Source organism: Lipophrys pholis (assembly GCF_963383615.2).
Source record: "Lipophrys pholis genome assembly, chromosome: 18".
In the NCBI taxonomy this organism is placed as follows: domain Eukaryota; kingdom Metazoa; phylum Chordata; class Actinopteri; order Blenniiformes; family Blenniidae; genus Lipophrys; species Lipophrys pholis.
In genome coordinates, this window is record NC_137646.1 from 10,711,495 (window position 1) to 10,783,583 (window position 72,089).

The 72,089-nt window shown below is 41.2% G+C and overlaps 2 protein-coding genes across 3 annotated transcripts; one reads left to right on the forward strand and one right to left on the reverse strand.

Annotated features, from left to right (window-relative positions):
• Positions 1-6,405: 6,405 nt before the first annotated feature.
• LOC308123938 (dynein axonemal heavy chain 10-like) lies at positions 6,406-33,358 on the forward strand (the record flags this gene model as incomplete). Its single annotated transcript, XM_080486686.1, has 72 exons — positions 6,406-6,459; positions 11,522-11,712; positions 11,870-12,065; positions 12,178-12,234; positions 12,551-12,721; positions 13,085-13,261; positions 13,345-13,503; positions 13,598-13,764; positions 13,867-14,018; positions 14,116-14,277; positions 14,386-14,590; positions 14,690-14,846; positions 14,947-15,426; positions 15,524-15,682; positions 15,764-15,880; positions 15,983-16,085; positions 16,193-16,371; positions 16,470-16,681; positions 16,804-16,960; positions 17,067-17,300; positions 17,385-17,507; positions 17,601-17,834; positions 17,931-18,154; positions 18,243-18,512; positions 18,603-18,786; positions 18,927-19,061; positions 19,209-19,361; positions 19,483-19,671; positions 19,875-20,021; positions 20,279-20,470; positions 20,629-20,747; positions 20,828-20,986; positions 21,112-21,247; positions 21,338-21,460; positions 21,563-21,694; positions 21,807-22,023; positions 22,145-22,264; positions 22,361-22,506; positions 22,585-22,737; positions 22,826-23,086; positions 23,168-23,340; positions 23,428-23,521; positions 23,624-23,791; positions 23,924-24,112; positions 24,258-24,429; positions 24,512-24,715; positions 24,796-24,876; positions 25,031-25,228; positions 25,360-25,521; positions 25,631-25,805; positions 26,055-26,236; positions 26,516-26,652; positions 26,730-26,947; positions 27,051-27,272; positions 27,414-27,561; positions 27,656-27,935; positions 28,045-28,274; positions 28,365-28,638; positions 28,741-28,845; positions 28,932-29,086; positions 29,171-29,325; positions 29,513-29,696; positions 29,808-30,008; positions 30,340-30,549; positions 30,672-30,767; positions 30,873-31,044; positions 31,126-31,257; positions 31,358-31,569; positions 31,672-31,839; positions 31,963-32,143; positions 32,219-32,364; positions 32,464-33,358. The coding sequence occupies 72 exons, from the start codon at positions 6,406-6,408 to the stop codon at positions 32,608-32,610; spliced, it is 12,477 nt and encodes a 4,158-aa protein (XP_080342812.1). The 3' UTR covers positions 32,611-33,358.
• A 5,324-nt stretch (positions 33,359-38,682) lies between these two features.
• Positions 38,683-54,075, reverse strand: LOC308123644 (uncharacterized protein C4orf54-like). Of its 2 annotated transcripts, none has more exons than XM_080486229.1 (3): positions 51,328-54,075; positions 40,999-41,032; positions 38,683-39,614 (listed from the first exon to the last, which is right to left on the reverse strand). In XM_080486229.1, the coding sequence occupies exon 1, from the start codon at positions 54,048-54,050 to the stop codon at positions 51,348-51,350; it is 2,703 nt and encodes a 900-aa protein (XP_080342355.1). In that variant the 5' UTR covers positions 54,051-54,075; the 3' UTR covers positions 38,683-39,614; positions 40,999-41,032; positions 51,328-51,347. The 2 variants fall into 2 exon arrangements, with proteins under 2 accessions (XP_080342355.1, XP_080342354.1); XM_080486228.1 differs by having other exon boundaries at positions 38,686-39,614; positions 40,910-41,032; positions 51,328-54,067.
• Positions 54,076-72,089: the final 18,014 nt, after the last annotated feature.

The window sequence follows — 72,089 nt, forward strand, 5'->3', positions numbered from 1 at the left end:
GATGCTTTTGTTGGGATTTGTGGTTGATTATTAGTATGAAATTACTTTAAGTAATAGATTAATGAAAGTAATAAATCACTGGAAGTCATTTATGAAAAATTAAGATTATTCATGGAAGTAAACGGTAAATTACTCATTAACAACTCCTAAAGTAATTGAGTAATTACTTAAAAGTTGATAAATTATCAAAAATAATTTATTAATGAGAAATTTTGCATACATTTGTTATGTGTTTATTAATAACGAAAAGGGGGGCACCACCAGATAAACTGAAAATAGCGAGTTACCAAAATATCAGTCTCGTTTGTAAAAGGTTTATTTAAGTTAGTTAATATTTCTGCGTAAAATATAACAATCTTAAATAAAATGAAGGTGTGAGATCCGAGCTCAGACTGTTACAAACCGGTGAATTGTCAACAATAAATACACAATAATCACCAAGAATCGTTCAATTCAGCTAACAGGCGTTTATTAGCAAAATGTATAAATTCATAAATAATTCTGAAATCATCTCATAAATCAACACATTCATGTAGCAAACGACATCTAACACTATTAAACAACGACACTATGTACAAAGAGTGTGTGTGTGTGTGTGTGTGTGTGTGTGTGTGTGTGTGTGTGTGTGTGTGTGTGTGTGTGTATGGTCTGGAGTGATGAGGGTGATGGGTGTAATGACGTCTACCAGGTGGTGGATGAGTAGGGATCCTCATCCAAGATGGCAGCTCTGATGTGGCTTCAGAGAGCCAAAATGGCGGCCCGGTTGGGCTCTACGGAGCAGTGTTACCGTGGCGAATGGGAGACGCTTTCCGAGGTCACGTAACGACCGGACGACGCTGTCAGTTCGGTTCTGAGCCGGAGTTCTAACTGGATGTCGGAACATGCAGTCAGAACTCTGGTGCTCTGTCGTTAGCGACACAAGTTAGCGGTTCGGGTGCTAAACTTTTCTTTAGATGACATGAGAACTTTCTCTATGTGTGATGGTGCTCTGCTGAGGCTATCCCATACCTTATGGTTCCAAAGATAACTCTTTATTGTAAAAATGTGTAGAAATCTTGCACCGGTAGACTGAACTCCTTCTTAAGTTGTTCAAAGGATTTCATGTTTCCTCAACCTTGTTTAATGCCTTTGTTCATGGCAATTCTCGGAGAGATGCCACGTGGGAGCGAGATTACACTGTTTGTATCCTTGTAGAGAGTTCTAATTAAATTTAAGAAGTTGGGTCGAAAACCAAATAAATCTAATGTGCGGAACATGAACTCATGCTCAATGATATCAAAGGCTTTAAAGAAATCTAAAAATAAAAATAAAGCCTTCATCTTCAATTAAACTACCGTATTTTCACGACCAAAAGGCGCACCGTACTAAAAGGCGCAGTCTCAGTTATGTGTGCCATGACTGCATTTAACACACACATAAGGCGCACCTGCTCATAGGGCGCGGGTTCCATGCCCACACTTCCCCCTTTAACGTTCTCATGGTGTCCGCATTACAACAACACACACACACAAGCATACAAGTGTGCGTATTTAAAAATAGAGCGGGAGCAAAACTGAGTTTGGTTGTGCTTTATTTAAGTATTGATTACAATGTACTAACATTATTTTTACCTGTAATCGTCATCAATCAAACCCATCGAACTCCTCGTCCTCTGTTTCTGAATTGAACAGCTGCGCTAAATCTCCATCAAACATACCAGGTTCATTTTCTTCACTGTCAGAGTCACTTTCAGTGCCGTGCGGCTCCTTGGAAATGATGCCGGCTTTTGCGAAAGCTCGAACAACAGTGCCAGCAGACACGCTAGCCCAAGCATCTACAATCCATTTGCAAATTGTGGCGTAACTCGCCCGGCGCTGCCTTCCACTCTTAGTGAAACTGTGGTCTCCGTCGGTCATCCATCGCTCCCACGCCGCTCGCAGCCTTACTTTGAACGGCCGGTTCACACCGATGTCCAGCGGTTGGAGTTCCTTTGTCAGGCCTCCCGGAATGACAGCAAGCTCAGAGTTCATTTGCTTCACTTGTTTTTTCACATCGGCTGTAAGATGGGCACGCATAGAGTCACAGATCAACAGCGATGGTGATGCGTGGAAAAAACCACCTGTTCTCCTTACATACACCTCCCTCAGCCACTCTTTCATCATTTCCTCATCCATCCAGCCCTTTTGATTTGCCTTAATGATGACTCCTGATGGAAACTTCTCTTTAGGCAAAGTCTTTCTCTTAAAAATCACCATAGGCGGCAGTTTCTGTCCATTAGCATGGCAGCTAAGCACAACAGTAAAAGAAGACTTTTCGTGCCCCGTTGTGCGTATCGCTACCGTGCTGGTCCCCTTCTTCTCCACAGTGTGACTCACCGGGATGTCGAAAGTTAGCGGCACCTCGTCCATGTTAGTGATGTGGCTGGGCTGGATGTGTTTGTCGGCGATGTGTTTGCTGCAGTAGGAGTGGAAGATGGCCAGCTTTTCATTATAATCCGCTGGAAGTTGCTGCGCTACCGTAGTTCTGGCCCGGATGGAAAAATGGCACCGTTTCATGAAACGAAAGCACCAAGACGGACCTCCTTGGAAATGTTCAATTTTCATTTCTTCTGCTAGCGTTACTGCTTTTAGTCGAATGGTGACCGTCGAAACGCTTCTCCCACTCGTTCTTTGTGCGATGATCCACTGCTCGAGTCTTTCCTCCAACTCGGGCCACCTCGCCTTATGTCCGCGGAAACTCAGCTGCGTCTTCTTTACCTGTCGGAGCTCGTTTTCCAGCTTCCTCCACTTGCGAACCATCGATTCATTAATCTTAAATTCTCTCGCGGCTGCTCGATTTCCATGTTCCTCCGCGTAGCTGATGGCCTTCAGTTTAAACTGTGCTTCATAAGCGTGTCTCTTCGCCATTTTCAGGGTTGTTAAAACAACGATGTTCTGCATAACGCACATACCCGTTCATTTATATACAATCCACGCCCACACTTCCCCCTTTAACGTTCTCATGGTGTTCTCTACTACGTCCGCTTTACAACAACACACACATAGGGCGCACTGCACCATAGGGCGCGCCGCACATTTTGAAGAAAATCTAAGACTTTTATGTGCACCTTATAGTCGTGAAAATACGGTATTATAATCTAGTAGGTCAAGTACAAGACGGATATTATTGTGAATTGATTTCAGAAAGCCTGACTGTGTGTCTGAAATAATCGGAGGCATCCCAGTTTTCAGTCTCGAAGCATATATATGGGTTAAAATGTTATAGTCATTGTTGAGTAGGGAGATTGGTCTTAAATTATCGATTAATCTCGAGTCTTTCCCCGGTTTAGGGATGAGGGTGATGATACTTTGCTTCATGGTGTTTGGAAGAGTGCAAGTTTCCAAAATCTCTTTTAATACCAGGAAGAAGAGATCTTTCAAGTGTTCCCAGAAGTGTCTATAAAGATTTATAGTCAGCCCATCTGAGCTTGAAGATTTATCCAGAGATAAATATCTCATAGCTTTTTCTACTTCCTCCATAGTGATCTCTGCTTCTCAAACCTCTCGGAATACTTCATCTACTTTAGGAACCAAATCTTTAACATGGTCAAGAAAAGCATCAGCATCGTGGGAAGAGGAGGAGGAGTACAGCTCAACATAGAACTGAACAATTTCTTTTGTAATCTCTTTAGGGTCTGTGTTTTCTTTGTCATTAAGTAACAATGTTTTAGTAGTGTTTCGTTCGTGCCTTCTTTTTTCCATTCTACAGAAGTAAGCTGAACTCCGCTGTCCCTCCTCCACCCACTTTGCTCTAGATCTTATGTACGCACCAGAGGCCTTAGTGGTATACATACTGTCCAGGGAAGACTGTAAAAGGAGGAGCGTTTGTTTATCTCCTTCATTTAGTGCAGGTTTGTGACAAACAGAGTTAATTCCATTGACAATTTCCATCTTCTTTTGTTTACTTTCCCTGCTCAATCGCTTGCCATTAATTATAGAAATCTGGCGTACCTTAAATTTCAAAAATTCTCATTTGTCTCTGTGAGTGGTGAAATGCACATCATTGTTAATCTCATTTATAGAAGAAAAGACTGAGCTTTTTGGTTTTTACAAAAGAGAAAAATAGATTTCCTTTTAACAGAATCTCTCAGACCCCTAACATTGGGTGGAACATAGGAACACACAGAGAACAATGAAGACATAAAAGACAACACATAAAATAAAAATACGACTCTATGGAAGCTGGTACTACATTTTAACAAAGCCCCTGAGTTATTCATTTGTTATAAAACTGAGGATTTTAGCTTACAAGATCGAAAACAGATCTTTAACATGGCATATCAAAAATGTATTCTAACCAGAACAAAGTGTATAAGAGCATTTTACCAAAGAAAACCAGAATATATTCAAGTATAAGAAGATTAAAGGGGCCATTTAACATTTGCTCCTCACATTTTCTTCTAAATAGAACGTAAGGTATAAAATATTTTAACCTGTGGACTCAATTTAACTTTAGTCAGTTGCAACTAAACTTTACTTTGTAAAAGAAGCATTTCAAAGAATACAACTATAACAAGTATTTTCAAACATCTTAAAAGTGCAAGGTAAGTGTATTTTGTTTAAAGCAGACCAATCCAGATGAACCCTGTTACCACTGATGTAGCCCACATGTCCTCTGAAGTAGACCTTCTTCCCTGCAGCCCGGGCTTGCTCCATCTTTGGCCATGCCGCCGCTCGCGCTTCCCGGTCAGCTTTACAGAAGTCTTGCTTGAAGAGAATCCCCAGGTCTTTGCAGGTTTTGCAGCTTTTGGTCATCTTCCAGATGGCATCTCTGTGGTGTCTCATCACAAACTGCAGGATGCCCTGCCGATGTCTGCCTTCCTCTTCTCTTCCCAGTCCCAATTTTTAAGTTCCATCGCCACGTGTACCTCTCCAGCTCCGCAACCTTTTCTCTCAACTCTTTGTTTTCCTTGGCAATCTTTGGCAATTCTTTTTCCATTCCTTTAATCTTGTCCTTGCAATCTTTAATCTCAGCCACATTAATTTCCGTCAGTCGAGAAATATTCACGATCATGATCGAATTTTCTATTAGCTGGAGTCCGAAATCCTCCATTTTGGAGGTCAGTTTCTCTATGGTGGTAACCAGAGCCTCATCTGCCTTGGTTGACGATTTCTGCACTGTTTTCATCTTTGTTGGTGGAGCTGAAGTCTTTGTGGGAGTAGCAGGAGAAGGTTTTGTCTTCATGTTGGTATTAGTGGTGACCTCCATCGTCGTCAGAGAGTAACCGCGATCACACGTGTTCAGCGGTGCCGTAGCTGCTAGCTTAGCCTCGATTTTCTTCATTACTTTGCCAGTATTACGGCGCGCACTCAGCAATCTAGTAACAACCAAGGGGGCTCCGGTGATACGCTATGAAGTCTGAGTTTACGCTACACAACCTCAGTTTTAAATTAAGCAGCGTTGTAATACAAGTCGGGGCAAATGTGTTAGAGCTTAGCAGAAGGCATTCGCCCTGTTTGCCATCCCAGCCGGAACTCGGGCTGATAAAGTAAGTATTTCCTAACATGTAACTTTTCTTTCTGCACAGTTTGAAGTGCAGTTTGGAAGAATTTAACTGCGGCATGTACATGTATGGAAATGTTAAAGGTTTTTTAATTGGTCAATGCATGCATTTAGTGACAGGTGCAGGGTAAGCATTAGTTAAGCTTGTTAACACAGTAACACAGAATGTAGGCAAACTAACTATGATAGTTTATGGCTGTAATAACTCATAAGAGATAAGAGTGGTGGAAGAGGAGGATGAGGGGAAGGAGGAAGGTTGAGTAAACAGGGGTGACTGAGTGTTGCCACACTTTTTTTAAATAGATTTTTTAATTGTTTTTCTCAGCTTTTGTTGTGCTCTGCTGCTCCTTTTTTGAAAGTACAAACGCAGCAGAGGAGTTTCTGTAGGGCAGCAGCCTGGCCAGCAGAGGGCAGTGTGTGGTGGGAAGTGTGATGGACCCAAACGGAAAGTCTGTTTCAGAGTGGTGTGTTAGATTATATTTTCTATCAAACTTCTCTAGATTCTGCATGTTCCTAAAACTGTGGCTGGCTTAAGAAACAAGAGATCTGAGATAGTTAAGAATTAACAGAATTATTTACTAAACAAAGACATTCTCACCACATGGTCAGCTGCACAGGTCACAGCCGTGCTCCCCCCAGTTTAAGGATGGGAAAGAGAGAGATTCATCCCAAACATTGGCCATTTTCCAATACCCATACTTGTCCATACTTGTGGTCTCGTGTACCCGTAAAACCTCATCAGTGGGAGACCAAGTACTGTTCCAATTCTTAGGCCGTTTCTCACCGAGTCCACATGGAATACTCGGATATATCCTCGCTCCGCCCACTTTTTCGAGGATGCATCGAAACGGACCTGTGCAGGCTTGGGAAGCCAATTTACCCATAATGCATTTGGCAAGAGATGCCGAAGGGGATCCCGGAGGAGAAAAATACACAACGGTGAGTGAAAAATCTGAAATATTAGTGTCATTAACAGAGTGTAGTTTTAACTCTGCGCCAATCACAATGGACTCTGGCTCCAGTTTGCAGTCACTTCCTTGTTTACACATCAACAGGCTATTGTTCTTAAGTATCAATGAAACTACATGGTACTAAATGGAGGGAAAAATGATGGTGAGGCTGCATCTCGGAGGGGAGATGCGAGCCAACAGGAGAGATCCCCTTAAACTGTATTGTACACTGGTGTGGTGTTACCATATTTTAATTACTGTGTGGAAGTATGAGGCAATACCTATAAAACCACCTTACATTCACTAAGCACAATACAACAAAGAGCCAATCATACAATAAATAATGTAGGGTATTATGAACACACCTGTATAATGTTTTTATAACTACACACCTTACAGTTTGGGGATCTGGTAGAATTTAAGACTGCACAAATAATATACAAAGCAATAAATAAACTGCTACCTGTAAACATACAAAAAATGTTGAAAGACAGAGTGGGGGGGGTTCTAACTTTAGAGGGAACTAAACTTGAAACAGAATTATGCTCGGACCAAATTAAAAACTAGGTGTATTTCCATTTGTGGGCTGGTTTTGTGGAATGGTCTTGACAACACAATTAAACAAAGTATGATTATAATGCAATTTAAAAAATGTACAAAAGATATATCTTTGACAAATACAGAAATGAAGAAGGAGAATGAAAATCTCACAGATGTTAATGGGACTTGTTCATTTTGTTCTTTTTTGTTTGTTTTCATAAATAGCTCCATTGGAGTAGTTTTTTGTTTTCTTTTGTATTGCCTGTCATTTTATTGGCTTTTGGATTTGCCAATGGGTGAAGAATAAGAGTAGGACTTGATAAGGCTAGGCTTCTTCCTATCCCTTTTCGAACGAGTCAAATGTGTGTTATACTGAAATTGTCTTTTTATTTAAATAAATAAATCAAATCAAATCAAATCAACGAGAGATTTTACTATGGCGCACCAATGATATGCTAATAAAAGTAATACAACATATGAAATGAGCTTGTTTCTCATGCTAGCATGCATCAAAGAAATAATAAGCTGTTGCTAGATTTAAGGTCAAACTGAAATTTCTAAAACCAAAAGAGGACGTTGAAACTTCAGAAAAAGCAAGGGAAAAGGTAAAAAACCTCAAATGTTCTAAAGAGCTGAAATGGCTGTTCGAGCTAGTAGTTCTACTGAAGCTAGAATAACAGTTTAACTACTTAAAAAGGCTAAAAATGGCCAAATTGTTCAAATGCATATAATAGCTAAAATAGTTTAACCAACTCAAAAGAAAGGGGAGAAAAAGAAACAAAATAAAACTGTAAAAATGGTTCTAATTTGCATAGTTCAAACTTCATAAATACAACCTCAGCTATGGTTTTTGTATGTATAATAAAACTTCATATAAAATGCTTTATGGGCTGTGTTTTGTGGCTACAGGTGTGTTTTATTTGGCGGAACGTCGTTAAATCACCTGTTTTGGTCGTGAAGGTTGCAGACCTGTGGTGTAGAGGCAGATGTGAAAGGTCCTTCCACAAAATGCAGATTTAAAAGTGACTGGAGAGTTTATAGACTGTAAGCAGGCAGATTGAACATGTCCTTGGTGGTCTGGATCTGATGAGGAAGGAAAAACAATGAAGCCAGAACCACCAGATCAGCACTGGGGTTGATGGACACCACCATCTAGTGGCAAAGACGTGATACTGCATCTTTCTTTTATACCTCATGTGAGTTGCTTGGTGCTCCCACTGGAGATATAATCCATGTGTAATGCTGCCAGATTGTTGAGGTGAAGATTATCTGGGTTTTCGAGCATGATTTGGATATGAGAGTCAAGGCAGCTGATACACAATGTGTAACTCCATGAGTGAAGATTTGGACGGGGATTAAGATTTGGGATTTGTCAGAGGTCATGCAGTTCTACCTGTAACTGAACCAAATGCTCTTTAGCACGACACCAGGGATGTGCAACCCCGCGCTCTGGACAACCTTGTGGCTCTTTAGCTCCTGAAGATTACCTCCTTATTTTGATTTTGTTTGCAAAAAAGTAGTGAAATTAAAAGTTGATTCAGATTTTCATCGTTTTGATAGAAAGCTGAACCTGAAAGAATTTAAAAGCAAAAAGCTTTGAAGCACATGGACCAACTGATTTGATGCCAGTTCACTTGAAACATTCACCTGAACTGAACCGTCTCAGGTGTGTATTGTGGATGAAATCTACTGTTACAAGTTTAACGCTGGTTCCTGTCTGCACCATGGAATAAGTGTAATTATGAAAAAAGCTTGCCTGTGTAACATAGTTAAGAAGGTCTGGATTAAATCCATCTAAAAGGCGGAACGCTGCCATCTACTGTTGTATTTGTGCAACTTCAGTTCTATTGCAGGGTTGATGTGGCAAAGCATTGTGGGTAATTCCTTCACTGCAGGTAACGTGGCTGAAAGGCCTGTGAAAACATACTCTTAAAAATGCGCATACTGCTTGAAATAATGAAAAGTACTGTACCCAAGTTATTGTTTGTACTTTTAGCTTTATTTTCGCCATGTTTTCGTGAAGTTTAGTCCTTGTTTTTGTTGGGTTTTATCACTTTAAAACGAGGTAGCTGACTGTTAGCATTGTGCTACAGGCCAATATGTGCCATTACCAGAGCTGGCCATGGGTTTTCCAGCTCCCTCAGCTTTAATGAACCTCTGGGGAATCCTGTGTGCTTCACTGTTGCTCCATACTGCTATCAGGTGGGCTGGTTGTATATGTACAGCAGAATAGAGCCAGTCAGTCAACGTTCACCTGCTAGCCTGCTAGCCGTGTTATGGTGTGGTGAGTGAGGAAGACATTTGGGGGCGTGTACCAGGAGAAGCAAGTCAGATTAAAGGTTGATGATATATGGCATCATCGTCATCAGATGATCAAAGGAACTTTGTCTATATATGATTTGATTTCAACATCACATTGAAGGAAATAGTCTGTTTAGAGCTCTGGAGATTCAGTTTAAAAAGAGAAACACATTAAATTTTGAGCTTTTTCTGTTTGTGACCAGATCATACACAAATATCTCAAAGGTGCAGATATTGTGACACTACAAGGATAACCTGCTGCCATTGAAGTGACCAGCTAAGTCGTCTTTAAATAATTTTCACTGAGTTTCACACAGGTAATTACAGATATATTCTGAGAATTATTTGCATTTGTTTACTTACCACTCCTGCAGTCGAATCTATTTGAACAATTCAGGTATGAAAATGTGCGTACAATTTTTTTTTTTAAAGAAATTCTTAACATCTCATGTTGAAAGTATTTAATATATTTTTGACCTTATGAAATATTTAAACTCTTTTTTTTTTACATGTTAATGGATAGGGAACGTTTTTCTAAATTCTTCAGCCGATACCTCTTTAAAACCTTCACCAACTTAAACTATTCAACTTTTTAAACTGCTTACTTGTTCGTAAATAAATAGCGATTATCTGTTGTGATTTCAGAGAGCCGATAAGTGAACCAGTAAATATGAGTGAGGCCAATACGACGATGCCAAGGCCATTGGAGATTGACGTACACAGTGGTCAACCCCTTGAGGTGCCATATGATACACTTCTCCATGTAAGTTCATTAAAAAAAAAAAAAAATGCATTAACCAAGTGCAACCTCCATCAGCCAGACTGAACTTTAGCATTACATTTACAGAAAGGTTGTTACCAAACTCCAACAACTGCATATTTTACTGTCTCTTGTCAGGTCTATTATCCCATAATCGCTCAGATGGTACAAAGTGCAGAAGGTCAGCAAAACAAGGATTATTTTTCTCCGGGGGTACTCGATGCTGAAGGTGAAAAGGAGAGTTCAGAGAAGCCAAATGAAGAACCTACTGCTTCACGTGATTTGCTCAACAAGATGACCAAGTTTATGGGAGTTGTCCACACAACTCTTCAACGTCTTCAGGCTCAGGGTTTGTTTTATTAATTATACCAAAAAATGTATCAGTTTTCATTTCCAGGTTTTGCCATTGTATAAACCTTAGAAAAAAGAAATACTGAAAACCCTTTGGCTTTTTCAGCAACCCCCTCATATTTTAATTTGATCGGCCGCATAGTGACAGCTATATGTGAATAGCTGTCACTGTTCTTGGAACACGATGGGGATGTTACAGAATAACATGTGTCTCAAAAACATTGAAGTCACGATAATGTGTACAAACTGAGCTTGTTTTTTAGCAGAAGAGATTTCCTTGGACATTCCTGAACTGGACTTGAAGCAAGATGTGGACGTCTTGCTTGCGAATCCAGAGATGGTTAAGAAGTTGAAGCAGTGTGTGAGGAATTGGCAGACTATGATTACAACTGTTATGGAGGAGCAGCAGAAAAAACAACCACAGGTTTGAGAATTTTCTATTGTGGGTTCGACCTGGATAAGATTAGAAGTATTGTTTGAAAAAAATTAAATAAAACTCAATGGAAGAACTTTCAGGTCAAGTTCATGGCATCCATAGTTTATGCTACATTGCTGAAATATGATGAATAAATTAAAAACCTATTGTTATCAACGGAAATGATCTGATGGGAGAAAGCATAAAAGTCGGTGATAGACCAAGAGAAAAGTAATTTTCCTTTCTACTCCAGGCGCCTGGTCCATTAGCAGAGCTCGAGCTTTGGCAGGATCGTGCTTGTACTCTGAAAATTCTGAGTGAGCAGCTGGAACAGCCTGTGGTGAAGAAGATCCTGGAGGTGATGACCAAAGCTGATTTAATCACCGTTTACACCCTGAACGAAACAGTCGCTGAACTCAACAGTTACCGATTGGAGGCACATTATACCTTTCAAAATCTCAATACATTGAAGACATACTTCATGGTGAGATATAATTTTCTATAAATGCTATACCACTGAAGAATATTCAATGTATTGTCTCCTCAGAAATACCAGACTGCTCAGCAATACTTGGTACTTAACAACCTTTTGCTGTCAGTTTTGTTTAGTCTTCAGAGTGAAGACAGAAATACTGCGATATCTTCCCCTTCACCCCTCTAAATGTTCCCACTTGTGTTTTGTAGGCTCTGGCTAATGGTGTAAACTTGGGAAGGATCCAGAAGACCAACCAACATCTGATGGAGAACCTGCAACTGGTGTGGATGTCTTCCTACCACTTTCAACGTGGTGACCATATGGTCTCTCTGATGGAGCGTATTGCCTGGCAGCTGTGTGACTGTGTGGCCCGAACAATTGACGTCCATACCCTCTTCAAGTATGTGTGGATGCACGTGGATACCCCATGTTTCTGCTAAACATTAATATTCAGTAGCTATTATGGAATGATGGGTTATATTCGGCCAGGATTCAACATTCAAGCATTTGATTTTGGTGTTTCATTGTAATTTGATAATGTGTTGCATCTGGAACAGGAATCAGAAGGAGGCCAGATCCCAAGTTTATGAGGCTGAGCAGCTTCTGAAGCAATGGAAAACCTCCTACTTTATTGTGAATGCTGATGTTGAAAAACTGGGCTGGGATCGACGTTGGGAATTCGACTGCAAGCGATTGTTTGAGACGACTGATTACGCGACATCTGTCTGCCAGGACCTGTGCAATGTCCTTCAGGTCAGTGCAATGAAAAGTCAGAATTATTGACCATTCACAAAGTAAGTGCATCTGGGACTTTGGAAAATGATGTTCAGTTTGTTTGAAGAGTCCTATTAAATTTGTCTTGCAGATTTTGGAGGGGTTTGCGGACGTCTTTGGCCCAGTGCCAAAACGTATAACTGCTAAGGTAGAGCTGTTTGGTGCTGTTGTGGCCAGAGTGAACGATCTGGCTTCACCTTTTCAACAGATCACATTTAACCCTTTCAACATCTTAAAGATGAGCAGCTGGAAAATGATCATTCAAGACTTTAACACCTCAGTCTTGGTGGGTATAAGTTATTTAATTCTATTGAAATGTACATTTCAATATCTTAGAACAATGATTCCGCAGTGAAATATCTCAATTTTGTCATTTTCAAATGTCTGTTGCACCTATGTACCCATACATAGTAAGTTCTATATTCTTTCAGCTGATTCTTGATTCATTTCTTGTGTCTCCTTAGGCTTTCGACAACGTAATCATGAGCTTAATTGATGAGACTTGTGAGACTCTGAAGTCTTCATCTGCTACCTTTAAAATACTGATACATTTCCAACGCATCTACCCCAGAGAGGGTATCAAGAGTCTTTTGATGAAAAAGTTAGATGACGTCCTCGACCAGTATTTGGAAGAGGTACTGTAAAATCAAAAAGGAGTATTTGCTATTTGAATTTGAAGTCAATAACCTGAAACTGTCAATGTGTGAAGTGAAGATTGTGTCTGACAGTGGGAAATGATGTGTACACACTTGGTTGATGAACCTAATTCCAATGCTTCATTGAAATTGATTGTATCTATCTGTAATTCAATGTATTCTATATGGCCTCGATACACCAGATCACCCCACAGATTAAACAACACAAAACTAGAAGTTACCTTGTTATGCTATGCATCTACAGGCCTATTTGTTCATTTCTTGTAGCTGCTGCACCCATTTTTTTCCTTTGAGTCTTTAACATTGGCTGGTATAAGGACATTTTTTTCTTCATTGCTGTAGGTCGACGCGATAACTAACATTTTTGAGAAAGAGAAGAATAATCCACCACTGAGTAAGATTGTGCCGCCTGTGACAGGAGCCATCTTGTGGGTCCAATCGCTTGTCCACGATGTCAAGCAAACCCTCTTTCTCTTCCGGGAAGAACCAGAGGGACTAGGCAGTGAACGGACCAAAGTTGTGAGTTATTTCATCTTATCAAAGTTTTATGGGTTGGTATACATGTCATCAATATTGAAAGACTTTTCCTGTATTTTGCAAAGGCCAACGACAAGTATATGGAATTGACAGTTCGGCTGAAGAAATATAAGAAAGAAACGTACGAGTGCTGGTTCACTGAGACAGAACGCAACCTGCCACTGCTGTTGGAAAAACCCCCGTTGGCCATTACTGCCAGTGAAAATCCAATCCAGGATGAAGTGGTATATATTTTTCACACATTACTAAACTGTAAATGGTATTCCGGTGATGTTCTGCACCTTAATTTAAAATTTTTATTTTTTTACTGACATAAAGGGGGTCCTATCAGCTAAGCAAAGCCCACGGAGGAATTTGCGATACGTTGTGAATTTTCCCCTGATGATCAGACAAATCATTTCAGAAACAAATGGCCTTATAAAACTGGGTTTCTCTGTTCCTGAACTGGCTGAATCTGTCGCTGAGCAAGAGCACGGTTTTGACAGGTGAGGATTTTTACTCCTGTATGTATTTTGGGTGGAGACCAAACCTTAAACTCAAATTTGATGTGATCTCTGACATGATCTTTTTCCATTTTTTGGTTGTAGATACTTGAGTGATCTGAAAAGAATTGCCAGCAGGTACAACTCCGTCATTAGCAGCCTAAGTGGAGCACATCTCACAATGCTTGCTCCACACATCAAAGCTGTGCAGACTGAGCTGAATAATGGATGCAAAAAAATCAACTGGCAAACCTTTGGTACAGTGCTGACAGATATGTTTGCGTTATCACATGCGAGTGTCATCATCTGATGTTTCATAACTGAAATCTTAATATTTGTGTCTCGTTTGAGAAGGCTGCAACTTCATCAGCGAAGCTCTTCAGGCTGTCTCCAAGCTTGAGACTATTTCCAATCGTATTCATAGCATTGAAAAGGAAATTGATTCCAGCCTTCAAGCAATGGAAACCGCCAATTTAATGAAAATTCCATCTCCAGATAAATCAAACAACCTGCCAGGTACAAATACTGGATGGATACTGGTTTTTATTGAATATAATTCCTCGGGAAAAAAACCTTCAATCATCTCATTCAACTTGTTGTATGTTGTTGTATGTTTCTTTCAAGGTGTCCAGGAGTTCTGTGAGCATATTGAGCGAGAGAGGATCAAGACAGTGAATTTGCTTGTCAGTCGCTATAATGACATTGGAGTCATCTCCAATCTAGAAAGATTGGTAATGGGAACCAGCAGTGGCAAAGCTAAGTGTATGGCAGACTATTATGCGCACTGGCAACGTAAAGTGCTAGACTCCCTTTTGAAGATGGTGCTGAGGTAATGACCCTACATATTAAGTCATTTACTTTGGAATGAGTTGTAATACCTGTATTTTTCTGATGTGTCCTTTTTTTCTTGGTTGATTTTTGCTTTCAGGAATGTTCAAACCTTGAACATGGCACTGATGGGAAGTACTGCTCTTTTTCAAGTTGATGTCGTTCTGTCTGCCCCTAAGGTTGTGTTACAGCCTAAAAGCAGCGACGTCCACTCAATGATCATGCACTGTGTCAGAGACTGTGTGGAAAGCACCAAGGTTGGGCATCCGAACTTCTTCACTAAAAGAATCTATATGGAACTCTTGCTTTTAATGTGTTACTGACACTGACTTAACTATGTTACTGTTTGATTTAAAGCAATTTGTGCGTTGGAAGCATGGGACATGCATCGAGTGTCCTCCAGTACGTTTTGGTGATGAGGATGAGTTTGTGACATTCACCTTCTGTAGCGACGTGCTTCAGCATCCTCACATAAATGAAAGTATCAAGAGCGTGTCCCAGAACACACAGCACTTGCTCCTCTCTGTGGATCGGTACCTTCACCAGTGGGAACGCTACCGGACTCTTTGGGAAAAAGACGTAACCTTAGACAATGAAAAGTTTGCCGGAAAGAATCCATCCTGTGTCATGTATGACGACAAGCTGCAGTTTTTCACCAGCATTCAACAGGAAGTGATGTTGGAGCCTCATTTTAGGAACGAGTTCATCATCCGTCTAAACCTCGAGCCTCTGATTGTCACAGTGTGGCAGACTGCTGAGTGCTGGATCAATTCACTTGGGGGTTTTCTTAACAAGCCTGCCAAAGAGGATCTCTTCAACTTGAGAGCTGAGCTCATGGTGCTGTATCATGCTACTTTCTTCATAGACTGATTTCACTGTTGTCATTTAAAAAAAAAGAAGTCTTATAAATGTGTTTTTCTTATGTTCACAACAGCAACTCACAAAGGCCCTGAAACAGAGCCCTGACAATTTAGAAGCCTTGAAGTCTGTTCTGAGTACCATCTCTGCTACCAGGGATATGTCTTTTGAAGTGGAGATGAGATTCCTCAGCGTTAAAGAAATATATAGGACCCTGGCCATGTACAAAGTGGAGGTACGATATGTCTATTGTTGAATTGTTGTCTTGAAGGTTGATATGACTTCCAGTGTTGAGCCTCTGTTTCATGTTGTCAAGGTTGAAGAGGATGAATTGGAGCTCTTGGCCAATTTTGAGCAGATGTGGAAGGATCTGTTGACAGAATCCAGACAAGTGGATCACAGTCTGAAAGACGTCAAGAAATCGTTTACTGTGGTAAACATCAATTCTATACAAATTTATTTAACAAAATGTTTTTTTGAATATCAAAGAACATAACTATCATTTCTACCTTCCTTTCATACGTTCTTCTGAAAGACGTCTAAGAAAAACCTTGAAGACTTCAAGCAAGAATTGTCTGTATTTCATGAGCGCTTTAACATGCATGGCCCTGTAGCTGTGGGAGACGATTTGGAAAAAGGTATTTGTACATTCAGATGCTGAAGTTGCTGTATCCATAACAAAAGCATATTGCATGTGAAATGTTGAAATGTAGTGGAGAAACTCAGTTCTTTTTTTTGTCTTCAGGACTGACAATTATGGGAAAATATGAGGCAGATCTTGAAAAGATGGTGACAGCACAACAGGAACTAACTTATGCAGAAAAGCTTTTGGACCTTCCTATTACTTCCTTCCCAGAGATTACAAGCGCTCAAAAGGACATGAAGGCATTTAAGCAGATATACGACATATATAGAGATCAGAAGGTGGGTTGGGATTGTTATCCAGTGAAGATTAGAATAGCATCTTACAACATACCAAAAAGCTTGCTTGACTTAGTTTTTATTTGAATTGTGTTTTTCAGGATGCAAAGACAGAGTGGTCACAGACCTTATGGATCAATTTAGACATTCAAGTGTTGCAGGATGGTGTTGAAGGTTTCATCAAAAGATTGAGGCAGCTGCCTAAAGATGTGCGAGCCTTGCCCATTGCCTTATTTCTAGATGGACGTATGAAAGAGTTCAGGGATTCTCTATCTTTATTGCTGGACCTGAAGAATGAAGCTCTTAGAGACAGGTTTGAAGATTGATTTGTATCAGTCGAGCTGTACCACAGTAGTATTGAAAATGTGTTTTCACCAAGGAAGTCAAGGTATTGGTATAATCTGTAAAATATAACCAAATGTTTCTATGCTTTAGGCACTGGAAGGAGCTCATTGAAATAACTGGAAAAAGCTTTTCCATGAACTCAGACACATTCACCCTGGAACTCATTTTTGCCATGGAACTGTACAAATATGCAGACGCCATCAGGGACATTGTTACATCTGCCGTAAAGGAGCTCAGTATCGAAAAGGCAAGATTTATCTGAAATGGGCATTGACCATAACTTGTATCAGTATATCAGTACCAACAATGTTTGTATTATATGTTGTCATTTAAGTTTGTATGTGTGCCTACAGGGAGTGAAGACGGTGGAAGAGACCTGGGAAAATATGAAGTTCAGTCTGGTTTCATATGTTCAAGGCACCCAGAAATGTGGTTCCATTCTGGGTGCTGTAGATGAGATCTTGCTGAATGTGGACAATGACATCCTGAGCTTGCAAAGCATGGCTGGCAGTCGTTTTGTCAGACCCTTCCTTGGCACCATTCAGCAATTACAAAAGGATCTGTCTCTAATTAGTGAGACTGTCGAGGTCAGTGAGAGCGAGTCAACTTTGCTTCCTACTTATGTTTAGTTCATGAACAAACTCTTTACAAAGAAAATGTATTTGGCACAGACATGGTTGGTGGTACAACAAAAATGGATGTACTTGGGGAGCATATTTATTGGTGGAGACATCTGCTCGCAGTTACCTGAGGAAGCAAAGAAGTTTGACAGCATCAACCAAAAATTTGAAGACGTGAGTGTTACTACAATGTTAACCCTGTTCAATTCATTTTCTGTTTCTGTGGATGTGAAAATGATGTCGTCTCTTTTGGGTTTTTTTGTGTAGCTAATGAAGAGCACAATGAATAACCCAAACATGAAGCAATGTTGCTTGGTCTCAAACCGGCTAACAGATCTGCAGGCCCTAAGCGACGGTCTTGAGAAGTGCCAGAAGAGTCTTAATGAGTACCTGGACTTCAAGCGGAATGCGTTTCCTCGTTTCTTCTTCATTTCTGATGATGAACTACTCAGTATTTTAGGGAGTAATGACCCTACTTGTGTCCAGGAACACATGATCAAGGTACGTGCTCATAAAGTGAAATAAAGTAGAAAATTATGTATCAAATATATCTTGTATGTGTGTGTTTTTAAGTGTGTACTGTTTTTCTTCCATCAGATGTATGACAACATAGCATCTCTGCGATTTGATGCCGAACCCAACGGGGAGTTGGTGGTTGGAGCAATGGTGTCAGCTGAGGGTGAAGTGATGGAGCTGAGAGAACCAGTCCCAGTCCAGGGTAAAGTGGAGGAGTGGATGATGGGGGTGCTTCTGGAGATGAGGAGGACTAACTGGCGCATCACCAAAGAAGCAATATTTCACTATTGTGAGGACAGGAGCAGGTGTGTGTAAAAGCTTTGTTCCTATGTGTCTGTGTGCGAATGGGCCACGGCAAGTTGACAGTAAAATTGTCCTTCTCATGTTTCTCAGGGTGGATTGGATGTTCCTGTACCAGGGCATGGTGGTACTGGCTGCGAGTCAGGTGTGGTGGACCTGGGAGGTGGAGGAAAGGTTCAATAATGGGAAGAAAGGAGACAAGCATGCAATGAAGAAATATGCTGAAAAGATGCACCAGCAGATCAATGAGCTGGTGACGCGCATTGCTCAGCCCATGAACAAAAATGACAGACGGAAGATCAACACTGTGCTTATCATTGATGTCCATGCAAGAGACATTGTGGATAGCTTTGTCCAAAATAGGTAACATTTACTGACTATACCTTCTTCTACTTACAAATGACGGCATGTTTAATTTTGATGTAATAATAAAATAAACTTGTATCTTTTCAGCATAATGGATGCAGGAGAATTTCAGTGGGAAAGACAACTGAGATTTTATTGGGAACGGAAACCAGATGACCTCTTTGTGCATCAGTGCGGCACATCATTTCCTTATGGTTATGAATACATGGGCTTAAATGGTCGATTGGTCATCACTCCACTGACGGACCGAATTTACCTCACGATCACACAGGTCTGAGATGCTTTCCGGCTTTACGTCGGCAAACTTGACATCCAAAGAGTTTTGTTTGTGATCCCAGGCCACAGAATGTTTTTCTAAGTGTGTGTGTGTGTGTGTGTGTGTGTGTGTGTGTGTGTGTGTGTTTAATGCAGGCCCTGTCCATGCACTTGGGGGTTTCTCTTGCTGGACCGGCTGGTACAGGAAAGACAGAGTCCACCAAAGACCTGGCTAAGGCCTTAGGTCTGCTCTGTGTGGTTACAAACTGCGGTGAGGGCATGGACTACTTGGTAAGGCACTGAAAGAACTGACGAGTTTCGAAAGGAATAGCAAAAGAAAAAGAAATTGTTTCCCATAACCCTTACCCTGTGACATAGTGCAATGCTTTGCTGCTCATGCTGACACTTTAAACATCCCTGCCCTCTCTGTGTTTGTAGGCTGTGGGTAAAATTCTCTCTGGCCTTGCCCAGTGCGGAGCTTGGGGATGCTTTGATGAATTTAATCGTATCGACGCTTCAGTGTTATCTGTCATCTCCTCCCAAATTCAAACGATCCGCAATGCACTCACTCTACATCAGGAACGATTCCAGGTATGTCTGTTGTTGTTATGCCACAGCATTTGAAGATTATTATACAATTTGTTTCTGATATATTGAAGGAGCTGTTTTCAAATGTTTGCTTAAACAATGTATTTTTTACCATGCCCATCAGTTTGAAGGCCAGGATATCCGCCTGGATGAGCGCATTGGGATTTTCATCACAATGAACCCTGGTTATGCAGGACGCACAGAGCTGCCAGAATCAGTCAAAGCCCTTTTCAGGCCAGTGGTGGTCATTGTGCCGGACCTTCAGACAATTTGTGAGATTATGCTCCTTTCCGAGGGTTTTCTCATGGCCAAGGTACGCACTTGCAAACAACAACAAACAAGAGCTCTGCATAGAGAGCCATATACTTGTGTTTTCACAATATTTTATATTTGTGTTGGAGATTCAAAGATCATTTCTTATGCCATGTCTTGGTCATTTTTCTGATGTTTTCAAATGCTGATTACAGATATTCCAAATTTGTAAATTCATAAGATCTGTGTTTTTCTCCTTCTCAGGCGTTGGCAAAGAAGATGACAGTTTTGTATAAATTAGCTCGTGAGCAGCTGTCCAAACAGTCTCATTATGACTTTGGCCTGCGAGCACTTAAATCTGTTTTAGTGATGGCAGGAGAGCTGAAGAGAGGCTCATCAGACCTCAGTGAGGTAAAGACTGAAAGGAAACTTTTTATATTGTATTTACATCTCCAGCAAATTGAAAACTAGAATTATTTATAATCCCTCTGGTTAAAGTTGAACCAATTATGGAGAATACACAAAGTGTTCAGTAACAATTGTGTCTTGGTAAAGCACCGTCACACAACCTCATGTCATGTGAGAATATATTTTCCACTTTGAACCCATTGGACATTGGCAGTTTTCTATCTTTCATTAACCACCTTACCATCATTTGCTTTGTTCAGGATGTGGTGTTGATGCGCGCCCTCAGGGACATGAACCAGCCCAAGTTTGTGTTTGAGGATGTCCCTCTGTTCCTTGGGCTGATCTCAGACCTGTTCCCTGGGCTGGATTGCCCCCGTGTTCGCTATCCTAACTTCAATGAAGCTGTAGAAGACGTCCTGGAAGGGAATAAATATCTCACACTTCCTAACCAGGTCTTGCATCAGAATCTTACATTTTACACCTTGACTACAATTGTAGAGTCATGACAACTGATGTTTACTGACAAGAGATATGTTGCCCAATGAAGTATTTATTACTTATGTTACTATCATTATATCATAATATTACTATGCTCTGTTTGTGGTTTCAGGTTGATAAAGTGGTGCAGTTGTATGAGACCATGATGACCAGACACACCACTATGATTGTGGGCCCGACAGGAGGAGGGAAATCGGTTGTGATCAGCACATTGTGTGAAGCTCAGACCAAGTTAGTGTCAATAACCCCACTTTCCTAAGTTTGTTTTATTATTGTGGATGTTACTACATTTCATTCTATCTCGTCTTCAGGTTGGGATTACACACTAAGCTATATCCATTGAATGCTAAAGCAATGAGTGTGATTGAGCTATATGGTGTTCTGGATCCTGCCACTCGAGACTGGACCGATGGGATCTTGTCAAACATCTTCCGTGACATCAACAGGCCGACAAAGAAACAAGAGCGGAGGTAGAACATTCACGAGAAGCTCAACTCAGTCATTTGATTGAAACTAAATTACGAGCAATGTAGTCCAGAGAAACATGAGGAAAAGTAGCAAAGAATTTCTGTAGAAAAATGTCTTTGTCTCCCAGGTACATCCTGTTTGACGGGGACGTGGATGCTCTCTGGGTGGAGAATATGAACTCGGTAATGGATGATAACAAGCTCCTCACTTTAGCGAATGGTGAACGAATCCGTTTGCAGAATCACTGTGCGCTGCTGTTTGAGGTTTGTCAGAATTTGAAAAAAACACATTTCTCATGATACTCATTAATTTATGCAACTTTCAGAGCTCATTGTAAATATTTACTGCTACAGGTTGGTGACCTTCAGTATGCTTCCCCGGCTACTGTTTCGCGCTGTGGAATGGTTTTTGTTGACCCCAAAAATCTGCGCTATACACCATACTGGAAGAAATGGCTGCACACCAGGCCTGTCGAAGTATGTGGGATCATGATTTTAGTCTTTGTAGTTGCTTATAGTTTGATAATATCTTAACAAAGTCTTTTTTCTTTTTTTTTTTGTTTGCTTTACCTCTTCCAGGAACAAGAAGAACTCAACAGGCTGTTTGATAAATATGTGCACAGCTCTATTGATATGATTGTGGATGGTATTGTTGATGGCAAACAGGGCCAGAAACTGAAGACTGTTGTCCCTCAGACAGATCTAAATATGGTACGTCTCAGTGTTTGAATTTTGTATTTAGGGAAAGATAATTGATGGAAATAGATATACAGTTTTATGTGAAGGGTATTTAATTGAACTGTACACTCTGATTTATGTGCAGGTGACTCAGTTGTGCTTTACACTGGATGCACTGCTGGAGCAGAAGAGCAACAGAGCTGAAGTCCTGGAGGGTTACTTTCTTGAAGCTTTGTGCTGCTCACTTGGTGCTACATTGCTAGAGAGTGGCAGGATCCACTTTGACAAGCTCTTAAAAAAGCTTTCCTGCCTCCCCCCAGTGTATGATGAGAATACCCTGGCTGAACCAGGAGAGATACCAGGTAAAATGCAATAAGTTGTCTTACAGTAGTGCAAATATGATTCACTATGGAAATGTTACTTTTTCAAGTACATTCTTCAAGAGTATAGGACTTTTAATGATAAATAATTGCATTCTGACAGGATACCTCCCAACTCTGTATGATTTCCACTTTGATGGGACACAAGAGAAGTGGGTTCCCTGGAGTTCTCTGGTCGCCAAATACATTCATGACCCTGAAAGGAAATTCACCGATATCTTAGGTATTTTCTTGACGTATGGTGAATCGAGGACATATAACAATCATGAATACATGTACAAAGATGAAAACCTTTTGTCTTCAATTTTTTTTGCTTTAGTGCCAACTGTTGACACCACAAGAGCCAGCTGGATCCTGGAACAGATGGTGAAGATAAAGAGGCCAGTGCTACTGGTTGGAGAGTCTGGGACCTCTAAGACTGCCACCATTCATAACTTCCTGAAGAATGTTGACGCAGACACCACAGTACGTTTAGTATCTTACAATGCAAATATGTCTATTCCTAATGTTATTTTCATTCAGTCATACTTATTTTCTTTTCAGATTACTTTGACCATCAACTTTTCATCCAGAACAACTTCAATGGACCTGCAAAGAAATCTGGAGACCAATGTGGAGAAAAAGGCCAAGGAGACCTATGGTCCTCCTCCGGGGAAAAGACTATTGATCTTTATAGATGACATGAATATGCCAAAGGTAATGTACCTGTTCAAAGCTCTCAGCCAAAACTTATCTTCCATAGCTGAGGCATGGTAGTACTTGAATGATTGAGATCTTTTTACAGGTGGATAGTTACGGCACACAACAGCCGATTGCACTGTTGAAGCTGCTGTTGGACCGAGGGGGCTTATATGACAGAGAAAAAGAACTTAAATACAAAACACTCAATGATCTTGGCTTCATTGCTGCCATGGGTAAAGCAGGAGGAGGACGAAATGCGGTGGATACTCGCTTCACCTCACTGTTCAGCGTCTTCAGCATGCCTTTCCCAACAATGGAGTCTCTTCACCATATCTACGCTTCCATTATCAGAGGTCATGTCAGAGTAAGTGTACCTTTCCCAAAGTCATCACAACAGATTCAAATGTTGGACATCTTGATGAATAAATGTTTGTATTTTTTTCAGCCATTTCAAGAGGCCATACAAACGGTTTGTGATCAGGTCACCTCCTGCACACTGGAACTATACAACATGATCGTCAAAGATCTGCCCCCAACGCCATCCAAGTTTCACTACATTTTCAACCTGAGGGACCTGTCAAGAGTTTACAGTGGACTTGTGCTCACCAAGCCTGAAAGGTCTAATATGCAGTAGTAGATTCACTCGGAAGACTGTGCTTCTAAATTAGTTTGCTTTCTCTGATTTTTCTGGTTTGTACTCAACAGATATCTGACTGTCAGCCAGTTTGTTCGTGTGTGGAGAAATGAATGCCTGAGAATCTTCCATGACAGGCTCATTGATGAAACTGACAAAGCTTTGGTAATTCATGATCTTGCTTCATATTGAAAGCGTGGGACAAACACAATGTGTGCAATTGTTACTTCAACTGGAATTAGTAATGGAGACCATTCTCTCCCCCAGGTCCAAGGTCACATCAAGAATTTAATTCTTGAGCATTTCCCATCAGACCAGGAAGCGGTCATGAAAGACCCAATACTTTTTGGAGATTACGACTCAGCACTTCAAGAAGCTGATTCGAGGGTTTATGATGACATACAAGACTACGATGCCTCAAAGGCCCTCTTTCAGGTATTGCCCTGATATTAACTGAGCCACTAGTTACGATCCAGGTCTCAGTCTGTTTATTTTAGAATAAGATGCTACTTTCATATAGTAAATGTTTATAATGAGTCATCTATATTGACTTTTGTCCTTCTTTAGGAAATATTGGAGGAATACAATGAAAACAAATCAAGGATGGACCTGGTCCTGTTTGATGATGCTTTGGGACATCTAACATGTATACACCGCATAATCCGCATTGATCGAGGCCACGCACTGCTTGTTGGTGTCGGGGGCTCTGGGAAGCAGTCCCTCACCAAGCTTGCGGCCTTTGCAGCTGGCTGTGAGGTTGTGAAACACATGATTGTTCAGTGACACTTTGCCTTTTCATAAAATAGTAGAAAATAGACGGAAACTATTCTAAAAATATAGTAAAATGTTTTCATGAATGAATTTTTCAGCATCTGATAATTATATTTCCTGTCCATTCCAGGTGTTTGAGATAACATTGAGCAGAGGGTACAATGAAAATGACTTACGTGATGACATTAAGGAACTGTACTTGAAGCTTGGCATTGAAAACAAAAAGACTGTGTTCCTGTTTACTGATGCTCATGTTGCTGAGGAAGGCTTCTTGGAACTTATTAACAACATGCTCACCTCAGGTAGGATACCGGTCTTGTGGCTCTCACTCAGATGCATTTTCTTAAAAGTTATAGCTTCAAAAACGTCACTCTCTCCTTACAGGCATTGTTCCTGCTTTGTTCCCTGATGAGGAGAAGGAACCAATTCTTAACCAGCTCCGTGATGAGGCTCTTAGGATGGGAGCCGGTCCTTCTAAAGACAGTGTGTGGCAGTACTTTGTAAACAAGTGTGCCAACAATCTACACATTGTTTTAGGAATGTCTCCTGTGGGAGACACCCTGAGGACACGCTGCAGGAACTTTCCAGGTGGATAAGTCTTGGTCAATTAATTAATTTTATATAATCTTCGATGTTTTGTCACTGACTGTACTTTTTTTCTTTCTCAGGACTGATGAATAACACTGTGATAGACTGGTTTTTTCCTTGGCCTCCACAGGCACTACTTGCTGTGGCTCAGTCTTTTCTCGGTCTGTAAAGACACATGCTTTTTGAAATGATTTTCTTATCTCAACTTTTGTTGTCAGACATTTTTGAGTCTTCAATTTCGATTACATTGTTTTGAAAATTATATAAGGTAGAATATTTCAAATTCTAAAAGTAATGTCTTTTTGTTTGGTACAGGTGAAAATCCAATGATCCCTGAAGAACATTCCGTTGCAGTTATTGAGCATGTATGCATGGTCCATCAGTCTGTGGGTGACTACAGCAAGCTATTCCATCAAAAGCTCAGACGTTGCAATTATGTCACTCCAAAGAATTATTTGGACCTCATTAGTACCTATTGTAACCTCCTGAAGGAAAAGGAACAATATACCATGGGTAAGAAGATAAAACATGCTTTAAATTCTGCATCTGTGCTGAAAGTATTTGACTGGTGCCATGTGTGCTGTGCTAAAAATATTTGTGATTTTTACAAAGACTCTTGACTTTTTCTCTTTTTTTAATTCCAGCTCAGTGCAAGCGTCTCGAAGGAGGCTTAGATAAACTAAAGGAAGCCACTGAGAAACTCACTGAAATGAATGTGACGCTGGCAGATCAGAAAATCATCCTCGCTGAAAAGTCTACAGCATGTGAAGCCCTGCTGGAGGAAATTTCTACAAATACAAGCGTTGGTCAGTGTGCACCTGCCTCTTCCAGCTCACAATCATAATGCACATTGTGTACGTTTTAGCTCTCTGAAAGCAAACACAAGTGTGAACTCTCGGTTTCATTTTCTTCCAGCGGAGGAGAAAAAGAATCTGGCAGAAGACAAAGCCAAAGAGATTAAAGAACAGAACAAAGTCATTGCTGTAGAGAAGACAGAAGCTGAGAGTGCCCTGGCTGAAGGTCTTCCAGCGTTAGCGGCCGCTCGCAATGCTCTGAAAGGCCTGGAAAAATCTGACGTCACTGAGATCCGGTACACGCCCCTTCATGGCCTCAATGTTCACTCAGATGTTGAAATAGATGTTGAAAATTTGAAAAATTAGGGATATAACCTTAGATAATGTATAAGGATTACTCTAGAAAGTTTGATGAAGCACCAATCAGTGACGGTCATCCATGTCTTAACTTGCCCAATTTAAAAAAGCAAATTTAAGTCACTGGTGAATTCGTCCACTCACCCTCGTCTGTCTTGTTCACCTTCTTCCCCTGACTCTTTGAACAGATCTTTTGCCAAGCCACCCAAACAAGTGCAAGTAGTGTGCGAGTGCATCCTTGTGCTTCGTGGCTACACAGAAATCAGTTGGCAGTCAGCCAAGGGGATGATGTCCGAAGTTAACTTCCTCCGTACATTGATAGACATGGATTTTGACTCTATCAATTACACCCAGGTCAAGAAAGTCAAAGGTGAGAGACCTGCAATCCCTCCACCCATCCAGCCATCTTCTATGCTGCTTAATATCCTGTTCAGGGTAATAGGATACACACACAGGGAAAACATGCAAACACAGAAAGGCCCCGGCCACTATTTGAACCCATGGTCTTTTCACTATGAGGCGAGTGTGTTAACCACTGTGTCACTGTGCAGCCCCAACTCACAAACTGTAAATAACTATAGAAATGTTCCTCTCAGGTTAGAGGTATTTACAATAGTTCATTGCTGTTTTCATTGCACTTCCTGTCTAGGCTTCCTCAAGAACCTCCACATAAGCCTTCTGGAGATGCAAGCCATCAGCAAGGCGGGTGCAGGAATGCTCAAGTTTGTAGATGCAGTCATGGGTTACTATGAGGTTGCGAAGCAAATCAAGCCCAAGAGAGAAAAGGTAAATGTTAAAAGTGCTATTACACCCTCTCTAGTTGAACAGACATGTCATATAGCCATGTTGATCTATTTCTCAAGGTGGCCCGCCTCGAGAAGAACTTCTTCCTGAGTAAGCGCGGACTGGAGCGCATTCAACGTGAGCGCACTCATCTCCAGAACGAATTGCAGGCTCTCGGAGACAAGTACAAAAGAGCTTTTGAGGAGAAACGGTTGCTCCAAGAAGAAGCTGAGCTCATGGAGAGAAGGCTTGTAGCTGCTGACAAACTTATCACTGGTCTGAGCTCTGAGAATGAACGGTGAGGTTTTGAAAGACAAACTTGCCACTAAAGGTCTCGCCAGCTCCTTCAGAAGATTGTTTCACTCATTATCTGTCTGCACCTTTTTTTGTTCCCAACTCAGGTGGACCAAGGATCTTGAGGAGTTGAAGCTGCAGCGTGTGCGTCTCGTGGGTGACTGTCTGATCTGTGCTGCTTTCCTCAGTTATGAGGGGGCCTTCAGCTGGGACTTCAGGAATGAAATGGTGTACAACACATGGAGCCAGGATGTGAAGGAAAGAGGCATCCCTTTGAGTCAGCCTTTCAAAGTGGAACACCTTCTTTCTGATGAGGTAGAAATCAGCAGGTGAGTACGATTTGAATTTAATTACAAACAAAAATCTCTACGTAAGACATTTAGCCTATAATATGTTTGTGTTATTTAAAAAAAACAAATATAGATTTGTCAGTATGTTGACACGCATGCAAAATGTAATCTTTGCGACAGATGGAACTCAGAGGGTTTGCCTGCAGATGAACTCTCTGTACAGAATGGGATTCTCACGACCAGGGGGAGCCGCTTTCCACTGTGTATTGACCCACAGCAACAAGCCCTCAACTGGATTAAGACCAAAGAGGAAAACAATAACCTCAAGGTACAAAAAGGGAGACATTTATATATTATGAATGTTAAATATTAAATATTCTTGACATGCAGCCCTTACAATTTGATCAACCACTGTGTCCCAGATTTCATCTTTCAACGATCCAGACTTCCTGAAGCATCTGGAGATGGCCATCAGCTATGGCTTCCCATTTCTAGTCCAAGATGTGAACGAGAACATTGACCCAGTGATTAACAATGTCCTGGAGAAAAATGTGAAAGGAGCAGAGGGCCGAGAAGTCGTTATGCTGGGCGACAAGGAAGTGGAGTACGATTCCAACTTCAAACTGTACCTCAACACCAAACTGGCTAACCCCAAATATTCTCCAGCAGTTTTTGGAAAATCCATCGTCATTAACTATACTGGTAGGAGCCTTTGACAAGACAGTTATATAGCTTTTGTTTTTATCTTTCAAACACTATGTTCTGTTGTCAGTTTGTGTCAAGCTGTTTAATGTGCTCATGTTCCATGCAGTGACCCAGAAGGGTTTGGAGGACCAGCTGTTGAGCGTCATAATGGGGTTTGAGAAGAAAGAGCTGGAGGAACAGCATAAGTGTTTGATCCAGGAAACAAGCAACAACAAAAAGCTTCTGAAAAAACTTGGAGACTCCTTGCTGCAAGAGCTAGCCTCATCTACAGGCAACATGCTGGATAACACAGAGCTTCTTGACACGTTGGAAATAACAAAACTGAAAGCCAGTGAGGTCAGTTTGACTCGAGAAAGCCTTGATTAAATCTTGGAATGAAATCAATTTCACTGCAAACACTAATCCTTTTGATTTGATCATCTTCAGGTATTCGAGAAACTTCATTTGGCTGTAAAGACATCAGAGGACATTGAAAAACTCAGAGACAAATACCGACCTGCAGCCAAGTGTGGAGCTATCCTGTTCTTTGTGCTGACAGAAATGGCTTTGGTTAACACCATGTACCAATACTCCCTGGCTTCCTACCTCGGAGTGTTTAACTTTTCACTGCAAAAATCTCTGCCTGACTCTAGCCTTCCCAAAAGGCTAGAGAACATCATGAAAACTTTGATGTACAACGTTTATAACTATGGTTGCACAGGTAGAGAAAAAACAACAACTCATGTCGAATAATGAAAAATGTTCAAATCAAAACACGCTTATTCAATGTAAATATTTAATCATTGTGGTTTCATATCTCTAGGGCTGTTTGAAAGGCACAAACTGCTCTTTTCCTTCACCATGACAATCAAACTTGAGCAGGCACAAGAGAAGGTAACTCAAGAGGAACTGGAATTCTTTATGAAAGGTGAGACAATTTTAATATTTAGCAAATTACAGTGGAGGCAAAAATAAAAATACAAACAATAACTTGATATGTTCTCATGTGCAAAGGTAACATGTCCCTGGAGAAAACTCAACGCACAAAGCTCTGTGAGTGGCTTCCAAATCACGGCTGGAAGGACATAATGAAACTTTCAGAGCTCTTTCCTGATCTGTTTGGCTCACTGCCTGATGACATTGAAAGTCATTCTGCTGAGTGGAAGTCTGTAAGTGATCACAACCTGAGAAACTGCTGAAGTGGCACTTAATCAACTAAAACTGATTTCGGTTCTTATGTTATCTCTCCCCAGTGGTATGACTTAGATGCACCAGAACAGACTCCTTTTCCTTCAAAATTCAAGGAAGACCTGTCAACCTTTCAGAAGCTGCTGCTGCTGCGCTGCTTTCGTGTTGATAGAGTCTACAGAGCTGTGACAGACTATGTCACTGTCACCATGGGCGAGAAGTGAGGCTTTCTTTTTTCTAAATATACAGTACAATTTAAACTTTCTATGATCAGCACATTTTACATATCTTGCATATAGATGCATTTTGTTTTCAGTTTTATTTTTTTTTTTTTTTTTTTTAATTATTGTTTCAACTGAAGGAAATCTATCCCTGAACTTTTCTTTGTTTTTGTTTTTAATGCTCAGATATGTACTGCCCCCTGTGATCAACTTTGATGCAATCTATGAAGAGAGCACAAGTTTCTCCCCCATTGTCTTCATTTTGAGTCCTGGCTCTGACCCAGCCGGCGACATCATGAAACTAGCACAAAAGTTAGGCCTTGGGAGAAGCAATTTCAAGTTTCTTGCAATGGGCCAAGGCCAAGAAAAGGTACGAAATCTTTCTTCCCTACTGCTATTGAATGTGACTCATATTCTATGAAATGATTATACAGTAAAATGTGAAGAAGCTGAGGTGTTGTCTCCTGTGCATCCTATAAAGGTGGCCTTAGAATTGTTGAAGGCAGCAGCAGCTCATGGTCAGTGGTTGATGCTACAGAATTGCCACCTGCTAGTGAACTGGCTAAAAGAACTGGAGAAAGCTTTAGAGATGATCACTAAACCCCATCCTAACTTCCGCCTGTGGATTACAACGAACCCAATTCAGGATTTCCCGATTGGCATTCTGCAAAAGTCCCGAAAGGTGAAACATGTTGTCTATTCATCTTTATCTTTTTTTTCTTTTTTTCAAGAAGGCAGCCAAGACCTACTGAGTTGGCAGTGTGTTCAATATTTTTATTCATTTATTTATTTATCTGATCACATATGAACTATTTTTAGTTGCTTATCGATGAAGGGTGATGCTCACTTGTTCTCTCACTGCTCTTGGCAATGCATAAATTCTATCCAGAAGGATTACTTTTGGAACATCTTAGTGTCTGAGCTGCGTCAAACTAAAGATGAACGTGTAATAACATGTATAAACACCACTTTAATTTTGTGATTTTAAAGCTGTTCTATTTTCATGTTTACAGGTGGTAACAGAGCCTCCTAATGGTCTAAAGCTGAACATGAGAGCCATATACTCTAAAATCTCCAGTGAGGCTTTGACTGGATGCCCACATCCTGCCTTCCGCAGCCTTGTGTACGTTCTGGCTTTCTTCCACTCAGTGGTGCAAGAGAGGCGCAAGTATGGAAAGATTGGCTGGAACGTCTCATATGACTTCAGCGAGTCGGATTTCTTTGTAAGTGGCAAGGGAGTTAACAATGTATTTGAAATGTTTTCTGTCAGACGTGTACACTGAGGTGTAAATATCACTCATATTTCCCATTTCAGTGTTTTAAACTTTGTAACTGTGCTCAACAGGTGTCCATGGAAATCCTCAACACATACCTGACAAAGGCTCACAACCAAGGAGAAAGCAGCATACCCTGGGGAAGTCTAAAATACCTCATTGGGGAGGTAAGGCTAAACTTATTCCATACTGTGAACTGTAGTGTGTCATCTGTATAAACTGTTCTGCCAGTGAGGACTGTTGTTTAATCTGCCTGTATATTGTTTGATTAGGTGATGTATGGTGGGCGAGCAATAGACAGCTTTGATCGCAGGATCCTGAACGTCTACATGGATGAGTACTTTGGAGACTTCCTTTTCTACACCTTTCGACAGTTCCACTTCTTCAACAACCAAGATGTTGATTACAAGATCCCTCCATATGGACCAATGGAAACATATGTTGGTCAGTAACTGTCACGGCTTATTTTCATGCTGCTTTCTGTCATCACTGACACTCACAGTTTCACTTTCTACAATATTGCAGATGAGATTAAGAACCTGCCGCTGGAAAATACACCTGAGGTACTGGGTCTTCACTCCAATGCTGAGATAGAATACTACACACATGCAGTTAAAGACATGTGGTCTCACTTAATAGACCTTCAGCCTCAGACAGGTCAGTTTTGACATCGTCCATATCTTTTACCTCATGGTTGACGTTTCCTTCAAATGCTGTCAAGTGATTTTTTTTTCTCTACTGGCCTTTAAACATACAGGTGAATCAGGTGGAAACGTCAGTCGGGATGAGTACATCAGCCGGATGGCCAAGGACATTCAGAACAAGCTGCCCGATTTATTCGATTTGGATGTGATCCGTAAAACGTTTGGAACAGAGATCTCTCCAACCTCAGTGGTTCTGCTTCAAGAACTGGAACGCTTCAACAAGCTCCTGGTCTGCATGCAGTTGTCTCTTGCTGAGCTCCAGAAGGTAAGATGAGATGATGGGAAACTGAGCTTGCGTGTGTTGTGCCATGTTGGTTATTGGTTCCCCTCCACTTTGGATGTGTTCACATCTTCTTGTCCCCCCTAGGCTTTGAGTGGTGAAGTGGGCATGAGCAGCGAGCTTGAAGAGGTGGCCTCGACCCTTTTCAACAGTCAGATTCCAGCTATTTGGAAGAAGCTGGCACCAGACACTCTGAAGTCTTTGGGTAACTGGGTGACCCACTTGAAGAGGCGTTATGAACAGTACAGCTACTGGGTGAGGATTGGTACAGCGTAAATAATTTCTCACTGGAATCTCTATAACCCTTCTGCATTAATCTGTGACAGAACAAATTAGCTAAGCACATATTCAATATCTGATATGTAATGTGTCCACCAGGTGGAGCACGGAGAGCCAAAAGTTATGTGGCTGCCAGGACTCCACATCCCAGAGTCCTACTTAACTGCTCTGGTTCAAGCGGCGTGCAGGGAGAACGGTTGGCCTCTAGATCTTTCTACACTCTACACAGAAGTGACCAGCTACCTCAGTGAGGATGAGATCAGCGAGAAACCCCAGCAGGGTAATATAAAGACACTGATAAAATGCAGCATGATCAGAATTGAGGTCTGAACACTGACAGTCTTCTGCCCTGCAGGCTGCTTCGTGTCTGGTCTGTATCTGGAGGGAGCAGACTGGGATGTGGAGAATGGATGCTTAATGAAGAGTAAACCCAAAGTGTTGGTTGTTGAACTACCCATTGTCAAAGTCATCCCGATAGAGGCTCACCGCCTCAGGTTACAGGTATGGACACCAAGACGGACCTTCATGCTATGCTGTTTCCTTTTTTTTTTACAGTCTCTCCTCAACTGTTTGTGTGACAGTGTATTTTTTATTTTGCAGAACACAATGCGTACACCGGTGTACACCACGTCCTTGAGGAGGAATGCAATGGGTGTGGGGCTGGTGTTTGAGGTAGATCTGTACACCAGCATGCATTTATCCAACTGGATACTACCAGGAGTCTGTTTGTGCCTCAACACTGATTAGAGTGAAACTTATAAGAAAAAAATCTGAGGCACTCAAGAGGGTAATAATTAAAACGCCTTTATTGGTACTTGGCTAGTCTGAGGCCACGTTTACATGTACACAGGGTTTTACAAACGAACATTTCCCCCTCTACCTTCAAAAAAATCTTCATTTACATGGACCCGCATATACACCTGGTTTAGAGCTGCTATGACATGCTAAACCTGTAGGGGGCAGTGTATCGAGAAGCGTGAAGCCATGATAGCCAATCAGAATCCTGGAGCAAAATACCACGTCACGAATTGTGATGCAAATATCCGCCTACGTCATTCATTTGTTCAATTGGGTTAGACGCTAAAGGTTTGTAGTAATCACGGTTATCAATCTGTCTCATGGCCTCTGTGATGTATTCATCTCGGCCCCACACAGCTCCACCTCTATCAGCTCTTTTAATTAGGATGTTTTCGTTCGCTGACGCCATTTTAATGCCTCCGTTTCTTCTTTTGTCAAGTTGTAGTCTCTAATTCCCTACCTAGTTATCAATGAGCAGAGTTGACTGACAAACACTTTGTCCTTGAAGCGTAGGCATGTTTTTATCAGACTAGCCAAGTACTTATAAAGGTGTTTTAATTATACCGTCTTGAGTGCCTCAGATTCAGATTTCTTATAAGTTTCACTTGGATCCCTAAACTGAGGAACACTTTTCTACACCCAAGCAGCACTCCTGCAGTTTGCTTTTTGTTACTTAATAAAGTGGCTTTAACAAGCTAAAACGATGACTTTTTTTTTTTTAAATGAAACAAAACAATATATACACAGAAGCTTCACATCAATTTCTAAATATCATCGCCACCCTTACAGTTCCTGGACCTACTGAAAGCTTACTAAGCACATTTGTAAACAAATTGACAATGTTAAATTATGTCAGCTTGTGCCTTTAGCTCTGTGTTATTTAGCCATTTAGTTTGTGACAATCATTCCAGGGCATTAGCGTAGCTTCCACAGGTTTATATTATTGGACAGTTTGAGTGCCTTTGCCAGAAGACTGAGACCAGACGGAGTGCCCCCTTGTGGTGAAGAGAAGAACCTCGGGCCAAGAATCATAGACTCTGATTGGGCCAGGAGACAAAGACCGGGATTGGCCAAGAAGACACAGGACATGATGACCATAGACATATACACTAGACAATAGACATATACACTAGACGCCACGCAGCCTGTGTCCGCCCACCGCTCCCATACGTCAGAGCGGCCGCCATCTTGTGAGGGGCAAGTCTGACCCGTCAGCCTAAACAAGTCTGTGTGACAGCGATGTGTTTTCTGAAGAAAACATGCAAATATACATTTACATGACTGTGAAGAATCATTGCTTTCATTTTAAATTTTTTAAATTAAAAATTATTTCATTTATTTATTTATTCAATGTAGCATACTTATAGAAAGTATTGAGAGGAAATGGAAGAAGTTTGCAAATGGGACATTGGGACGGTGTCCTCTCCTTTTAGAGCAGCAACATGATGGAGCCATGACAAAAATATGCAAAAGCGTTTATTTACACACAATGTGACATTTATGTACAATGAACATGTACATTAGGGCACAAGTTATAACTTTTTTGTGTAACAAATTTAGATTTTGTTTTACATTTACACACAATAACATATGTACCTATTATACTTTCATTTATTTTTACATAGTTACCTTTAATATTACATAGAAAAGAATTGTTAGATATTTACCTATTACATATTTATTTATTGTTACACATTTATCTATTATTACATATTATATGACATATTCTCTTTCAGCTCTTCATTTATTAGATTTTTCCCTCTCAGTTCCTCCAGAAGACCACACACTCTGCTCTTTACCCTCCATTCTCCATCTTTTCAATCCTCTTCTCTCTTCAGGACACTGACTGGTTCTGAACAACTCATTTCTTTTGAAATGTAATATTCTACACACTGCAACTAAAATAGCCTCCGTTAGATGAATCGAATAGATGTCTATATTGTTGTTGTTGTTTGAGGGCGAGCTTAAGCCAGGGAATAGAGAGCACCACGGCTCCAGCTCATCTATGTCCCAAGTTAATGTTATATGAGCTAAACACAACGACAATAACAAAAAATATGTTTTTCCTACCTGTGGAAGGTAATCCCACGCAGTCCGTTGTCCTTATTTTGTCTGTTTGTACAACCAAAAGCAGAACAGTGATGCGGTATCGTTGCTGAAGTCTTGACAAATGCCCCTAACAAGATGGCGGACGCACTGACGTGTGTTCCTGCCAGTCGGTGAGGCGTCTAGTGTATATGTCTGTGGTGATGACTGTGCGGAGGGAAATACTACTTTAGTTAATAAATGCTTGTGTAAACTTTGATCATTTTCAGACCCGTTTTATTAGTTCAGTACAATGAGGTGAATCTCTCACAAATGGTGACCCCAAACGTTCTGGGGTGAAGGTAGCTGGGTGAGCTCTTCAGCGGAATCTGGCGCCAACATTTCAGGCAAGCAGAAAACTTCATTCTGACCTGTTGTGGAGAGTCCGCTGGAGGATCCATCTTACGCTGATGATAAATTGATACTAAATTTGTAAGTGCCATTGCTTTAGACACGTGGTGTTCATACAGGTCTATAGTCAAAGTACTGGATTGAGAGCGTCAATAACGCACGCGGTGCTTTATCCAAGCGTACCGACCGTTAAAAATGCAGTCCCGGACTGTGTTCTCTTGTATGATTTTGTGATTATATCGTGAGTTGGGACGGTTGCTTGTTAAGAGTTTGTAGTCGGGCAACCTCAAACCCACGGGGCCGGGGGTCCCGTGATCGAATTTTTTTCTCCCTGACAGGAGGAGAGCAGGATCCAGGGGATCAGACCCAAGACTCACAGAGTGGAGTTACGACGGTCCTACTACCCGACCCCACCACAGCACCGGGACCCCACCGCAACGGCACGGCCCTTAAACTCCAGACTGAGATTGGCTCATCATCAGACCAACGCTCATCATAGACTTTTCTTAGTATTTGTACTTATCTGGCCTGTCTGCCACTCTCTCTCTCCCTCTTCTTTTCCTCTCTCTCCCTGTCCTATCCCATGTACTTCTCCCCCCAACCGGTCAAGGCGGATGGCCGTCCTTCCAGAGTCTAGGGTCCGCCCCACGGTTTCTTCCTGAAGAGGGAGTTCTTGAACTTCTCTCCATGCGAGGGAGTTTTTCCTGGCCACTGTTGCTTGTTACACCTGCTTGCTTTGGAAGGGTTTAGTTGGGTCCTGTTGTACTCTATCATTGTAAGAGCGCTTTGAGATGTTTGTTGATGTGATTTAGCGCTTTACAAATAAAATTGAATTGAATTGAATTGAATTGAATTGAATTGAATTGAATTGAATTGGGGGTCCACTTGATCCGTGTGACTTAATAAATTATGATACGACGCTGTAGTTTAGATTAGTAGTGCGTCAGTTAACACAGAGGTGATTACCTAAATGTACCGACCATGTTCTCATGATATTCTGAGATTTTGCATGTATATTGTTGGGATTTATGGTTGGTTATTAGCATTAAATTACTCTAAGTAATAGATTACTGAAAGTAATTTATGAAAAATTGAAATTATTAATGGAAGTAAATGGTCATTTACTCATTAACACTCCTAAAGTAATTGAGTAATTACTTAAAAAAAATTAATAAATTATCAAAAATTATTTATTAATAAAAAATGTTTATTAATTTGCATACATTTGTTATTCATGTATTAAAAATACATTGGGGCACCACCAGATAAACTGGAAATAGCTAATACCAAAATATCAGTACAGTTAAATATCAGGACGTTAATGTTAACACACCTCCGGACCTCCGCTAACGTTTTAACAGTGGTTAACTCTCACCATGGCGTTCACTGGCAGCGCTGCGTTCATGATACCAGTTCAACAAAGGAAGGATAGAGTGAACCGTGGACTTAACTTTAATATAAGTTAATACTCTCATGAAGAGTTATGAAAAATAATAATAATAATAATATATATATATAAATGGATATTAGATCATAATTAGTAATCTCAAAATAATACCTGGAGTTACCGAGTTACTATCTCCTTCCCTCGTATTATATTTTTTCACCAATGCCGCCGCCATCCCATCATATTTGCTGTTATGGAGCTTTGAGATCAAATCATACGGACTACATTAGATATTGGTGTTTTCTAACTAAAGCATGTGAAATACAGACATGTTAAACTCACCTTGATCCTAAAAGAGAGGATCTAATTCTCAGCAGCTCCGAATCATGTATTCCCTCTTTACCATAAGTACATGAGGCTGGGGCTTATTTTTCAACATTTGGGCATTACATGGTGAATTTCTACTCCTTTCACTTTATTTCTGGAAGTGTCTGAATCAAATGCTTCAACATGGAGGAATGGAGGGGTAGAATGATAGAACGCTGCTCTACAGCCGTTTCCAATAGCAACCCATGTAAGCACACGCTGATTGACAATATAAGTTCTCTTTCACATGAAGTCATTAAAAGGCTCATTTTATGGCTAAAAAAAATCCAAGCTTTCATTTACAGTAGTATGTAGTTTGTTTAGTAGTTACTGATGAACCAACAGTATTGCTTTATTATAAAGAAGTTCTGTGGAGCGTCTCAAAGCACAACACAGCCTCATACAGACCTCTCCCTTCATGGCCACAAAGAATCTCACGGCCAGAGGTTATATGATCTCGTTCCCTCGCTTTTTTAATTTGAGGTAACAACTTATTATCTTGTCCCACGCATTATTATAATTTTTTTCTCTATGGCCAGTCCGAGGCTACGTACAATCCACTTTCTATATCGTTCGCTCGGGTCAAAATTTAAAAAGAAGAGGCAACATGATGCCGTCGATCATCCAGCTCAGTTTTCATGTTCCACTTTATTATCCTGGCAGCAGCGTAGTTTGTCATGTTTTATGGTCGTTTTATAGACGAGATAAAAACACTGCGCTGCCGTCCACCACAATGTTTAAGACAAAACGCGGAAGCACGGAGACTTGAGAGTGGGCGGAGCCTTGGGCGGAGTAGCATCAGGGATGTTAACCCGTGACGTTAACCTCACTGTTAACTTTGACAGCGACCTTAACTAACGGGATGATTAACCATGTTTTGAACAACGTATATTTAACGGTCGGTTAGCTAATGACGGGTTATGGATTTAACCGGCAGATAGGGTTTAACCAGTGGTTAAAATAACTCAGTTTTGAACAACCGGGCCCTGGTCAGGCTCACAGGCTGATCTTAAAGTCTTTGGGAAGTACTGCAGCACCCCCTATGGGTCGGCAGAGGACCTACACATCTTCAATTTTTCTGCATAAAAATGTCATAAAATAACACTCACCCCAAAAATATTTTAAGTCAGTCAACCCAAGCATAAAAATATATTTTTAGGTTTTTTTTAATCCCCCATCTCTCCACATGTTGAAGTGTCCCTGAGCAAGACACTGACTCCCAAACTGATTCCAGTGGACGGAATGATCGCCTTTGCATGGCAGCTCCTCCATCGGTGTGTGAATGTGTATGTGACTGAATGTGACTGTCAATGTAATGCTTGGGGCTGTTAACCATTTATTATCATCAGTTTTTATTGTTCGAATGTTGTCTTCACGTGAAAAACTCTGTTTGGGGTTGTTGGTGTAATACTTGTGAATGTTGTGTGCCTTGTAACTGAATCTGCAGTTGCTGAGGCCACAATTTTCTTTTCACTGACAGATATTACATGAGTATTACAAATTCTTCGACACATATTAAACTCACAGAACCCAGAACAGATGTTGTCGTGGCGACACTCTCTCAGCAGAAATGGTTTTAGCCAGGTTGTTTATGTGAGCTGATAGCTTCATACTGTATGTTCACATACCTTAATCACTCCTTCGTGTTGTCAGAAAGAGTGATTTACCTTTCTTGTTACGTTCTGGATTTTCTGGAACATTTTGTTGACATGTCCTCACCTGCTCCCGCATCTGATTCTACTCCACCCACACACATACTCTCATGATACATACAGCTGTGAATCATTCTCATCACGTGGTAACATTTTAAACATTTTGATCAGTTAACAAGTGATGGGGAAGAGTTCCTATAAGGTTTTATTTTAATGGCGCTTTTAACACACTGCATATTTACAAAACACAATGCAAAAGTGAGAACGTCTGGAAATCAAGTCATGAATCGAAATTTGCAATGCTTGATTTTTGTTTATTGCCTTTATTCTGTCATCAGGTCACCAATTAGTTCTTCACTTTCATGATCCGGTCTGAAACAACACTTGTTAGACTGTCACAATTAAAATGCATGAATAAAACAGATGTTTCACTAGAGACTAACCAATTGAAAGATTCAACATCAGACACAGCATCACAGCATCTCCCCACTGATTCAACAAATCCTGGCACATAGAATCACAAAACACGGCAATGACAGACGTTTTTACTATCTGATCAACTCATAAGCAGGACCAGTCAGGTTAAGACATGGCAGTGAAAATTAAACGAAAAGTAAAATATGGGAAGAATTACAGCATGTACAATGTGAGAACCTAAAAATATAATTTTCTCTGGTTAAATATTGAAACACACTACAAAGAGTGAAACACAGATGTATGATCCGTGGCCCCTCACCGTTGACAGCGCGACACATTTCCATGTTTACTTCCAATTGCAAAAGATGAAGAGTCCAATATTTTCAGTGTAACCAATGATTGATGGCTCAGAAAATATATATTATATCAACTGGCAATGACATTTAACATAACTTTACAAAAATATAATTATCTGTTTAAAATGTATCTGTTTGAAATTCAATATTTGAAACTAAATATCAATACGCAGGTCTTAACACACACTGAACAGTCACAGTCAGTCAGTATAAAATTTATTCAGCATTGAGCAAACTTCAGTCGAGCCCATTTATTCAAAGTTGTGAATAAAGGATCACTTGGGAAAGCAGGAAGAAAGTAACACTGACAGCAGTCCAGCATCCCCTAAAGGCTCGCCCCTGTGGAAAGGGGAAGAAAATAGAATTCACCAAAATGTTCACGTCAAAACATCAACAAATGTAACATGTCAGGTAAAAACATGTTGAGTTAAACCTTTAAAAATGAGTCTGCGCTTCCCTGTTGCATGCATTTTAAAATTGATCAACTCCATAGAATACCAGGTCCGGACGGCTGAACACACACAAGCACAACATTGAATTTCATACCCTGCAAAGGGATGTGGGTGGAGGAAGTTATTAAACATATTGAGGCAAAGAAAAAAAAAAAAATTAATAAAATATAGAGCTATAGTTAATAATCAGTTAAAAGTTATGCGGAGCAGATCTGCACCCTTTTAACACATTAATAACAGACATTTAGAGTAGTAGTCCTTTGTCTTCTTTTACTCAATGACAAAATGCTTATTATATTATTCAGAGTTGTGTAAATTGATCAATGATTGGCACATTGAGTGTACAAGCAGTTTTTGTTTTTCCTGAGAGCTGCCATAAACAGCCACACAACATCCTCACTGGAACATGTCAGGGTGTGGAGATATCTTAAAGCAGAACATAGGAAACAGTGGAATAGTTTGATTATAATGAACAGCGGTTGAAGCAACACAGCTTTGTTCAATACAACCAATTTGATACCCCATCTAAAAAGTAGAGACGCGGTGGTGTAGAAAGCAATCACTAACAGTTTATTTATTGGTCTTATTTAGCAGAGAGAAGGCCTTAGAACAACACGCAGAAGCAGTCATGTGTATGTAAACCCTGGAGAGCAGCTTTAATCAATACATATAACAACCAGTCTGCATGAAGGCAGCTTTTGGCTCGGTGGTTCATTCTGACGTCTTATATTTAACAAGCATGTGCAGTTTAAGACTCTGGTCCTGAAAGTGTTCATGGTCTTTATTGAATACACTTGCATTACATTTCATGGCTCTTCCATATCTGTGGAGTTAAGTGGTGTATTGTGTGGTTGTCAGGAAGCATATTGAATGTCGTGTCCCACATGCTTGTGTGGCAGGGTTGTTGTTTTTTTAACCCGGTTGCAGACAACGCCACCCGGGGAATTTTGCGCCAGGAGATGGTTAAAATAATGAAAAGGGATTAAAAGGACACACAGGTATGCTCACAAATCAAGGCTGGAGATGTGATTTCCCACACTAAATATTTTTTTAAATCAATCAATTAAAAGGGGAACTGTAATCGTAAAACCAGGGCAACCATTAAAAAGACAGTGAAAGGTCAATTTGCTATTGCTGGGGGAGAAAACAAAATGGTACAGGAAGCAGGGGGGTTGGTCTTACCAGGCAGCCAGCAGAGAAAGGGGCTCAACCTATAACACCACGTGACACACCAAATGAGGGACACTGCAAAGAAAAGAGAAACACCTCACCCTGGGGGTCTGGCTGCCAGAGTCCCCACAGCTCCTGTCAGGCACAAAACAAATGGTAAATACCCCCAGCAATAGGACAATAACATTAAAGAAATTATCAAATAAAATACAAGAACACCAAATTTATAAAGAAAACAAAAATCAAGAAACCAATAATTCAATTAACTATACAAAACCCTCATTTATAACAGTAAAACACAGACAATGGCAGGGGACAAATGACAAAAAACATAAAATCGAGCCAAAGTGGATTAAAACCACTCAAAAAAACCAGAAGTGGATTAAACCCAGCCGATCTCTATAGAGCTGGACAGAATAGAATTGTGGGCCCGAGCAGGTAGAACCCCAGTGGCACAGAACTCAGTAGAACAGCAGGTCTGCAGGGAGCGGCAGCCAGCTTTAATCGGCTGCTCACTGTGACTTCGAGCCTGGAAACAAGAAGGTTAAAATGTTCGGCTACGTCGGCCCATTATCCATCGCTGCATCCACCACCAAGTCAGGGTGCGGGGCAGGTGTGGGAGGAGCCTAAATACACTGCGCTATCAGGGGCACCGCCCACTAACCAGTGCACCAGCCGTGAGGGAGGAGAGAGCAGGGAGGACGGAGCAAAATCCATCCTGCTACATTCGTACCTTGTCTTGTTTTGTGTCTGTGTGAGGACCGGGGTGGACTGGGGCAAAAAATCAGCCCTGGCAGTTTTGGCTCCATCTGGCCCATAAATCTGCATATATATATATATATATATATATATATATATATATATATATATATATATATATATATATTTATTTATTTATTTATTTATTTTTTCCAGTACATATACACTCACTGGCCATTTCATTAGATACACTTGTCCAATGTAAATTGAAATAAATCAGTGCTCCCATTGATTCCACATTAACAAAGCTTTATCATTTTCAGTTTTTGTTGAAATTGTTGCAAAGGTAATAGTTTTACGTAGTGTTTGTTATTGAGGTTGTAATGGGTGGTGGTGGCATACTGGAGTGGAATGTATAATTAAGTGTTCCTAATAATTTCTCACTGTTGATGTATGTTAATGGATTGAAGTTGGACAAAAGTAAAAGGAACGCACAGCTCAATATAATGCACTTAAGTACACCACCCCCATCCACTAAGACACATGTGTCAAACTCAAGGCCCGCGGTCAAATGTGGCCTGCCACGTTTTTTATGTGGCCCGTGAGGGCTTAAAGGTCTGACTTAAGACAGTCAGACCTTTAAAAAACAAAAAAAACAACAACAAAAAAAACGTATTGTTTGAAATAGATGCGCACAACACACCTTGGGGGCGCGCCTATTGGAAACATTATGGTAATTACGTGCCTTTCCTGACGTGTAAGTAGTTCTGAATTTGTGCATAACCAGATTAAGATATTTCCCGCGCCGACCCGTATTCCACCCGATGAAAGACAACGCCCGTGAGAACCACACGCGGCGGTGAGAACCCCCCCCCCTGCGTGTGCTGCGTTGAGGCAATGACACGGGGGCACGAGGGCCCAAAGAGGTGTGCCGTGCAGCAGCTTGGGAGAGGGGCAGGGCGACTGCTCCCTCCAAGCCCCGGGCCGAGCGGTATTAAGAATAAAAAAAACCTCTTACAAAAACTAATTGACTGTTGTTTATACACTTTTGCACCAACTGCAAAATATCATTTTATCAAGTAGTGAGGTTTGTTTCTTCCAGCACACCACATCTTTGTAAAACTTCATTGACCATAAACTACATTTCCCACAATGCATGGCGATTCTATTAATCTTTAGGTTGTACAAACAGACAAAATAAGGACAATCGACTGCGTGGGATTACCTTCCACAGGTAGGAAAAACATATTTTTTGTTATTGTCGTTGTGTTTAGCTCATATAACATTAACTTGGGACATGGATGAGCTGGAGCCGTGGTGCTCTCTATTCCCTGGCTTAAGCTCGCCCTCAAACAACAACAACAATATCAACATCTATTCAGTTCATCTAATGGAGGTTATTTTAGTTGTAGTGTGTAGAATATTACATTTCAAAAGAAATGAGTTGCTCAGAACCAGTCAGTGTACTGTTCCCCGCCTGTTCCAGCAGGAGAACCTCAGCCTGATCCCAGTAGGAAGTACTGTCTGGCTGTGCTCACACAGCTGGGCAACATGTCACACCTCACTCCTTTTAGACAAACTGACATGTACACAAACATTATTATTATATATATTGATTAGGATAGCAGATCAATTGATTGCACGTTGCACAAGCAGTGAATTAATGTGATAACACAGGACTCTGAACACGTAAATCCTGTTTTTCCCACTAGGACCTCTCCTATGCACTGCCCACATGTCCTGATGCTTTGACAGCCAGACTCAGTGAATCCATGGCCGAGGTGGAGAGTCTGAGAAGAGAGAAGAGGAATGAAAAGATGGAGAACGGAGGGTAAAGAGCACAGTGTGTGGTCTTCTGGAGGAACTGAGAGTGAGAAATCTAATAAATGAAGAGCTGAAAGAGAATATGTCATATAATATGGAATAATCGATAAATGTGTAACAATAAATAAATATGTAATAGGTAAATATCTAACAATTCTTTTCTATGTAATATTAAAGGTAACTATGTAAAAATAAATGAAAGTATAATAGGTACATATGTTATTGTGTGTAAATGTAAAAAAAAATCTAAAATTGTTACACAAAAAAGTTATAACTTGTGCCCTAATGTACATGTTCATTGTACATAAATGTCACATTGTGTGTAAATAAACGCTTTTGCATATTTTTGTCATGGCTCCATCATGTTGCTGCTCTAAAAGGAGAGGACACCGTCCCAATGTCCCATTTGCAAACTTCTTCCATTTCCTCTCAATACTTTCTATAAGTATGCTAAATTGAATAAATAAATAAATGAAATAATTTTTAATTTAAAAAATTAAAAATGAAAGCAATGATTCTTCACAGTCATGTGAATGTATATTTGCATGTTTTCTTCAGAAAACACATCGCTGTCACATAGACTTGTTTAGGCTGACGGGTCAGACTTGCCCCTCACAAGATGGCGGCCGCTCTGACGTATGGGAGCGGTTGGCGGACACAGGCTGCGTGGCATCTAGTGTATATGTCTATGGTCTAGTGTATATGTCTATGGTCTAGTGTATATATGTCTATGGGACCTGCTGACCAGCCCGACACACTGGCCCACAGAGACACCGGCCCACCGGGATTGTGCCCGGTATGCCAGATGGCCAGTCCACCCCTGGTTAGGACATATACTTTTCACATTCGACATGGTTTCTGTTGACGGTGTAAAAAAGCCCCCCTTGTTACTGTTGACTTTCTCTCTCTCCTTTGGAAGACGCCCAGCTTCACCTGGACTTTTAGCCAATTACAAGTTGACTCGGGCTCACTGCTGGTAGCATTCGGTCCGAGACTGTTGCCAGTAGTGCATGTTATCCGCACGGACGAGCTGCCTGGTTACAACTGACCTGTTTTTGTGTGTGTCTTTACAAGTAAGAATGGGTATTTTGTTGTTCTTCTACTGTCATTGCTAGATTGGTAGTGTTTTGTCTGCTTAGCGTTGCTAATGCTTTGCCTCCCTGGCTTGGCCTCATGCCTTGACTTTCCTTTCTGTAGATGCATATAGTTTGTAATTTATCTCTGTTATATTCGCCATAAATCCAGCGAAATGGCGATAATGCACGCTCCGCCCGCATGTCCACTCATTGTCAAGTGACACATCCCGGTGCGGCCTGTTGTAGTTATTCATGCGACCAGCAGAGGGAGGCATTGTTGTGCAAATGGTAATTTTTCCCCCCCATTTCATGGTTGAAGCGGTTTCGGCCCACAGAGCAGCCTTGTTTCATTATATAATGCCAGTTTCGGCCATGTTTATATTTATCGTTATTATTTCAGCTCTATTACTATACTAGCATATAGTGAAGACAAAGGGATGTTTCTTTCATTATAGGCCATTTGCGTTCTGCTAGTTATGTTAAATTTCTGTTTTTCTGTTTCAGAACCACACTAACACAAATGTTTTCATACAGTTGTGAACCCAATAAATCATCATCCAATGAGGAAATCTCACGTAATTCTGACCGATCACCCGCTGTGAGCCCTAACTAACGATCCACCCCAGTTCTAATTCAAGGAAGCCAGTCTTCTTCCGCACAGACGGTATTATTACAAAACACTCTATTAGATTCCATTGCTATGCAGATGATACACAAATCTATTTATTTACGAAACTAGATGATCCTGATCAACGTCTCAAACTAGAAGCCTGTCATAAATACCTGGATGAGCTGTGTTTTTCTGCTTGTGAGCTCAGATAAAGCAGAAGTTATTACATTTGGCCCAAAACATCTCAGCTGATTGAAAATGCTGCAGCGAGAGTACTGACAGGAACGAGCAGGAGAGATCACATCACTCCAATATTAGCTTCATGATATATTTAGAATAGAATTTAAAACCCTTCATTAAACTTATACAGCTCCTAACAACCAGGCTCCATCATATCTTAAAGAGCGTTAGTCCTATGTAACCCCAGAAGAACACTTGGTTCTCAGAGTGCTGCCTTCTGGAGGTTCCTAGGATTTCCAAAAGTAGAATGGGAGGCAGAGCTTTCAGCTTTCAGGCTCCTCTCATGTGGAACCAGTTACCAGTTTCAGTTAGGGAAGCTGAAACAGTCTCTACTTTCAAGGTTAGGCTCAAGACTTTTCTGTTTAATAAAGCTCACAGTTCGGGCTGCTTCAGGACAGCTTTGTCACAATCACCAGCTGGACCTCTGTGACTCAAACACAGAGTTAAAATTCAAAAGGTTTCTTCAGAAAAACTGCTTCCAAACAAACCAAGCTAAGGTAGCCACATAAAGGGTAATCCAGACAGCAGGTGACAGAGAATAAATCTGGTCAGTACATGAGGAAACACTACGAAAACACTTGAAGGAATGGTGGATGTCAAGACACAGAGAATCTGGCAACAGGGACATGAGGGAAGTGAGTTTATACAGACTTATGGAGGGAGAGACATATTGTGCAGAGCAGGGATCGGCAACCTCAACACTCAAAGAGCCATTTGGACTCTTTTCCCACTGAACAGAATCACCGGGAGCCGCAAAACCCTCTTGACAAATGAAGATAACCCTGCATATATCGATTTTAACCTCTGCATAAAAATACTGGTGAACAGCGGATCAAAAATAAAGAGAAGAAAAAAACTGAATCTTTAAAATGAACTAAACATATCTAAATAAAAACATAACACGCCCATGAGGACTTGATCTCCGGCCTCACCACATAGCAGGTTAGGATCATAGCTACTGCACTACAGTGGCTGTGCAGGTGAAGCAGCTTCAGATTCTATTACAGCATCACTTAGTTCAATCTTTACAATAAAAGTTTTGGCCCCAATTAATTTTTCCTTTGCAGAAAACACTACATACGGTGAGTGAGGAGAGGGGTAGAGAGGCAGCGACTCTTTTCCGACTCAGAAGCTTCTGACCCACCAGGAATAGACCAGCACCCTCTCTGTGTTAAGAGTCCTTCATACGTCTGCTGCCTGCTGCTACATTATTTAATCAGAGCATATACTGTATGCATGAGTTTGGGTTTTTTAGAACCATGAGGCCACGTTTACACGTACCTGGGTTTTTACAAAAACGGATGTTTCCCCTCTACGTTTACAAAAAATCTTAATTGACACGGACCGCATATCCACCTGGTTCAGAGCTGCTATGAGCATGCCAAGCCTGTAGGGGCCAGTGTAACAATAAGCAAGAAGCCATAATAGCCAATCAGAATCTTTTCAGGAATCATCGTTTGTGGAGACTCATAGCTGCGTTTTTGTGTAAATCTAAGGCGCAAATGCAGAGAAATATCACAGTTTTTTAAATACCTGGGTATGTGTAAATGTGGACTGTGTGTGATTGGTGTGACTTTCAGGGGAGACTTTCCACACGAGAATACCGCTTCACGTCAACAAACCGTTTTTGGCCGATCTTCCACACGAGGCGGCGTTTAAAAATTATATATTTTTTTTCTTAACGCGGGTTCCAGAGTAGGGAAATTCTAAAACCCTGGCTCGGCTGTGAGGTGTGGACGGCAAAGACGATCATCTGTGAAAAAACGATGACGTAATGTTATCTAATGACCACAACAATTATGGACTACATGCTCCAGGTGGTGCTGCAAAAGCTACTGATACCAGCAAGAGGATTAGCAGGAGCACAGACCTATATAACAAGGAGTTATACAGAAGACTATGAGAAGGAGTCGACGTCTATATTTCTTTGTGCTCTGTCTTCTTCTGCGTTTTTGGTGTATATGGTGAGTCACAGCGCCCCTAAAGGCCTGGCATATGTACTACTTGCCCTGAAGCCGCATGTTGAGCCATGCTCATAGTGACGTGTGGACGGAATTTCTTTTTAGAACACCTGGGAGAAAAAAGATGGTTTTTGCTTGAGTGGACGTGGCCTCAATGTCATTCAGTTGTGTAGATCTTCATTATGTAGCGCTCAGGGAATAATTGCCACTGTCTGTCGCAGTGAGGTGAAGAAGTGAAGGACCTTTGTCAGCGTCATTCCTTCACACGTCTGCTGATTGTAGTGGCGATCGTCACTCTCCATGAACCTGCAATATTAACATATCTCATCTGCTGTAAACCCTCCCATTATTATTGTTTACGTGCGCTGCTTTGCGCACACTGGTTGTGATGTTGATGCTGTTTATTAAAATGTCGGTGCACTACACAGCACCGCGGTCTTTCAACAAGGTGCAGACGCTCCTCTTAATAACAGGAGAGGAGGAGATCGAACGGCAGCTGGACCCTGCCGTGCACAATAAGAACGTTTTCCGCTGTGTCACATAGAAGTGAGTAAAAATCGCTGAATTTAAGTATTTCGCAATCAAATCCAGGGCGGAGATCCCGGGTGAGGCAGTGGAGAGCTGTGCCTCATATCATATACAAACTGGGTCACATGACGCTGCCCGTTTCTGTTCCTCAGCATATCGCCAATATGAACTTTACTGACAGGGGCTTTCTAGCTCATTTTGTTCGACAACCTTTATTAAAATTGAATAAAGCACCAGAATTTAAAGTTTGAAAAATAACAGACGTTTTTGCTGAAGGTCCAAATTAAATTTGTGCAGCACACATCTCATACTTTAATTTGTTTACAGTATATATGAATTGGTTAGACGCAAGAAGGGTGCTCTATCCATTTCAATAAAAGAAACTTTCTTTGTAGGACAAATATGTTCCTGTGTATATGTTTGTGTTGGTTTAATTGAAAGAGGAATGCTGATGAAGCATTACCAGTTGCATGCTGTTGGATGAATAGTAAAATAAGATGCTCTTTTCAGTTCTTCCAATTGTAAATCTGAATCTGGATCTCGGAATCACTGACAGAACCAAAATGCAGACTCACAGAGTTCCAGATCACTGGTTGCTACAAGAGGAAACACTAAGAAAACACTAAAAGGAATGCTGGATGTCAAGACACATAGGTACAAAGACGGTCTGGCAACGGCAGCGAAGTGAGATGAGATACTGAGGAGGGGGAGACGGGTGAATCACATTAGGCAGAAGTCAAGAAATCACACACTGAGAGAAAGCAGACAGGGACAGGAAGTCAATGGTCAAGCTTTTATACATGATTTGTCTCATCTTGATTGGTCCAGAGCCTCATTTTGATAATATAGAATTTACATGGCAATAATTTTATGATGAGTTCTTTACGCTCATAAGTAAACATGCACTCTGGTGCACCTAGTAAAGGGGTGAAACAATTCATGGTTCTCGCCTGAGATTGTGACTATTCTTAAAGACAGGGATGCGCCTGCGCTCTCTCTCTCTCTCTCTCTCTCTCTCTCTCTCTCTCTCTCTCTCTCTCTCTCTCTCTCTCTCTCTCTCTCTCTCTCTCTCTCTGTCTCTCTCTCTCTCTCTCTCTTTCTCTGTCTCTCTCTGTCTCTCTCTGTCTCTCTCTCTCTCTCTCTCTTTCTCTGTGTGTGTCTCTCTCTCTCTCTCTCTCTTTCTCTGTGTGTGTCTCTCTCTCTCTCTCTCTCTCTCTCTCTCTCTCTCTCTCTCTCTCTTTCTCTGTCTCTCTCTATCTCTCTGTCTCTCTCTCTCTCTCTCTCTCTCTCTGTCTCTTTTTCTGTCTCTCTCTCTCTCTCTCTCTCTCTCACACACACACACACACACACACACACACACACACACACACACACACACACACACACACACACACACACACACACACACACACACACACACACACACACACACACACCTGTTTCACATTTCAGTGGTGCATGTCCTGAAACTCAAACACCACAGATGTGATCGACCTTAAATTAGTTTATCTACTGTAATTATATCTCAGCTATAACATCAGAATTCAAAACAAGTGTGTCCATTGTCTTACTGGAGTTTTCATTTGAAAACATGTGCATGACTGTTTCTGTCCCTGATGCCTGTTACATGCATGGTGGTCTTGAAAAATGATCAGCTCACAGTGCCCCCATCACGTCTGCAGCAAGTGGATTTATGTTTGTTTCCTGGTTGCTCTCTGTCTCTGTCCTCTCCTGTCCTCTCTTTCTATTCCCATACTCCAACTGGAACAGCAGAAAGCTCTGAGCCTGGTTCTACAGGTTTCTCCTCTCCTCCACCTCTTCTGCTTGCTCAGGTGGAATTGTTTGTTTTTGTTTGTTTTTAGCAAATTTGCTTGGCTTCCTAGTCTCCCTGTCATCAAATGACTCCTGAAAATAGCTCGCTGACGCTGCTGCAACTCAAACCTGCCAGCCAACGGCATGATGAGCAGCAGCAGCTGAACCCTCTCTCTCTCTCTCTCTCTCTCTCTCTCTCTCTCTCTCTCTCTCTCTCACACACACACACACACACACACACACACACACACACACACACACACACACACACACACACACACACACACACACACACACACACACACACACACACACACACACACACACATGTTTCACATTTCAGTGGTGCATGTCCTGAAACTCAAACACCACAGATGTGATCGACCTTAAATTAGTTTATCTACTGTAATTATATCTCAGCTATAACATCAGAATTCAAAACAAGTGTGTCCATTGTCTTACTGGAGTTTTCATTTGAATACATGTGCATGACTGTTTCTGTCCCTGATGCCTGTTACATGCATGGTGGTCTTGAAAAATGATCAGCTCACAGTGGCCATTGGTGTTAAGGAATTTCTGGAGGTTTTCTGTCAGGTTATAATCCAAATCTCCAATTTACAATTGCAAATCTCAAATGTATTTATTTAAAAAACCCTACATTAAATAGCACTGGGAAATTGAAAATCTAAACCAAATACCAACAATTAAAAAAAAGAAACCATTATAATTCTGTGGGACACTGAAGGTGGTTAAATCACTCTAAAATATCTCAATAGATATTAGTTTCCTTCTCAAAACTTGATTTCAAGAGGAAAAGCCTGTAAAACTGACAGTATGATTCCAAATCAATCATCTTTATATCTCCAAACAACAGAAAGTTTGGTTTAATCCAGTGACGCAGCTGATCCATGAAATTTTTGTGCTTTTCTTCTTCATCTCTTCACGTCAAGATGATGTTCATTTCCTCCTTGAGGTTTGAGTTTTCTGGATATAAAGTAACACTTAATACTTTTTTCTCATTTGGTTGTTTTATTGATAAAACTGTATTTTTTCATGTGAATTATTTGTTATAACTCATTGGTTTAACATCATGCAATGTTGGTTTACTTGGGTTCCAGAATGACCAACTAGAAGTATCACAAAGTTGATCATAGTTTGTTTTCCTACTCATGAATACCAGAAGTTTCCTCATCCATCCATCTTCTATGAAACCTCTTCCTGTTCAGGGTCACGGGGTTCTGGAGCTAATCCCAGCTAACTATGGGTGAGGACAGGATACACCGGGACAGATCTCCAGTCGATCACCGGTCAAACACAGACCCAGAGAAACCACACACACACACTCACATTCACACCTAGAGAATATAATAAATATGTCCAACCTATCAAAAGCAGGAAATGTGAGGTAAAATCGAAATGCTCTGGCAAATACGATATTGTTTAGTTGATTCTGCATTACTCATAAGGACCACACAATAGCAGTTCTTAAAGACAAATTTAATCTGTAGTTCTTTGCCATTTGAAGGTACTATAAAATACAAATTTGATTGTACTGTATTAGAAATCTTTTTGAGTGTAGATTATTAAACGGATTAAAAGTAGTCACGATGACACAAAACATCAACGTTTACCAAAACACACAGAAAACTCATGAACATGAACTCAGTAGAATCTACTCACCAGTTGATTTGAGCCGTCACTCATCTGTGCTCCACCACAAAGCTCATAGTGGTCCCATCAAAGGAAGGTGGGGCAATGATCCGGGCCCCTTGTTGAGAATTGAAGCTGATCACTGGTCGCTTGACGCTGGAGATTCCGTGCGGTGGCCTGATGGCAGTTGGCGCTGGTTGTTGAGCCCCGCTGGCTGTGTGGGGAAATCTCCCAGTGGTCAAATAGACAGGACTGTCCATGTAGACGCCCTCAGTCTGATGTGAAGAGACTTGCTCCTCACCACCAACCAATGACTGTACTAGTGGTTGTGTGGGCATCACAGACGGTGCAGACATGAAGCTTGGGTATAACATATACGCAGGACCAGGGCTGAGGGCCAGATGTGGGATCGGGAAAGGTATTGGTGCCATGGGAGGCTGTGACATGGGCACTTCCACGTATTGACCAATTTCTGGGTCAAAGAGACGTTTAGTTGTTAGCTGGACTGGAGTGTCAACCAGGTAATAGTTTCCACTGGAGGGATCTAAGAGCATTTTCCTCTCTATCGTCTGGAATGGCTCAATATTGATTGGCGGGTTGACTGCTGGGGAGAAGCAGTAGAACTGTGGCAGGCTGGGGGTCATGCCTCTTGGTAAGGAGTGGTAGATGGACGCTGACGTGCTCTCTGGTGAATGAGTTTCCATCACAATGCTCGAGAGTTTCCTGGCCGGGCTGTGGTCTTTCTGGTTTCTTATTCCAGTTCCCATTTGTCCTGGAGAAGTGGCTTCGGTTAAAGTATACAATGACGGTTTATCTTGCGGTAAGGACTGTTTGTTGCTGGTGGGATGAGAGTTGACCGGAATGGTTAAGTAGTTGTCATTGTCAGTTGATGCACTTGAAAATCTGTCAACCACTTTTGATTCATCTACTTCATTTCCACGTTGTCCTGGCTTATTATTTTTTAATGACACGGGCAATTTTGGAAAATCCAGGACAGGATTTCTTGTGTCGATGAGGATTTGTCTGTTGGTCTTCAGCTGTGGTGGCGTTGCTGTTGTACAGGATTTGACACTGGTGCTGAGGCTGAACATAGCGTTGCCCCCTGTGGTGCTCCAGGCTTGTACCGACGGAGGAACCTGCCGCTCTTTGTCATCTTGCTTCATCATGCTTTCCCTGATCTTGTTTGGGGATGACTTATCACTACTTGAACGGGCCTTTTCCATACTGTGTCCTCTTGCTCCTCCTCCATCAGGCCCCTCATTCACGTCCTCACTGGCTATCATTGACAAGAGATGGCTGTCTGTCAGCGGCTGAGGTTCATTCTTCCTTTTCCACTCATTTTTTTCAAACACATAAAGCTGTTCCATGGTTTTTACAGCCGCCTGGAGTTTCTCCAAAGCTGCCTGATTTGGTATCTTCAACTCGGATTTCTTATCTACAGTGTCAAAGGTGTTTTCTTGCTTCTTGGGGCCGTTTTCAGTCCTTAATTCAATGCTTTCCTCTGAATTTGACATGTGGGTCAGAGCTCCCCATTGCAGAGGATTAGTTTTATTTCCCTCTGGAGACAACTTGTCTGTGTCACATTGCTGCAGTTTAGTTGCCTCAATATTCTCTGAAGGTTTTTCATAACTATTAGTGTTCACAGATTGATATTTTATCACTATCGGTGACATAGAATTGAGATGTCCGTATAAATTCCTTGTTTTTTCCTCTTGTTGGCTGTCGGAACAGTAAAATGTGCTTTTATTGTCACTATTGTCAGATGGAACAAAGTGATAAGAGCTTTTAACCAGTTTACGAACGTCTCTCACTTGGTGAATAGGCGTTTGCAATTTTCCTTTAGTGTCTCTAACATCTCTTACCATGAAATGCGGCACTTTATCTGAAGCCTCCCCCCTGGGAACTGCAGCCAGCTGGTATTTGGAGTCATCTGCCTTGACGAATCTGGCTGCCGTACAGCCGGCACTGGGAGAGAGCAGCTTTGAGGCGCCTGACGGATCATTTTGATTTCCCCTGGTGCTCCTCAGGTTTATTTTAATTTCCGGAGGTTTAGATGGAGTCACATTCCTGGAGTCTGCGATGTACAATGTGCTATCAGAGCGCAGTTTTATATCACCTCCACTTCCATTAGGAGAGTAAGACGTTCTCTGTGGTTGTTTTTGAACAAGTCCATCGTTGGACTGCCGTTGTATACTCGGCACGAACAAATGAGACATTTTGGTTGTTTTACTTCCGTTTTCTGAGTGCAGTCCCTTCACGTTGCCAGCCAATCGCTCCTCCACAGTTTGATGGTTTTTACAGTCCTTTTGAAACTCGACCTCTTCGTCCCTCCAGCATTTGAACGTGTTATTTTGGCCACGAAGCAGCGCGCTGTTAAACGCCTCCAAAGTGCCTATTTTGGTAACAATGCCAGCTTCACCTGTCGACTCCGAGTCTTTTGCAGGAGCTGCAACGGCTCGTTTCCGAGAGCCGGTGGTGGGATCAGGGGAGCCGTCTGAGCCGTCCGGTTCCTCCACGCACATTTCTGCATATTGAGAGCTGCTGTGAAACTCTGAGGCATGCCTGAGCTGCTCCCTGCCGCCCTTCACCACCGCGTCGCTCTCCTGGTGTGCAAAGCATGATGAAGGCACTGGATGCAACTCGCTGATCTCTCCTCTTTCCATTTTGCGCTCCTGCTCAAACTGAATTTTCTTAGAAATCACATTTTTGATCAGGCTGGACGCCAGGATGGCTTTCTTGTGTGTGTCTTCCATGGTCTTACAAGGCTGCTGGGTCTGTCTGTTTTGGCTGCTTAGCAAAATGTTGGTAACTTCATCTGTGGAACGTGATCCTGCAGCCTTTTTGCAAAGTTAGTGCGTCTTTCACCCAGAGACATTCCTGATTTGACATTGCAATGAAAATTCAGAGACTCCGTGAGCCTAATTGCCCTGCCGTGCCCCCGAGCTGAATCATCTCTCAGTTTAATGTCTTTGGTGGGTGGCCATGCTCAGCGGTGCTGTTCTGTGACTTTAAATGAGGTGGTTGGGCTCTGAAGCCACTGTCACATGTTCACATTGCCAAATTTCAGGTCAACAAAGGTGGACTACCTTTTCTTTTTTTTTAAATAGGTTGCTCTGGCTCAGATCATTCACTTGACACTGGAATTTCCAACATTTAAGTATTAAAGAAATACGACACGTCAATCATGAATGACCCGGCTCTTAGAGTGACTACATGTTCGACTCCGATTGTTTGTTGTTCTGGTAATTGTTCATCCGCGTGATGTTCTGTTTTTGCAAGTGCTCTAAGCAAGAGGTCAGACTTCACAATTGATACAAGAGGCTCCAACCACAACAGACAGAAGCAAGCTGATGACATGACTCAGCATAAATTGTTGCGTGTGATTTTTTTTTTAAATCGTGAAATCGTGAAACCCAGAATCCTGAATATTTGGGTATGTGATACTTTAAGCGCCACGTTCACACACACACACACACACACACACACACACACACACACACACACACACACACACACACACACACACACACACACACACACACACACACACACACACACACACACACACACACACACACACACACACACACACACACACACACACACACACTCAACATAAAACTTTTTATGTTTGGGGCAGGAATGTTTGCAGGGTGACAACATATGGCAGGTGTATATACATTGAATGTAATCACAGTTATCACAGTTTGATGAGAAATAGTATATACACATTACTAAAAGGGCACGGGCTACCATTCACAAACTCATACAGACAAACGTCATCTCAGGCAGTCAACGTCTTGCATTTGAGGTTTCATGTGAAACAGCTCATATTAGGAATAAGTGACCGTACAATGTGACAGTGGAGGACATATTGAACTTCAACAAAAGTAAAGATAAGTTAATATAACATAATATATACTTAAGTAAAAGTAGAAGGACTACATTAACAATCCGACTTATGTCAAAGTAAATAAGTATTAAAGCTAAGATTCCTCATTCAGTGGGTTTCTCTTAATGCTGTAGTTCAATAGCAAACATCGTACATTGCTGTTACCCTGTTCAGTAACATATAATCTACACAATTATAAATTAGAGTGTGAAATGTATCACTTAGGATTAGCATAACTATGCAAACCTTTACAATAAACACCAGTTGTTGCAGGCAAGTATTACTAATGTGATCTGTAGCGATATAAGAATTCCACGTAAACGTCTCCATTTTCTAATATCATGAGACAGAACCAATGAAGAAGACAATTGGCATGTAAAACACTTTGTGCTACAGAACTGTATGAAGTTTGATTTAATTATATCTTCAAATCATTCATTTTACTGTAAATCTATTCAAAGCAAAACATTCGACTTTATGGGCTGCATAATTGAAATAAACCAAAAAAAAACAATGTATCCAGAGTTGACATGGCAGCAACTGGGCAGCAACTAGGCTATAATAGGTGTCTTGTTGTGTCGCGGTTTATTGGAAGTTTCCCTTCATCAGACCAGAGAAGTCGCCCTCCTCTGACCCTGAACGGCTGCCTGGTGATGGGACTGACTCCTGCTGCATGTGGGCCTTGGTCATGGTATCAAATCACGGTATTACAGGAATACTCCACTGACAATATGATTATACCTCTTTTCACTCGATCAACAATATAGTAGAACATTTCCTAACAAAGACAAAATAGTTTTTTAAAAACAGATATATATTTCCTACAGATTCACACATATAAAATGTTACCACGACAGGTTCAGGTTGCTGTTTAAGTGTGTGACAGCTTGAGGGGGCTGCTGTTAAAGGGTCAGATCGTTCCTGGTAAACCTGGTAACATTAGCTACTGTGTATAAGCCCCAGAAAATAACTTAACATAGCAAGAGCTCTGCTTCCCTCAGTGTGTTTCTTTAGCCTAATGTTTGAACACCAGTAGTTCGTTTCTTTGAGGCAGACAGTCGAGACACTGGTATTTCCATGACTCATTCCCAGAAGAATATAGATTTAAGCATTTCCTTTAAATAGGGCCTCTGGTTGACTCACAGTCTCTGAGTCCATACTGAATGTTGTTGTTCCCACTCTGCTGTCATTGTAGGCCAGATCACACCACCTAGTTGGTTTAAACCTTCGAGGCAGAAACAAAGTCTGAACTGATGATGTATGATGATGCCTTTTGATGCATTATCTTTGCTTCTCTAGTTTCATCCACAGTCTCTGTTTGGTGTCCATGCTGTGAGACTTCTTGATTTGTTGTAAATGTGTCCCATTTCCTGCTGAATTCATGTCCAATAGCTCCACCACAATGTCCAGCCGGTTCTCTCTGCCCCACCTCCTCAAAAGATTTAAAGTCCAACATTTTCACTTGATATCTTTATATTAAACATGTGAAAAAAGAAATAAAACAGACAATTAATAAGAGACAACACTATCCATCTTCAATATGAGGCAGTCTGGTTTTACACATAGGAAAGAGGAAGAAGTGTAAACGTATTTAATCCTGCCCCTTTGCATTTTTATTATTAGCTTCATTTTAAAGTCAAACAATAAGTTTTTCCTAATTTAACATCAATGTCAATACATTGATTGACTCAAATATCTACAGTTACAACTAGGGCTGCTCCGATCAGGTTTTCTGCTGCCGATCACCGATACCAATCACATGGATTGGCTGTAAATTTTTTTATTTAGTTATGATGAGTGCTACTGGCTAGATGATTTGGAAAAAAGGAATGATAAAATCACCTTAATTTAGACAAAAGGATGTTTTTACTTTTTCAAGAGAAAAAACACAAAAAACCTGCAAGAACAAGGCAGCAACTATTCAGTCAAAGAACAACTGAAAAACACATAAAATTACCTGCTATCAGTAACACAATCTTTAACAGATTGAAAACATTAAGCCTCTCAACAAGCTAAATATTGCAGGAAAAAAAAAAGTGCATTTCTGCATTTTTGGTTGTGAGTCTATTCCTGCGTTCATCCACAATGTTGGCTGCAGCCCTGAATAAGCGCTCACTCTCCACACTTGTGCAGGGTGCAGACAGATAAGCTCTTGCTACTTTAGCAAGGTCTGGAAATCGTTCCTTATGAGTTTTCCAGTATGCCAACGGTGATGCACTCCGAGGGATGGGTGGCTCTGAGAGGTAGATAATCATCTCTGATGGTGCTGCACTGTCAGTGTGAGCCTGCTGCAGGGTTTCTTCTGCCAGGATTTCACCAAACATGGAAGAAAAGGATCCCAGTCGTGGCACTTTCTCTACTGGTGTCCCTGTGTTGTCATTATACCAAGAAGCTGTCTGTGTGTTTTGGTCTTGAGTCCTTCCTCAGAACAAAATTTGTCTTTGTACCTTGAATGGGGAGGACAAAAAACATTACATCCATTTTGCATGAAACTTGTAGTTTAAGGCCACTTGAAAATAAAACCATTAACTATGTATAAATAAATGCTTATTTTTCATCATTATTTGATGATCATTTTCTCACCTTGGGTCTATGATGGTTGCCAAACTGTAGAGGGGCTCCTTTTTTCAGTGATTGCAAAATACGCCGGACAGTCGGTCATTACTGATAAAAATGCCCTTGGTCCGGTTAATATCGTCTTAAAACTGGTCTCGTGTCCGAATATTTTTCTGACTATGGTAGCAGCAGGAGGAGGGGAGCCATAGACCTGTAGAACCAGAGTTTTACAGTGGTTAATGAATAAGAGTCTACTCCTAAATGTCTATGTGGTCCGTCTTCTTCTGAGTTTTTGGTGTGCTTGGTGTGTCACAGCGCCCCTAAAGGCCTGGCATTGTACTACATGCCCTGAACTTTACAAGAGATGCAACTTGTTTCTCTCATTATAGAGAACCTGATTACTTGAATGTGGCCATTTTCAAGTAAGCGTTTTGTAATATCCATATTTAGAATTTGTTCATAAGAGATTTAATTGTTAATACTTCATGTTTGCAGGAAATTTAAGTTATTTTATACTTTTAAATGTATTCAGTCATTTTCATTTCAAGTAATCTTTGCTTATCAGCTCTTCAATAAATCTTAACAACTAAAAGTACTTAATTTGTATTTTCTTCATTTAGTTTCAGACAGTGTAGTTTTACAGTCCTTTAAAGTGGCAATACATAGGTCCATGGGAGTCATACTATCAATATAACTGCCACATCTAGTGGCCAAACATTTTTTTGCGCAGAGAGCGCAGTGGAGTAGTTATCATACATTTATCGTTATCGAGGTGAACTGCTCAATATATCGTGATATTGATTTGAGGCCATATCGCCCAGCCCTATTCGGCAATGATTTTCGGTTCCTCTGTGTGTTATTCTGATTTTTTTGTTCTTTTTTCACATTATGACATGGTTTCAGAGTCATTTGTGAATTCTAGCCAGATACGTTGTTGACTGCTGAAGTATTTAACATTTATTGTTGTGAATTTTTTTTGTTCTTTTTTTCACATTATGTTCACATTATGTTTCACATCTGTTTTGACAGTTTGTGGAGTTAATAAACTTTATATTACCATAAACCTGTCTTATTCTTCATAGTTTTGCAAATAAACAATAACTTGGGGAGTACTTAAATATTTTCATCCAACTTTACTTCGGTCCAGTAAAAACTGCATGATTACTGGACCAGTGTCCAGGAAATAATTTTAGGCATTTCGCGATCCCTGCAATGTCAGCAAATCTTTTGGTGACGGCTTCCAGCAACATGGCTTTAGTTGCCTTCACACCATGATCTGCTGTAGCATCTTTGGCAAGCAGACGCTTTAAAACTCTGGAGCTCTGGCAGAACTACGTCTGTGAAATATTTACATCCTGGTAGCACATAGCGTGAGAGCGTCGTCGGTGGAACCCGGTGTCTTTCACCACTGAGAAAGGCTGGTCATCTCATCCGATGAATTCAATGATTTTCTTGGTTATTTGCTTAGCCTTCTGACTGTCACGCTCATAAGGACGAGTGTTACTAAGCGTGGGCTGCGTTAACTGCCGTCTGACTGTTGCCATCTTCTTTTCATTGTTTTCCGTGAGCCTCCAAAACTCACCATACTCCGTCAAGTGTTTGTTCTTTAAATGTCGGATTAAGTTTGTTGTGTTGAAGTTTTTTAACGTGCTTCCCCTGCGAGGTATTTTTTTTTCCGTTGCATGTGTTGCAGGATGCAAACTTCACATCACTCTCACAGATCTTATAAACAGACATGTTTGTTGTTGAGGTTTGCAGCCGCGCGCCTGCGCAGTGTGAAGGAAAGAGGGTGGGGGACACTGCTCTGCACACAGAGCCTCTGCTGGCTGCAAAGTATGAGCTACATGTGATCGGTTTCTGTGATCGGCAATGAAAGGTATTGATCAGTAAACGCCGATCATATACTTTCCCACTGAGATCGGCCGATAATTATAGGTGGCCGATCGATCGGAGCACCACAACCGATGAGCTGTAACAAGTTACAGCAAATCCATCAGATCAATGCAACACCATAAACACACAAACCCTCGTCGTCAACGCCGGAATCAACTTTTTCTATCTTTTTGTAACAAAATTAAGTTTGATATTTGTTTAATCTCCACACATAATTTGTTCCGTAGCTTTACTCCAGTAACAGAAACGTTTCAAGGCAGTGCGGTAGAACTTCATGAGTCTAAAGGCCCCTGCATACTCCCTTTTTGAACCCATAAGAACAAGAAGAAAATTTGGCAGTGACGTCAGCCAGCTGCCGAAAAAAAAGCTTTTTCGGCAGGGCTGTTCATACTCCAATAAGAAGCTGCCGAACTCACAGGCCACGCCCCCTCACAGCAGCCACACGTCTGTGATGCGGCAGTTAAACTTTTCAACTGCACAGTTTATTTCTGGCCTCCAGTGCTTTCAGAAATACATTTCTCTGAACTTTTTCAGTAATAAAAGAGAGAGTTTTTGTCCAAGTGCGATGTTGGTCCGGTATTAACTGCAGGAGCTGACAGCTGTTCGTGATGCGTTCAGGTGCATCACGTCAGCCTGCACTCCGACATTTTAAAGAGCTGCGGCGCTCGTATAGTAACGATGTTACAAGCTAAATATGATTTAAATATTATCGATAGTCACATTTCCCTATTTGATCCAGACCAGAGTCTCTTCAGGGAGTTTCTGGGAAAAACTGTTTTGTTTGAGCGCGTTACAGCCCACAGGCTGTAAGGCTCTGTTTGACAGGAGGTACCCTCACCGGCTTCCTCCTCCTCCTGCCCTGATGTGGAGCACTCTGATTGGAGGATGACCGCTGATTGGCTCAGCTCCGCCCACCAGCTGAGGCCATTTAAGAAGCTCCTGCAGACTCCTCATGGCGGCTGATGCAGGAGGTGTCTGTTCAGTCTGCCCAGAGGACCTTGGTGTGTGTTTCGATTGTGTGAGATCTTTTGAACTCGGCTACACTCTGATCTTTGACAGTGTGAATTGTGTTAACTTTTATTCTAACTGAACCCTTAGACTCTCATTGATATCTGCTTGGGGACGGCACCAGCAGGGATCGCCAAATGCCAATTTATTTTACCGGACACTGATACAATAATCATGCAGTTTTTACTGGACCGAAGTAAAGTTTGAGGTAAATATTTAAGTACTCCCCAAGTTATTGTTTATTTGAAAAACTATGAAGAATAAGACAGGTTTATGGTAATATAAAGTTTATTAACATCACAAACTGTCAAAACAGATGTGAAACATAATGTGAAAAAAAGAACAAAAACTTACACACAATAACACACACAGGAACCGGAAATCACTGCCGAGTACAATGCCAGGCCTTTAGGGGCACTGTGACACACCAAGCACACCAAAAACGCAGAAGAAGACAGACCACATAGAAATTTAGAAGTAGACTCTTATTCATTAACCACTGTAAAACTCTGGTTCTACAGGTCAATGGCTCCCCTCCTCCTGATGCTCCAATCTTCAGAAGAATTCGGACATGAGACCAGTTTTAAGAGGATATTAACTGGACCAAGGGCATTTTTATCGGTAATGACCGACTGTCTGACGTATGTCGCGATCGCATCACCAGCTGTTTCGTTTGTTTCCCTTTTTGCCGCTCTCTTGTTTATGGAATTTCTGTTGGTTGAAACCTTAGTTCATGGCCTTCTAGTGAAGAAGCTGCCTTTTTGTTATAGTAAATCAACCTTTGTATAGTTATTGGGCAATACCTGTTTGGCCCTCTTTTGTTGTATTATTGTCTTTGGGGTTCTGTTTGATCATTGTAAACCTGAGAACTACCAATAAAACCCTCACTTCACCCAAACTCAGCTGCTTATTGTTACTTCCTACATCAACATCCTTCTCTTAGCAGAGCCGGGTCGTAACAGGGCGTCTTCGAACCAAAGGGGGTTGACGGTTCGCATGCAAACAATCTATCCAGTGGGTGGGGTGAGAGGAAGTGACACAGAGGGCAATGCATTCCGGGTAGGAAGGAGCAGACTCAGAAAGAGTTTGAAAACATTTTGCTGGCAGACGTGGAATAGTGAGGAAGACTCTCATTGATATCTGGTCAGAAGACTAAACGTCGTTGTTGTTGGTAGGTAGGGTAGGTTGTGGCTACCCCATTAGCCATGCGCTTATTGGCCTTGCCACCGTGGACTAAAGGGGCCTGGAGTTCCGCTTTCGGTCCGAAACAATCAATGAGTCGTGTGTCTTCTTTACTTCCTCTCTGGTCAGTGTTTCTTTTGAGCGACAGCGCGCCCAACAGAGCAGCTGTTGTAATTGTGTGACATTTTCCCGGTGGTTTGGGCCGGTCTCAAAAACAGCTGCTTGAATCATTGCTGGTCAAGGATGAAATAACTTTTAACAAGAATTTAAATGTGATCTTAATCTGTTTAATACATTATTTTGTACGGATTATTTGAGAATAGATGACAGATTATTGAGAACAGAAGACTGTAAAGGACCCGAAGGTTTCAGGTCCTGAGTGTTTTTATGACATTTACCGACTCAATAATAAATACACATTTTTCCAAATATAAAAAAGATTGAGCTGACATTATCAAAGGCCTTTTCTCCATCTGAGCTTAGCAACTGTGCATTTTCTCACTTCATCAATTATATGTAGGGCCCTTCTCATGTCGTCTTTCATAAAACCTGATTGATCCTCAATAATTAGCTCAGACATTAAAGTCTCAAGTCTCTCAGCTACGATGGTTGTATATATATCATACTTTAAATTTCATGGCCTGTAATTTTCACAGAATTCAATGTCCATTCCTTATTTATGGAGTGAAGTAATTATGGTTTCCTTCCAGGGGGGGGGAGATCTTTCCCTTTTTAAGGTTTTAGTGAGTGCTGGGAGAAGTATTGGGCTCAGATCCTTTTAAAACATTTTATACCACATGACAGGTTTTATTTAATTTTAATCTACTGATGGTATCCTCCACTTCCTCCTGCTGGTACATCTCATGACTTGAGTATTTTCTCTTGTTTTGTCTCATATAGAATTAAGGCCCAAGCAGTATTTTTACATGCATATGTTATTTCTCTTTGCTAATTGGGCTTGTTTGAACCCAATTAGAATAAAAATAAAGCATCATATTTTGAAGTTATGTACTTTTAGAGAAAAATGACGTCCACATATGTGGACGCATGGTCCGAATTTCCATAAAACACATTTAAGACAACTTAAGAAATCGCTGTGAAAAAACTCTTTATTTCCACTTTGAACACAGCAGTTTTTTCCTGACTGCTTTAGCATGTATTAATAACACATATACAAATACTTTGACAAGTTATGATTATCAAAGAGTAAAAACAACATAAGAAATATTGCATTTTTGCCCGTTTTGAACAGTTACAACAACCAGGCCTTTTGCAGGATGACACTTGTATGCCTGTAACAAAATTTAACACAAAACTTAGAAGCATTTTTAATTGTCACTGTTGAATCAGCCTACTACTGTAACGATCTTAGTGAATATAAGTAAACAAAAAGAAAAACGTTCTTCCACTTTTGGATATTCAGTTTCAGCGCTTGAAACAATGCGTGAGTAATGTAACAAAAATGATAAGTGAAAGGCTACAATCACTGTCGGAAGAAGTACACACCTGGAAATCACTGTCATCACCTATGAGTGAAAGGCTGAGTAACAGTTGTGCTCAGTTTGCATGCACAAGAACACTTTGCAGGTCACACAACGCACTCAGGTTCTTCCAGTACATCCTGGTTGTCTGCAGCGCATTGCGTTCTTCAGGCCGATCATCTCTGGGAGGTGGGCATTGGCTCTTCTGCGGACCGACACATGGGGCAACTCCATTACATGACGTTTGACCCCATCTTCATCCTCTGAAGGTTCTGAAAGGTCTGCATCTGCACCGTGATGCTGGGCCAAGAGGATCTTGCCCACTTCCATACGGAACTGAAGGAACTGGATGGGTTTTGTCTTTGGTCCAGCAGATATTGCATGGTCTTTGCGGTACAGTAGCCAGCTGTTGGCTAAAGCCAGATCTGTGAAGTGCATTACCATCTGTAATGTCCACTTCTTTGTACGTGTGCTCATGCGATAGTAACTTATCATTCTATCCATCAAATCCACTCCACCCATCTTCATGTTGTACTGGCGTACAATGCTTGGTCGTGAGACAGTGATATGTTGTTTCAGTTTCTTGTCCCAGCGCTGGCAGGTGTCTTCTGGCTGTACACCATGAACAACAGACATCATCAGGACTGGTTTGTTGTCATACCACTTTACTACACAGAACTTTCCATCGTCAGCAGAAACTTCTGAAGAGGTTCCTCTTCCAGCATTTTTCATGGCTTTGTCAGTTGGTAACTTGTGGTTTGCTCCAGCTACGCTGTTCTAGTGTGTTAGTGCATAAAATACTTGAATATACATGGATGTTTATATGAAAGTTTTACCATCAAAAATAGCAATTATACCTACCATGTTTAGAGTCTCCCTTATCCTTGGTTTGGCTTTGTCCGTGCGTTGGCTCTTCTAAGTCATCTTCTCCTGAAGCATCAGCCTCAATCTCCTGAGGTCGACGGCGAAAACTGGGAGTGTGGGCTAAACCTGTACCGGTCCCTGTCAATGAACCTGTCAACAAGTGTTGTAAAGAAACATTTTACTCCTAATCCTTCACATACCCCTGACACCCTTACTCCATTTGAAAAAATATAATAAAATAAATGAAAAAGTTAATCTATTGGATCTTGGCTAACCATTATCTGTAGCAAGGAGACATTTACGTCTTCTGCTGTGCTCATTGGACTCATAAATGGGGTCCTCCTCCTCATTACTACTGTCGCCCTCATCCTCACTGCTGCCTTGCTCCTGTGGTGATGGTTGGTAGTTTTCATCCAGGATTGGATCATCGTTTTCAGACAAGTCCAAATCTGACTTTTCTCCATAAATTGACCAAAATAGCTCCAATGCTTTTTGCACAGACAAACGCTCTGGAAATAAAAGATGGAAACAAAATAAAATAAAAATCACTGAAATGTTTCTATGGAGTTAGAATGCATCTGTGTATAATTTATTTATAATCTAATTCAATAGGACAATGTAGCCAACAGCCTTTTAGCTACATCAGAGTTCGCTGTAAGCTAACACACATACATGAATTTACTAGCATATTACATTTTTAATAACATGTTTAGTCCAACTAATATATGTATAAATGTGGCTATTTATTTAATATTTATCTGATTGGGTCAATGTCGAGACCAGAAATAGAGTTTTTCTTATTCTACATGTGTGCATACTTTCTAGAATATTAGCTGTTTCGAGGAGCTTCAGTCCCCATGTACACGTACGTGTACTTCATGTTTAGCATCATAATAAACTTATTTTATTCACGTTTTTTTCATCAAATTTGCATTTCGTAACAAAGGTACAACACTTTTATTACTCTCTAAATCAAAATCAACCAAAGAAAATTTCAGGACTTCTTACCTGGACGATGTTTGTGCTTGGAGCTGCCAGCAGCCTCTTGTGGTGTACTGGCTGCCATTTTCAAATTTGTTGATGGGGTGTAATACTCTTCTACCACCACCAGATGGTAGTGACGGTTCTGACAAACAAATTTATAACACCCCCAGTTAAGCTGTCCACACGATTGTGGACATAGGAGTTAAAAAGTGCTGTCCACATATGTGGACACTAAGCCCCAAGAGGTTACGAAGGCGCTGTCTGACTTTAGAGTGCGACAAACTCCGGGACAATCATGCAAAGGTTGGACTGTAACTTTGTCTGTTCTTGCAAGAATAATGTAATAAAATTGTCTTCAACTTTTTCAAATTGCTCTCAGTCTGATTCCTGTGTGTTCTGTCTCCCTGAGGTTTTCTTACTAAGAAAATTCTCCTAACGCTGACTAAAAAAGATCTGGCTGACTACCAGTGTTGCTGGTATCTATAAAATCTAAATCTAAATCTAAAATATAATATAAAAAAGTAACTAACCTTCTGCCAATATATCTTTATACTGTGGCTACTGTATGTGGACTGGTTTTTAGGAAGAGTGACATTTGGTAAAGACAGTAGTTATGCATTATAGAGAGCACATAAAAGTTAGATGTGAGAAAAAAAAAAGGAGCAGAAATCCAAATCTACTACAACAGGTGAGAGTGGCAGTGAGTTGACGGGGGAATTTCCCTCCCAGAGCTGAGTGGACAAGTCAAAGATAATTATTACCTCAGAGCTAACAAAATAACTTTAAATGAAATCAAATGTCATCAATCAAATCTTGACACACTAATATGACACATAATGGCATTGGTTCTGTCCCTTGGACCAACTTGGTGCTCTCTTTACCGTCCCGAGGCAGCAGAGACGTGTGTCCCTCTCGGTGGTCAGATTGAGAAGCCAAGACAGTTGGTTAGAAAAGAGCTTCACCAAGTTGACTTTTGGACCCCTGTGGTGTCTGTGTCGGGTTCGACCATCACCATTGGTTGTCAACCTGGGGGTTGGAAACGTCCTGGGGTCTTTGTGCTCTTCCCTGCTGTTTTATGGCCTGTTCATTGTCCCTGGTGTTTCTCTTCTGTCACAGAAAATGCTTGGAGGAGTTCAGTGGAATCTTTAGCCCAACACACACAACGCCATCCACCTTGTCTGCCATCTGCCCTGAACACTGAAAACCAGGATTCTTCAATGAAGAGAACACCTCTCCAACGTGCCAGACACCATCGAATGTGACCATCTGCTCAATCAAGTTGGTTTCAACATTGAACTGCTGTCAGGTTGAGAACCTGGTGAGGAATGACGAGCATGCAGATGAGCTTCCCTGAGACAGTTTGTGAAGAATTCTTTGGTTCTGCAAAGCCATTGTTTCAGCAGCTGTCCGGGTGGCTGGTCTCAGACCATCATGGAGGTGAACATGCTAAATGTTGTAAGGCCCGTTGGATGAGCAAAAATAACTGTTGTGTTTATTTTATTTCATTTCGTCAGGAAAACCACATTGAGCTTCATAATCTCTTTTACAAGTGTGTCCTGGCAGCAGTACATAAAATACACTAACTGTGTAAAAATAATACTAAAATGTTCTTAAAACAAATAAATAGCAAAGAGACAAGTACATAAAAAACAATAAAAAGTACAGTCACAGATGAAGAGCATATGAAAGATAAAACTATAAAAGCCACCAAATAGTTAAAAATAAGTTAGTTAAAACATTTACAAGGTGAATTTTTTGTTTCCAGATGCTGTAAAAAGGCTCTAAACTCTCCCAGTGAGACCTGCTCTGTGAGTTTAAAGTCTTTCTGTAAAACATTCCAGGAACATGGAGCAGAACACATGAAGGATTTTTTGCCCAGTTCCATACGGACATTCGGAACCGTGAGCAAAAAAACGTCTTTGGACCGCAGACTGTAGTTATTTCTGGGTTTCCTGGTCACATAACTACAAAGGTAGGGAGGCAGCAAACCAAGATTTGTCTTGCAGATAAAACCAAGCCGACCCCGGCTGGCTCAGTTGGTAGAGCATGAGACTCTCAATCTCAAGGTAGAGGGTTCATGTCCCACGCTGGACACCACCTTCTCGTGGGCTCACCACCTGCAGGAAAGATCTTAATCAGTGCAATGTGATCTAGGTGACGGTGCTCAGACTGCCACCCCCACCACCCGGAAACGGATAAGTGAGAGAAAATGGATGGATGGATAAAACCAAGCCAGTGAATGTGCCTGAGTAAAGATAGAGCCGGTCATCCAATGCCTGCGTACAGGGAACAATGAAGTCTGGAATAAATCTCAGTGCTCCAAGAGTGCTGCGGTGCGTTCAATGACCTGTTGGAAAAGTCTGTCTTGAAAATTGTTTTGACAATAAATCTGTGACCAAATGTCTTTATCATCCCCTTTAGTCATTGTCGGTTGACAATACTGCTATGAAATCAACACAACTATATTTTTGTTGGTGAAGCTCGCTCCAGATGCGGTCAACTAGCGCTGGCGAGTGAACTCTCTGATGATCCAATCAGAGGGCTTGAATACACTGACGTCACACTAGGCCTTCTAGAACATAGAGTAGACGCCGCACCGACTGCTGCCCCCTATTCACGCTGGCGAGCGGTGGCGCCGCCATCTTGGCCCGGTCGTCCGCTCCACTCAGCCTAATCTGCTTGGCAGGAGCTGTTAGGTATTAGGGAAGGTTTTTCCTATTTCTTATTATTCTACTTCCGTTGAGAGGTCAAGATGATTATTTCCTTATTTAGTTCAGACGAAGTTGCTGCTTGTTACCGCCCCTGTGCTTGCTGCACCTTGTTTTGACGGACGCATGTGACTCGGGCGTGGGTGCCGTGCTCCTGCAGGATGACTGTGATGGCGTCGAGCATCCTGTTTCGTTCTTTTCAAAGAAGATGGATCGGCACCAGCGGTGGTATTCCACAATTGAGAAAGAAGCGCTGGCTTTGATCATGGCCTTGGAACATTTTGAGGTTTACGTCGGTGGTTCCAATGTACCTGTGGTCAATTACACGGACCACAATCCCTGGTTTTTCTTGATCGGATGCGTAATAAGAACCGCAGGCTGATGAATTGGTCATTGAGCTTACAACAATTTAACCTTGTCATCACGCACAGTCGCGGGCGTGACAATGTCCTCGTCGATGCCCTTTCATGTCTGTAGGATGTTATATGAGGCTCTGAATAAATTGAATGTGACCGTTTTTTGCTTGTTACGGCCACTATTCATACTTATTCAGTGACACTGAGTGGAGGTGTTAGGTATTAGGGAAGGTTTTTCCTATTTGTTATTATTCTACTTCCGTTTAGGAGTCAAGATGATTGTTTCCTTATTTAGTTTTTTATGTATACAGTAATAATTTTGCCGGAGGTAAATTTATCTCTATATTCCCTTATTAGTTTTCTTGAGGGATTATTTCTGTATTTTTGATATTTATTATATTGGTAGGCTTATTTAAATCCCGCCTCTCCACCTATAAATAGGCGGTGTCTGAAGCACTGAGGGCTCCCTCTCTCACTCACGCCACTTCGGACTCACAGCCAGGCGGCTGCCCTCCTCAGCTCGTTCGCCTTCGTCGTGTTTGGGGTTAGGTTAGATCCTTTTTCCCTGGTGGGACCGGTGGTCCTTTTTATTTCTCCCATCAGAATTATGTTGGGGTTTTCTTTTCTTAGATTGGGTGTTGGCCCGGCACCGCCAGCCCACCAGGTACCTGTTCTTTTGGTATTTTATTAGTTTAGGACACGGGGTGGTTATGGGGTTTTGTCGGGTTCTGGTTTTACTTAACCCGCTTTCTTTTCAGGCTCAACACTTTTTTTTAATTAAAAACCAACGAGCAAATTAAGAGAAAATTAAGAGAAAATTAAGTCAATAAAAATTGTAAAAATTGTAAAAATCCAAACTGTTTCCCTGTGTCCTTCATGATATGTTCCTTCCTTCCTCGGAGTGTAACAGGAGCAATGAAGTGTCATCGACTTAAATCAATCAGAACTGGCAGGATACTAAACTGATCTTCACCTGGTTTTCTTTCCTGCAAACATCAAACATGTAGTTCTGATACAAGACACATGGTTTGGTATATTGTGATGTTCATAGTGAACTAAACAATAATAGAATGTTCTGATTTGTGATCTATGATAGGTAATTTCTAACAACACACACACACACACACACACACACACACACACACACACACACACACACACACACACACACACACACACACACACACACACACACAGACAGACAGACAGACAGACAGACAGACAGACAGACAGACAGACAGACACACACACACACACACAGTATTTGACCTGCCCTGTGGTTCTCAATAGAATATTTCCATTCATGAATGCTACTCGCCTGTTGATGATGCACCTGTTCTTTGGAGGTGAAGAGGAAGATGAAGATGGAAGACAAACTCATCCAGTTTAGAATGTTCCCTGCAAACCACAAAGAACTCACTCAGTGAATCCTTCCTCCTCAAAGCCACCTCCCTGTTCTTCTTCAAATCTTTGTCTTTGGGAAACCTTCAAAATGAAAAGAGGAGATTTGAGAGTCAAAACAAAAACCTTTTAAAAAGGAGATTAAGCTCATTTTCTCCTTTCTTGCTATTTTCATTATTTAAATTTCTTACAACCTTTCTTCAACAAAACTCCTATTTTGATGCATAAATGTTGATAACAAACCAAAGCTGCTGAAACTGTGAGTAAACTTGTTTCAATCGTTTCTCCAGTCAGATGTAGTCAGTGTTTCTCAGTCAGTGAGGAGGAGACATGAGAGGAATCTTACTTCTGTTAGGGTGAAAGAATTACATGTGAACAATACAGCCTGAGTCACCTGGTAAAACATGCTGGTCCATGTTATACCTGCAATATTAGTTTTTTTTCTACAATAGCACTCTTGAGTCAGTTGTAATCTCAGTCTGTATTGTGGAACATTTGATTTATAAAGTCTCAGTTGGTCTAATAGCAGGTGAACAAGCTGTAAACAAAGTCTAGCTCATGGCAGCTGCTATGAGTTCACTGGTGGACAGAAATACAGAACAATAATTTTCTATTCGCAAAATTCAAACAACAGTCATGTTCCATCTTACCTGTGAAAAGTAATGCCCCGAGCCCTGCTTTCTACAGTCCTCCGATCTGTACAGGAATACTCCACACGGTGCTCTGGTGTCTTGGATTCTCTGCTGCTGCAATTTGTGTTTCCGGACTTGAAGACTGGACCAAGATGGCGGCCGTATTTCTACTCTTTATTATGTCTATGTTCCAGAAGGCCCTGAGTCGCCAATATCAAAATGTGATTGGTTGAAGCAGCAGCGTGACAGACACTTGTTTTACACCGCAGACGCCTGCAGAATTGACTCTGAAGGCCTCAGGCAGATTTCTATACCCGGTAAAAATGTGATTGGTTAAAAGCTTTAATATGGAAGTCTGGAAGCAGTGCAGCCGGGGGAGAAGCTGTGAGAGGAAGCGGACAGGTCATTTGGTTTTAATTTAAGAAATATTCATGGAAAAAATATAATCAACATCAGCCTGTGGTTCAGATCTTTTTCTTATGCCTGCAGAGAAGCCTTGCAGGGCCTGACGGCCTGACGGCCTGACGGCCTGACGGCCTGACGGCCTGACGGCCTGACGGCCTGACGGCCTGACGGCCTGACGGCCTGACGGCCTGACGGCCTGACGGCCTGCTACTGATATTGATATATTGCACAAGCCTGTCTAGGAGTGGGACGATGTATAAACATTCAATCTCACCATATCTCCATTCGTTACTGACTAGTATTATTCTTCCCCTCCATGTTGAAGAAAACATTTTTTTTTTGTTATATAGTACACAGCTGTGTTATTTATTGCAACTAATTTCCATTGTTGTTCAGTAAAAAAAATGCAGAGAGCAACTCTATAGTAAACACGGTTACTGGAAGACTTGTGGCAAAATAATTTTCACTTGAACATAAGTTTCTTGTGCAGGGATTTTGAATTTTTTGGAAAATGAGTCTCATACAGCTGACCAGCAGATGGCAGCACTGTGTTAAGTTATAATTTCCCATATCCCTCCGAACATCAGTCAATATTCATGGTACCTGACACCAGAGTCCCTCACTAGTTTTGTCTTTGTTTCACCCAGTTGGACATCTGACTGTTGTGTCCTCTAAAAGATGTGGTGTTTGATCTGTTTGTGTCCACCATGTGATTCTTTTAATGCTGGAAAGATATTCAAGCAACGGTCAGGGGCATTCTGCTGAGTTTACACAATATTTAAACACAATATTTAAAACTTAATATTTGACATATGAGATATATATAAGAGTTGAGCTAAGAATAAGATATTCTGACTGTGTCTTTGGTTTTTAGTCCAGGTATATTACGTGTTATTGTGATGTGTACATACTATTTCCAGCCCAATTTCTCATTTTTCTGTTGAAAAAGATGTCTAGTAGTGCGACAGAGAATGTGGTGTGTTTGTAATCAATAGCAGAGTTATTATTGATCGATTTTCTTCATTGACCTCAGTGAGGCTCATGTGCCTGGACCCGGACAGAAAAGAAGTCCCACCCTGTTTTGGACTTTGCTCGAGCGAAAGACATTCTAATGTAGTCACATGAAAACCTGGTTCTGAGAAATCTAACCTAACTAATCCAAATAATTTGGTGGGTTTATTGTGCTTATCTTTAACTCCACATGGGAGCTGCAGCCATTGTTTTGGTACGATAAGCCATTTTAGTCTTTAGGCTTTTATGTCTAATCCACTTCCTGACTTAACTGTTGAGACGAGAGAGGATTGGAGGGACGGTGGTCAGTTTGTGTCCAGGTCTGTTGTCTTCACGGTCTGAAGCTGTTTAGAGCAACTGGTGCTGCTTCCTGGAACGACTCGAGGGCCTTTTGTCTGAGCGCCCTTTTCCGGATTCCG

What these genes read in the sequence shown, in the direction of transcription:
- LOC308123644 (XM_080486229.1), bottom strand. Translation starts at nt 54,050, where the DNA reads ATGGAAGACACACACAAGAAAGCCATCCTGGCGTCCAGCCTGATCAAA.